At 41.7% G+C, this 72089-nt stretch overlaps 1 protein-coding gene across 1 annotated transcript; it reads right to left on the bottom strand.

The window, feature by feature from the left end:
- Nucleotides 1-682: 682 nt before the first annotated feature.
- On the bottom strand, nucleotides 683-42947 carry OTUB2 (OTU deubiquitinase, ubiquitin aldehyde binding 2). Its single transcript, XM_036735029.1, has 6 exons — nucleotides 42733-42947; nucleotides 24200-24295; nucleotides 17647-17765; nucleotides 12265-12349; nucleotides 5295-5489; nucleotides 683-4144 (listed from the first exon to the last, which is right to left on the bottom strand). The coding sequence occupies exons 1-6, from the start codon at nucleotides 42733-42735 to the stop codon at nucleotides 3935-3937; spliced, it is 708 nt and encodes a 235-aa protein (XP_036590924.1). The 5' UTR covers nucleotides 42736-42947; the 3' UTR covers nucleotides 683-3934.
- Between the last annotated feature and the right edge of the window lie 29142 nt (nucleotides 42948-72089).

Raw genomic sequence — 72089 nt, forward strand, 5'->3', positions numbered from 1 at the left:
GCTGGATTTGAACTCATGACGATGAGTCTTTCTGATTTCAAGCCCAGTGCTCTATCCACCCAGCTTCCGGGGGAAGTGGGTGCTGTTATTATCCCCCATTTTACAGGTGAGAAAACTGAGGCATAGATTAAATGACTTCCTCATGGTCACATAACTAGTGAGTGACTAAGGCTGGATTTGAACTCAGGTCTTCCTGACTCCAGGCTGAGCGCTCAATGCATTGTGCCCCCTAAATTTTCCCCTGGCTCGTGCTTGCTGTCTCACTGACTTAGGACCAGCCCTTTGGATTAGAGCAGAATTCTTAAGAAATGAGAGTAAAACAGGCGACTACAAGGAGTTGGTTTGTTTCTGTCCTGTATTTTGGAGGAATGGAGAAAGGATCGCATGGGTGAAATGACTCCTTTAAACACTGCCTGTGTGTAAGCACCATTTAGGTGTGATCCTGCCTGGGACAAAATGCATACAAACCACTTTCCTTTCCTCTTATCTCATGTCTGTCTGTACAGCCGTTCCCTTACGTGTGATGCACAGATGAGGCACCTGAATTCACAGCATAACTTTGAACAGAGAACTCACATCCAACACGTGTGCTAACATTAAAAGAAATAAAACTTAGGCTGCTGCTTTGAGATCTGATGAGGAGGACTAAGTGCCTGACCACAGAATAATGTTCAGAGTTTTTAAATATTTCAGCAAATTATTTATTTTGATGAACCAGATCATTTGGCTCCCTTTGGCCGAGGAGGCTGAATACAATGCTAGTCTGTGGAATGGGCAGAGAAAAATCATGTCGGAAGATCCCATTAATAATAGTTGATAGTCATTAAACATTAAGCTCCCTACTATGTGCTAGGCACTGTGCATCCATCAAGGATGTTCTCTCCCACTAACTGAGGTGGTTGAGTACAAGGCTAGTCTGGAATGGGCAGTGAAAAATAATATTGGAAAATCCCATCAATACTAGCTGATAGTCAATAAACATTTATTAAGCACCCTACTATGTGCTAGGCACTGTGTATCCATCAAAGGACATTTTCTCTCACTACCACGACATTTTAACATACAGATCAAAGCACTGGTGTCCAGAAAACGGGGTACAGCAGTTAATATACAATTCATGGATCAGAGTCCTGTCCGCTGTGCAGAACGATCATTTAAGTTGCCACGCCACGATTTTGCAAGTGTTGACTGAACCTGAGCTCCCCATGTGAAATTCAAACATGTTTGCATTTACTTAAGAAGCCTAATGTCTTTAATGAAAGTAGAACGTTGTTTTCAAACAAGTGTTCAAACCTTGGCACTGCACTTGTAAACAGTAAACTTGGTTTGTTAAGCAGTGACATCAACAGTAGCACCAACAGATCCCAAAAATCCCTTCAGAATTGGAACCTGAGAGAGGAAGGCCTGTAAATTTAAGAACTGGTGTAGAATTGTCCTTTGATGTTATCTGAGGTCTCCCTCTTTCCCTTCAGAAGAATGCAGAACTGTGAGCCCTGCCTATCAGAAGGGCTGGTGTTTGCACTCAGTTCATTCTCACTTTGCTCCCCAATCTCCCCTGTCTTATGACCCCCCCACCCCCCCCCCAGCCTAGTTTTCTTCTTGATTGTATAAAAAGTGACAGGAAGAAAATTTGATAATTACCAATGATTTCATAGGATGTAGAGTTAAAAAACAAACAAAAAAACCCCAAAAGAAACAAAAACAACCCTGTGAGATTCTAGTGTGTAACCCTTTCATTTCACAAATGAGGAAATGGGCCCAGAAGTGAAGAGATTTGCCCAAGGATATAAAAAGGGCAGAATTTGAACTCAGTGCCTCTGACTCCACATTTAGTATTCTTACTACTACTGGCCTTGAAGGTTGTGAACCCAAATCAGTGTTTTCCTAAGGGCCATCTGCAGTTTACAGGAAAAAGGAGACCCATGTAATCACTAGCCTCTCTTCTCAGGGAGCTTTAGTGTTGAAATTTGGTCTATCCTATGCTGTTCCTTTTTTTTTAACTGGCATTTTATGTAGCATCTACTCTATGCCAGGCACTTTACAGACAGACAGTCTCTCATTTGTACAATCCTGGGAGGTAGGTGCCATTATGATCCCCATTTTATAGCCGAGGAAACCGAGGAAGGCAGAGGTTAAGTGACTTGCCCAAGGTCACACAGCTAGTTAAGTGTCTGAGGCTGGATCTGAACTCGGGTCGTCTTGACTTCAGGCCCAGCACTCTACCCAACTGTGCCACCTAGCAGCCTCCTCACCATTTTTCATTGGTTTGCTTCAGTTTCCTAAGCCAGAAATGGTGAGGGGGCTCAGGGTAGCTGGTCAGGAACACACAGAGCCAGACGAAAAATATGCCTGATTTCATCTTTTCTCAGAATCTCAGGCTTGGTCCTGGTTGTTACTTAGATAGAAGACCTCCTGGAAATTACACTATTTTAGTGAAGTATGTAGGGCATTGGACTGAGAGTTAGGAAGACGTGAGTTCAAATCCTGCCTCAGACACTAGCTGTGACAAATGTGGCAAACTTCACTTAACTTCTTAGTTTCCTCATATATAAAAAGACAGTGATGGATGTGCTGGGGCTCTAAGGACCACCATAGGATCTACAGTTCTATGCTAATGAGTGGAATTTAGAAACAAACCAAATTAGTTCTCAGTGGATGAGGCTGTAGCAGTGGGGGAGGAAGGGGGTGGCTCTTGACTCAACTGCCCCTGAAAGTCTGGGTATCTTTGGGCCCAGTGAGAGCACAGCTCTTCATTGTACTCCTAAGCTGATTTTCAAATCAGAACGGGCTCACTGTTGAAGAGGTAAGGAAGCCTAGCTGGGGAGACTCCACCACAAGCCCAGTTTCTTCTGTTTATATACACTATGGTGAATGCGTGCTCAGGGGCTCCTCCTGATTGAACTGGCCATTCAGCCTGAATAAAAGGTAATGTCAGACCGCTAACCAATCAGTGGGAAGAGCTCTGGCTTTGGCATTAGGAGATTTGGCTGGGTTTATATTCTAGCTCTGCCCTTTTTACCCTGGGCAAGTCATCTGACTTTTCTGGGCCTCAATTTTCCCATCTGTAAGATTCTAAGCCTTTTTTGTATAATGAATGGTTTTGGCAGTCTGGTGGAGCACACAGACCTATTCTCAGAATAACAGTAATGAAGGATGGATTGAAGGAAATGCTAAATTTCAGTGAGAGGTTAGTGAAAATAAACATGATATTTTTTCTCATTCAAATTTGCAACCCCCACCCCCTGAAATCTATCCATGAGCCCCTGAATAAGAACTCCCAGATCCCAGAGTATATGATTTAAGATAGGTGGCCCTTTCAACATTAAATCTAATGATCCTACTCTGGTTTGGCTCCGACGGGGGCTCTAGCAATCAAAACATTGTATGTAGAAACAATTTTCCCTGCCTCTTCTCTTGAAGGATTACCTTTGGTGAACAGCTGTAGTCCACATAATATTAAGAAGTGGAAAAAGGAGATCTTCAACATCTGCTTACTCACCCACCCTGCCCCATTTTACAGATGCAGATACTGAGCTCCAGAGAGCCAATGACTTGTTAAAAGCTGGGCATCAAGTGAGTGGCAGAGCCAGGATTCCAACCCAGGTCTCCTGATTGCTGGTCAAGGGCTCTTTTCTCACACCATTTACCCAGTCGGAGGTGGAAAACATTTGGTCCGTAGCCAAACAAACACTATAAAGTTACCAGAAGTCAATGACAGGTGATCTAGATGAGGTAAAAAGCAGCCTTTCTGCTGGCTAACTGGTGTCATCCAACACAGAACCTGGGGACCACCTTGTAAGTGATGTGCCCCCAAAGGCTGTACATTTCCTTCTAGCTAATGAAACATCTAAATCATTAAAAAAAAAAAAAAACCCAGAATGCTCTATTAGAATGTAGTCCTGTCGTTTGACACTCTACACTGCAGGGCCTAAAATTAACCCACTTTATCGGCTGCATAAAGTATGTTGTAGTGTGAGGTTTTATAAAGTAGATAAACTGAAGGGCAGGCAGCCTCGGAAAATACATGGTGGTTCAGCGCCGTGTCCATTTCATCCACGTACTCGACTTGGAGGGGTATGTTCAGTGCCTGAGACAGAGCCGTGATCTGAACGTGGTCGCACTCCGTGGCCATAGGTTCCACTTCCTGTGAGGACCGACGAGAGAACAGGGTTCAGAAACATAGGACGAGAGATTAGGGGGGTTAGGAATGGACTCAGGGGGTTAATTCCCCAGTAAACTAATCAATATTGCTTTATTCCATGGACGGACTAGCCCACGCTGCTGCTGATAACATATGGCCACCCGGTCACAGGAGAGAATTAGCACCATGTGAGACGTAAGGATGGATCGCCAAAACCCATCCAAGACAGGGAGAAATGGTCACCCATGAGCTTTACCGAGGATCCCAGAAAATAATAATTAATAATAATAATGGATAGTGCCCTGGGCCTGGAGTCAGGAAGACCTGAGTTCAAAAGTGGCCTCAGACACTTACTAGCTTTGTGACCTTGGGCAAGTCACTTAACTTCTTTTGCCTCAGTTTCCTTATCTGTATTGTGCAGATAACAACAGCACCTACCTCCCAGGGTTATGGTGAGGATTAAACTAATTATAAAGTGTTTGGCACAGTGCCTGGCACACAGTGAGAGTTATATAAATGTTGTCCTGTCATTTTTCAGTCGTGTCTGACTCTTCATGACCCCATTTGGGGTTTTCTTGGCAAAGATACCGGAGTGGTTTGCCATTTCCTTCTCCAGCTCATTTTACAGATGAGGAAACTGAGGCAAACAGGGTTATGTGACTTGCCCAGGGTCACACAGCTAGGAAGTGTCTGAGGCCAGATTGGAACTCATGAAGATACATCTTCTTGGCTCCAGGCCCAGCCCTCCATCTACTGCACCACTGAGTTGTCTTTAAAATAGGCTTTAACTGTTAAAACTTTAATAAACATGTATTATTTTTTGACTGCATGCCAAATTCTATATTAATCTGCTGTGACAGATAAACAGTATAAATAAATAGTTCCTGCCCTCTTCTCTCTGGGCCTCAGTTTCCTTACTTGAGAACACAAAATATTAGAACCGGAAGGGGCCTCCATATTATCGGAGGCCCAGAGACAAAGTATGTCGCTCAAGGTTACATAGCTAGGCAGTGTCAGGTTCAGGAGTCAAATCCAGGCTCCCTGAGGGCACGGGGGCAGAGTTTAATATTCTCCCAGGTCTGCCTTGGGATACAAGCAGTGAACACAGCTATATCTAAGACTCCCTCTTCTGTCACTACAAGGGGAAACCTACTTGAGCACAGAAGTCTTTGACATCCATCTCCTCGTCAATGAAATGCCTGAAGAAATCTGCCCGGTTCTTGATGAACGCAGAGGTGAGAAGCCTCAGGAACTGGACGATCCGATCCGAAAAGCTCTGGTCATTGAAAACCTTCAGCAAGTTGGAAACGGAGCCATCCTTCTCCACCATTTCAACCAAGGTGTAAAACTAAGGCCGGGGGGGTGAAGGACAGATAAAACACACAAGAACTCATTATTCCGGAGCCTAGGCTTTTCTTTTTCAGTCCCCAGAGTTGAAGAATTATAATAACCTCCAAGCTGATAATAATAACTATATATTATACTAGTACATATTCAATTACTATATGCCAATGATAACTTTCTCTTTTGAGGAGCAATCCTGAGGGTCTTCCCCTCCCAGTTCGATTTTCTAATTTCTTTTTTCTAATTAAAGGGACCATCCTTTGACTCACTTCTTTTTTTATATAAATTTAATTTTTTATTTTTAGTTTACAACACTCAGTTCCACAGGTTTTTGGGTTCCAAATTTTCTTTCCCCCTCCCTCTCCTCCCTGCTCCCCCCCAAGATGGCATGTAATCCAATGTAGGTTCTACATTTACCTTCACATCGAACTTATTTACACAATAGACCAGTTGTAGAGAAGAATCATAACCAATGGAATGAATCACGAGAAAGGAGAAATGAAACCAAAAAAGAAGGAAAAAAAGAGAGCAAATAGTTTGCCTCAATCTGCATCCAGACTCTGTAATTCTTTCTCTGGCTGTGCGTAGCTTTTTCCATCGTGAGTCTTTTGGAGCTGCCTTGACTCACTTCTTAAAGAGGCCTAGTCATTGAATGGGCATTACCTCACTCAAAGTGAGAACCTGAAAGTACCTTAGCCTAAAAGGGCCAGGGTCTCCCATTGCATCCTGGGCCATCTCTAGTCATGCTGATGAATAGCTGGCCACTGGACTCAGAGGGCTCTGGAGGAGAAAGTGAGGCTGGGAACCTGGCACAGCCCTCCCTCCCTGAAATCAGAGTTAACTGCAAGTCATGTCATCATTTTCCTGACATTTCCAGGACAAACACAATGTTATTACATATTATATACAGTTATATAACATGTTATGTATTAATTACATTAATCACAACCTCTAAGCTGCTGTTTCCAGGACAAAATAACCGATAAGTTAGAAATACTTTGTTATTATCTCAGGTCAGTCCTAAGTCACACACTCCTGAACAAGCCCCACCCCAAACTATAAGTCAGTTCTGGGTTCTGGGGAAGTTTGAACCTAGGCACAGGCTTGTTCACTAATTATGAACTCATCGGCTTCCTGGAATGTTGAAACAGGAAAGAAACTTTGAATGTAGAACTATGTCGGAATTAGAAGGGACCCTAGAAACTGAAACAACTATCACGTATCACATATGAGGAAACACGAAGCCCTGGGACGTCAAGGCAGTTTGGTATGATGAAAAGAGTGTTGTTGGACTTGGAGTCAAAAGATCTGGGTTCGAATCCTCCTGACACTTATTAGCTGTGGGACAATGGGCGAGTCACTCAAACTCTCCGAGTCTGTTTCCTCCTCTTTAAAATAAGGATGACAATGCCCTATCTTCACAAGGTTATTGTAAGGATTAAATGAGAGCCTGCGTCAAAAAACAAAACAAAAAACAAAACCTTGTAAACCTCAAAGCCTTGTATTAACTCTTTTATAATTTTTTGTTGTCTAGTCATTTTCACTTGTGACCCCATTATTGGGTTTTCTTGGCAAAGACACTCGAGTGGTTTGCCATTTCCTTCTCCAGCTCATTTTACAGATGAGGAAACTGAGGCAAACAGAGTTACGTGACTGGCCTAGGGTCACAGAGCTAGTAAGTATCTGATGCCCTATTTGACCTCAGGAAAATGAACCTTTCTGCATCCAGGGCCAGTAATCACTCCATTGCACCCCCAAGCAGCCCTTCCCAGACTGCAGAGCCAGTGTGTGGCAGAGCCAAAGGCGACCCAGGGCTCCTAATTTTCAGTCTAGTATTCTTTCTACTACAAAATGACTCATTTCTCCCCACTGCCCCCCAGAAATTACAATCCACTTAGAAAACAAGGTCATTGTGTGTTTCTAAGCCTGTTTCCTTGGGCTTAAAAATGTCAAAGCTTCAACAAGCACTTACTGTTTACTGCATGCAGCGTTCTGTGACAGGCTGCCTAAGGAATACAATTGAGATAATAATTCCTGCCTTCATGGGGCTTGCCCTCTGTGGACCTCAGTTTGCTAATCTGTAAAATGTGATTTCTAAGTTCTTCAACAGCACAGTCCTTTGATTATACACACACACACGCACACACCCACTCCTATTTTATGACACGAAGACAGTACATTAGCTCTAAACAGAGGTGTTATTTGGGATCTGAATGGAGAAAGGATATTACTGATAGGGGCTCAGGGGAAGAGAATCAGAGAAGCCCTCATGAAACTGGCAACACGTAAGTTGGGATTTAAAGTATGGGCATGAAGTGAGAATATTTCAGACACAGAAACAGTAAAAGCTGAGGCAGGAAAGCAGAGAAACAAACTTGTCTGTTTGAGGTATGGCTGCCTACCCGTGTGATTGAATTAGTGTTTCAGATACCAAACAATTCTGAGGAGCATAAATGTCCACATTCTCTACTGGGCACTATGCTGTCCCCCAGAACTGGTGTGGGGTGATTCTGAAAGGCTTGGGGGGGCATGGCCTGGGAGCTCAGGGATGGAAGAGAGAAGCAGGACACATGGAGCAGGAAGAGCCAGTTTTTGAAAGTTAATGGGTAATAAGTAACTTTCATAGTGAATGCTTTACAAATTTGTAAAAAAAAAAATTTTTTTTTAAATTACCAGTTGGGAAACATAAAATGAGATGATGTCTCTAAGTATTCCTTATAGCTCTGATATTTGATATCTTAAGGCAGAGGTGTCAAATGCACAGCCAACAGCTATAATACACGAGTGTGGCCCAAACCAGATTAAAATATAATTGAGAAATATTTAACAAAATAAATTAAAATACAATAAAACATATATAATGTTAATATGTGTATTTCTAGTCAATATGTGCTCACAAGGGTCCTTATGTAGTTTAGTGGCCCCCTTTTCAATTTGAATTTTTAAAAATAATTAATTTATTTTCAGTTTTCAACATTCACTTCCATAAGATTTTGAGTTTTAAATTTTCTCCCCCTCTCTCTCCTTTCCCCTTCCCAAGACAACATGCAATCTGATGTAGGCTTTACATATACATTCACATTAAACATATTTTCACAGTGGTCATAATGAATTAGTGGTCAAGAAGAATTAGAACCAAAGAGAGGAACCTCGAGAAAGAAGAAACAAAACAAGAGAAAAAGGGAGCAAATAGTCTGCTTCCATCTGCATTCAGATTCCAAAGTTCTTTTTCTGGATGTGAATGGCATTTTCCATCATGAGTCTCTTGGAGTTGTCTTAGATCCTTGCATTGTTGAGAAGAGCCAAGTCTATCAAAGTCAGTCATTCCACAATATGACTATTACTGTGTACAGTGTTCTCCTGGTTCTGTTTACTTCAATCAACATCAGTTCATATAAGTCTTTCCAGATTTTCCCGAAGTCTGCCTGCTCATCATTTCTTATAGCACAATAGTATTCCATTACATCCATATACCACAACTTGTTCAGTCATTCCCTAATTGATGGACAGCTCCTCAATTTCCAATTCTTTGCCTTCACAAAAAAGCTGCTATAAATATTTTTCTACATGTGAGTTGTTTTTCCTGTTTTTATGATCTCTTTCGGATACAGACCTAGAAGTGGTATTGCTGGGGCAAAGGTATGCATGGTTTTATAGCCTTTTGGGCATAGTTCCACATTGTTTTCCAGAATGGTTGGATCAGTTCACAACTCCACCAACAATACATTAATGTTCCAGTTTTCCCACATCTTCTCCAATATTTATCATTTTCCTGTTTTGCCATGTTAACCAGTCTAATAGGCGTGATGTGGTACCTCAGAGTTGTTTTGATTTGCATTTCTCTAATCAATAGTGATTTAGAGCGTTTTTTCACGTGACTATAGATAGCTTTAATTTCTTCATTTGAAAACTGCCTGTTCATATCCTTTGACCATTTATCATTTGGGGAATGACTTGTATTCTTATAAATTTGACTCAGTTCTCTATGTATTATAGAAATGAAGCCTTTATCAGAGACACTGGCTGTAAAAATTGTTTCCCAGCTTTCTGCTTCTCTTCTAATCTTGGTTGCGTTGGCTTTGTTTGTGCAAAAACTTTTCAACTTAATATAATCAAAATCATCCATTTTGCATGTCAGAATGTTCTCTATCTCGTTTGGTCATAAATTTTTCCTTTCTTCATAGATCTGATAGATAAACTTGGCCCTCCCAGTTTGCTTCTAGGATCAGCCTTTACATCTAAGTCATGTACTCATTTTGACTTTATCTTGGTATAGAGTGTAAGATTTTGGTCTATGCCTAGTTTCTGCCATACTATTTTCCACTTTTTCCAGCAGTTTTTGTTAAATAGTGAATTCTTATCCCAGAAGCCAGAGTCTTTGGATTTATCAAATAGATTACTATAGTCATTGACTATTGTGTCTTGTGTACCTAACCTGTTCCACTGATCCACCTCTCCGTTTCTTAGCCAGTACCAGGTAGTTTTGATGACTGCTGCTTTATAATACAACAAAAGATCTGGTTCGGCTAGGTCACCTTCCCTTGCATTTCTTTTCATTAACTCCCTTGATATTCTGGGCCTTTTGTTTTTCCAGATGAATTCTGTTACTATTTTTTCTAGCTCTATTAAATATTTTTTTTGGTAATTTGATTGGTATGGTCTATTTAAATTTGACATCATTGTTTTAATGTCTCTCCCAGCTCCACTTTCTAAAGTTCTAACACTGAGGACCTGGGACCTCCTCTCTCTGTGGTCCAGTTGGTCTACCAGAGGCTGTGGTAATGTGGCGTCAAACAAGGTATAGGTCAGAAGAGGGAAGAAGGGGTGAAATGAGTCTGTGTGCGTCAGCCTGAGTTTCAGGCCCACGGTCATGAGATGGTAGATTTACACAACTAGATTATAGAGATAATTTAGTCTAACTGCTTCATCTTATAACTGACAGAAGTGACGACAAGGAAGGGGAAGCATCTTACATAATAAATAGCAGGGTCAGGATTTGAACTCAGATCCTGACATCTAATATGCCTTGAGGTCCTAAACTATAGTCCAACTGTAGAATTTTTTTCCCCCTTTGGATTATTCACTTCTTTCCATGCCCATGAGGGAAATGAAACCCGGCTATGTACAGGAGAGTCTCAAGTCTGCCTGCATCAGAGCTCAGTGCCTCTTCATTACCCTACTTTAGAACGTTAACATATGCCAATTCTGGCCATAAACGCTCTCTAGACCTACCAGGTTTCCCCAGCTGTCTCAACCATGGAGGTGTCACTGCATTATCAACATAGGGCTAAGGCACACATGTGACCAAGAACAACACTGGGACATAGAGTTTGCTAAACATGGGGGAAAAGGATGGAGAACTAAGTGCATCCCAAGGTCAAACTTTTTTTTTTAAAGACCAGATCTGTGATTTCATTGGGGTAGTGTGCTCCCACTGACAAATTGTTTCTCTCAATGCAGACCACCACCTTCTTTTCAATGTATAGTATTAGCTGTCTGGGACACTGAGAGGTTAAGTGAATGGCAATGTGTCAAAGCCAGCATGTGTCAGAGATGGGATCTGAACCCAGAGCCTCTGAACTTGGAGGTCAGCTCTTTATCCACTATGCCAACTTGCCTGGCTTTTTTTATTGTTGAGTCATTTTTCAATCACATCTGACTCTTTGTGACCCCATTTGGGATTTCCTTGGCAAGGACACTGGGGCGGTCTGCCATTTCCTTCTCCAGATCATTTTACAGTTCAGGAAACTGAGGCAAATAGGGTTAAGTGACTTGCCCAGGGTCACATAGTAAGTGTCTGAGGCTGGATTTGAACTCAGGAAGAGCAATCTTCCTGACTCCAGGCCCAGTACTCTAACCACTGCACCACCCAGCTGCCCCTGCATGTCTTCAACCACAAATGACAACAACAAAATAGATGATCCATGTTTTTGGATCATCTCCATTGCCACACTCACACAGGCAGGTCTATGCCCTGCACATCTTTGATCAACCCTGGGCAACACAAACACACGTGCATACACACAGGTAAACAAAACCATACACACACACACACACACACACACACGTATATGTGTATATGGACTTTGTTTTGTTTTGTTTCCCTGTATTTGTGCCCCGGGGAGGTCTTGTTGATCGTCAGATCATGCTATGAGCTAATTGAGGTCTTGGCACCTAAGGGCTGGAAGATTCTTATGTCACCAGGTCAGCTACAAGTGTGACCTTGATGGTATCATCTAAAACTTCTTCTGAAATTGGATACTTCTAGCTGGAAGCTTCCATCAGAAATTCTGGTCTTTAGGTACTATCATCTTCATCTATATCTATATATGTGTGTGTGTGTGTGTGTGTGTGTGTGTGTGTGTGTGTATACACACAGACATACATACACATACATATATACACAGACATATACACATATGGAAAGCCTCATAGACTCCCTGAATCTAATCTACTTGGACAAGAAGTGGTATCATCTGGCTGCCTTGTTCTACCTGTCAACACAATGGGTTCTATAGCTGCAATCTAAGAACCAGTTTAGAAACAATAGTCTAGAGGTGCAAAGTTATTAGCTGCTCACATGCAGCCTCATAGTGAGAGAAAGGCTGATGCCCCTGTTAGGGATATATGTTCCCCTACTAAGCCTTATCTCCATTCTGTAAGAAACCAAGGCTCCAAGAATCTAATTGACTCGACCATGATCACACAGTCACTACCTTCATGCTTTCTTAGTACTACTGCCCTCCAGGTATTTGGGCTACAGTTTACAAGCTACTTACAGCATTAAAGAAGTTTCTGAATTTGTGTTCTTCAAAGCCAGCAGCTAAAAGGTCTTTTGGCGTCTGTAGCACACGCTCCTTAAACCTGAAAGGGATCGAACCTAAAGATTAGAGGTCATGAACAAAGTGTCAGGTGCACCCTCTACATGCAGCTTCTGCAGCATGGGCTCTGCTATCCACAGATGAGCCAGAGCCAGCTCTCACCAGCTATTGTTAAATTTTTAGTATGAACAATTTATTCCTCAGAAACCAGCAGAGATACAAATCAAGGCTAGATTTATTGTTCTGTCGATTATCTAGACTTAAAGTGTTAATAATGCAAAAGAAACTTCAGAGTGTGTGTATATTTTTTTTCCTTCTGGAGAGCTTGGTTGTTAAATGTCTATCAGCACGCCCCTGTACCGCTCTACAAACATTGTTTGGGCTCAGCAGAGGTGAAGTAGAAGGTTCAGGGAATGAAGTTATCACCAGACTGGAGGCCAGGTGACCGTGGGATGATGATGGTGATGATGGGAACGATGAAGATAAAATAATAACAGCATTTACGCAGGGCTGTAAGGTGTGCAGTGTGCTTTACATCCATTATCTTCATTGAGACTCACAATGTCCCTCCTGTTATCCCATCTCCTGTGTCTATAAAGGGAAGACAGGCCAGGGGCTACTCTCATCAAAGGCAGCCTGTGTTTCCAGTTACAGAAACTGCCTCTGAAGGGAACAATTATGGAATGATGTTAACAATAACGCACATTCATCCAGAGCGCTGAAGCTTTCCAATATACTCTCCTTACGTATCTGTGAAATAGGGAGTGCAAAATTATTCCCATTTCTCAGATGACATGCAGAGAGTTGCCCATGGTCCCTTATCTAGTTAGTTGTCAGAGCTGTGTTTTCCCAGTCTTTCTTCATCCCCTGGCTCAGTCCCATAGTCTTACCTCCTCCTCAAAGTAATAAAAGGGATGGGGGAGCAAGCCTATGGAGCATATGGTACCCCACCTCTAAAAACATCCCAGTACCTCCTGGGGTCTCTAATAGAAAGTCACTTCTGGTTAGGATTTTCTATCAGCTCTTTCCTTTCAAAGCTCTCCCTTTGGGAACACTGAGACGTCAGTGTACTCTCCTGGGGTTTAGATAGGCTGATATGCAAAGCAGGCTCTTCAGGTTTGGTTTATAGTCACTTTGAACAGGCTGTTATGGATGATTTGTGTCCTTTTCTTTTCCAGAAGTCACAGAATAGACTAGACAAACACCTAGTTCCAGGGTTGCCAAATATGGGGATCATGTCATCTAGTGATATGTTTCAGAAAAAACACCACAGAGCTCTAGGCCTCACTCTATGAGCTCCTCTTTCCTCTTTTGGTGAAATTTGTCTTTAGTCCTGTCCTGTCCTGTCCTGGTTTTTAGTAGCGACCTGGATTAAGGTGGTGTGAACCAAATCTGCAGAAAACACAAATTCAGGAGTGGAGACGAATACAACGGACCACAAACACGTTATTGTTCAGTTGTGTCTGACTCTTTGTGACCCCATGAACCACAGCACGCCATGCCCTTCTCTCCTCCACTCTCTCCCGATGTCTGTCCAAGTTCATGTTCATTGTTTCTATGACACTATCTATCCATCTTGTCCGCTGCCGTCCCCTTTACTTTTAATCTTTCCTTTAATTTTCCCCAACACTAGAGTCTTTTCCAGTTAGCCCACAAATATAGGATCCAAAAATATCTCAAAGAGTTGAGAGTTGTGGGCTGAAGCTAGTAAAATAAAATTGAATACAAATAAATGTAAAGTACTGCACTCAGGGTCAAAAAATCAACCACATGACTACAGGATGGGAGAAATGTAGTTTTTTTAAAAAAGAACTAAAAGTTTTAGTGGATTGCAAGCTTGAACAAATTTTCTGTGGACCAGATGTCCTCTAACGTCTTTACCTGATGTAACAATCTATGGTACTAACTCTGTGGCCCCCTCTCCTCATGATTTAGTCATAGGTCTTTTACAAATTGCAATCCAAAAAATCAAGTGGGATTTTGATAGTGGAGGAATAGTGTCTAGGACTGGGGAAGTGACAGGATCATCACTCTGACTTGGCCAAACTCCATCTGGAATATTAGGTTCTGTTCTCAGTGCCATGTTTTAGAAAGGAAACACTGTAATATGTTCAGAGGAAGGTATTAAAACACTAGAGTGTGTTCAGAGAGGAGTGAACAGGACAGGAATGGGACTCAAAACCATCCTCTCTGTTGAAGTTATTGGGAATATTTAATATGGAGAAGGAAAGACTGGTAAAAGAAGAGGAAAGTTTGTATCTGGATTTCAGTTATCTGAAGGGGTGTCAAGTAACAGAGGGATTGACCTTATTCAGCATGGCTAAGACTAATGGATGAAAATTATATGGAGAAATTTCTTTTAAAAAAAAGAAATTACAAGGAGGCAGATTTCAGTTCATTAAAAGGAAGGACTTCTTAGTGGTAAGCACTGCCTGAAAATAGAACGGGCTACCTTAAGAATTAAAGACGGAGGCTAAATGACCACTTGGCAAGGACGTTATAGAAAAGATTCATATTCTGGATGGGGCTTGGGCTAGAAGGCTGGATAGCCTCTGAGTTCCCTTCCAACACTGTGCTACTATGAGTCTGAGCATGGCGGAGAATAAGATCCAGGCTGACAAATGGTGAAACAAGAAAAGTTCTCCCTTCCACGTCCTCATCCCTCTCCTGGGACTGCCCTCCCTCCCTCAAGGATGTCCAGAAGGCTCTTAGTCTTCCCAGCCTTCCCTCCTAGCAGAGCTACCCTGGGGTTGGAGAGGAGCACGTACAGGCAGAAGACAATTTTGGAGGCAGAATCAGAAGACTTTGGTTCAAGCAAAGGTGGTGCCATTAGACTACTGGTGTGACCTTGGGCAAGTGGCTTAACCTTCCTCGTCTGTTTGCTCATATGTAAAAAATGAGAAGGTCAGACTGGATGACCTTGAATATTCCATCTATGATTCTATGAATATCACTTGGGTAGTAGAGGTAGATCTTCATTTGAACAGAACCCTAATGGTGATATTTTAGGCCTCTACGATAGCCCCAAAGGTGGGTAAGTAAGAGTGTGGTGTAGTGAGTAGAAAGACTTCTAGCTCTGGATTCAAAGCATTGGGTTCAAATCCCACCTCTGATGTTTGTACCCTGTGTTACTTTGCTCAAGTCATTAACCTCCTAGACCTCAGTTACTTCATCTGTAAAGTGAGGGGGCCAGACTAGATGGTTTCTTAGGTCCCTTCTAGCTCTACATCTGTGATCCACACATTGGGGCAAGGGGATGTCCGAGTAGTCTTCAGGTCACATTGTAAGGTAGGCATCTATTCCCATTATGTTTAAGGCCAGGTCTGATCAGATCCTGGTGATATAATTAAATAAAGCCAGTAATATTAATAATAATAATTACAATTTATATAGCACTTTTAGGTTTGAAAAGCATCTTACAAATTTTATTTTTAATAAATTTAAATTTTAATTATTTTAATAATAATTAACAATTTTGATACTTTTAATAATAATGACATTTTAATAATTTTACAAATAGTATTCACTTTATCCTCACGACAAGGCTGGAAAGTAAGCGCTATTCTTATTATTTTTTACAAACAAGGCAGAAAGAGGTGAAATGACTTGCCTAAGGTCTTGGAGCTAATAAGTGCTTGAGGCTGGATCTGAACGTGGGTCTTCCTGACTCCACCTCTGGTACCTTATCGATTATATCAATGGTTGGTTGGTTGGTTGTTGTCCTTCGTTCTCAGAGAGGACCAAAATGACATCATTATGCTTGAGTCAAGATTCAGTGTGTCCGTCTGTGGCTGATCAGACCAATACAAGCTCAGAATGCTCTGCCACAGGTCAGCCACAAATAGTCCACGTGAACATTTGGAGTGGATTCTCTAAATCTGCGCATCCTGTGTTTCCATTGAGCTCTTTCAATTCTGCTTTGCTCAGAGAGCACAGCTTCTTCTCTGATGTGGGCACGCCATGCTGAGCGGTCCCGTGCTAGTGCCTCCCATGTCACACAGTAAAGAGAGACAGAATCTCTGTAATCACCCAATAAATGGTTAACCTACTTCTGCTAGAATACTTCCTGTCATGGAGGCTTTTGGGGGTTTTGTTTTTGGCTTGAATTCTCTAGTTAACCGTCCTAAAACAATCTATTTTTGCTAGTTTGGACCTGGCCCGTGAATCAGTTGGGGCACGTGGGAAAGATATTTATTCAGTTTCCCTGTCTCCAAGCAGCGCCGTACCTAAACCATGGCAGGGAGCAGATAATTACCTACGTTCAAGGCCACCGGGAAAGGTGACTCCATAGACATAGAAATCATAGGGTGTAAGAACAAAAAGGAAACCTAGAACGTAGAACACAAGAACTAGAAGGGAGACAGAACACAAGATGCCAAAGAATAGAGAATGTCAGAGATGGAAGGTTCGTTACAGATCATCTTACAGATGAGGATACTAAGGCCCAGCATTAATGAGAAGCCAGGTTCTTAGGCCCCTATTCCACTGTTTAATATCCCTCGCTGTTAGAAGACATCTTCAAAGATTCTAACCAGGGGTGTGTGCTAGTAAATGTTTAATAATCAGCTCTCTGGGGGGAAAAACTATGTTGGTCACACTTTTAAGTTTCCTCTTCATCATTAACATTTTTTCCATTCGCTGTTTAAAGTCTAGGTGTTGTTTTTCAGCGTGTCTGACTCTTTGTGACCCCGTTTGGGGTTTTCTTGGCAGAAATACTGGAGTGGTTTGCCATTTCCTTGTCCAGCTCATTTTACAGCTGAGGGAACTGAGGCAAGCAAGGTTAAGTGCCTTGCCCAGGATCACACAGCTAGGAAGTATCTAAGGCCGGGTCTGAAATCAGGAAGTCTTTCTGACTTCAGGCCTGGCACTCTATCCACTGTGCCACCTAGCTGCCTTTGAAGTCTACACATATTGCTGTGTCAACAAAACAATGAATCAAGCCTTGATTTGTAACGTTTGTTGATTTCTGAGGTGTGAGTGTGCATGTGGAAATTTAACAATCAGCTCTCACAAGTACTGAGCTGGCTCCAACCCACACCTAACACGAACCACTACCTTTCTAAATATGGCCTGAACCAAACAAAGAGAAAACCACTGAGGCCACTGAAATAGCCTTTTGGTTGGATCGAGTGTTGCATTCGCCATTCCAACCCAATACAGTCGAACCCAATGTAACACTAACGTAACAGCTTTGCACACTAAGTGCCTAAAGTGTGCAAAGGACTGTATTAGGAGAAGACACAGACAAAACGAACAACAACTCCTGCCCTCAGAGTTTGGACTCTGCACAGAAGACACAATGTGTAAACAGGGAAGAATCCACACAGTCATTTCATTTACCTGAGAATTTCTCTGCTGTTCCCAATAAGGGACTCTAGGTAGGAATAACCCAAGGCTCGGTAAAAGCAATTCCCATCCCCTTTTGTTTTTCGCAGAGCAGAAAATCTTTTGCTGAGTTCCTGGGGAGAGAAGGACGTAGCTTTTGATAAAAAGTAATAATCATAATGATAATAATAGCTGATATATACATACACACACAGATACATACGTACGTATATGATCTTAATTTTGGCAGATTGTTTTACATATATTATTTGATTCTTGCAACAACCTTAAGAGGTAAGTATGGCTGGATATTATTTTCCCCTTATTAGACATGAAGCAGCAGAACCTTAGAAAGATTAAGTAACTGACTAAGGGTCACGCAGTGAAGCACCCAGGTCTCTCCAGAGAGCAAGCCTTGTACTCCTTCCACTAGACCAAATTATATTAAATCATCATCTTCCTGTCAATTCCCTCATCTGGAAATTCTCTCAGTCAGGCCAGGTACCACCTTGTCTCTTGGGTACACCATGATCTCGCACCTCTTTAGCTATGCTTATCCTTCCAAGAATTTATTTATTCCTTCATTTGCTCAACAAATAGTAACTAATTTGAAGATTCTGTGTTTGCGAGCACTGAGGATACAAAGGTGAGCAAAAGGCCAGTTTACAGAGAAGACACATGGGTTGCTTGTGATGTACGACTGTGAGAAAACTCCTTGCATCCGTCTTTGGATCTGATTGGGTTTCTGGGTGGCATAATCTAGGTCCTTAGTTAAGGGTCTTAAACATCAGGTGGAGGTGATCCAGTTTTCCAGCCACACAGGGCTAGGTTCAAACAATGCGATACATTTTTTTCTCAATTCCCACAACTGAATAAAGTTTTCTCACAGGGCAGAAATTGGACTTGACCCATAACTGAACAGAAAGAAAACTGAGCTAGCTCCAGAACTGAGTTATAATAGAGTCAGTGTGGTTCACCCAGTTCTCAAAATTAACCCCTTGCTGTCCTAATCCCCCAATTCCGTCATAGCTGATTAGATATGGCAGCTAGGTGGCGCCATGCATACAGCACCAAAAACACCAGAGTTCAAAATGCAGCTTCAGACACTGGCTTTGTGACCCTGGGCAAAGTCTTTATCCTCTGCCTCAGTTTCCTCATATCTAAAATGGGGATAATAATAGCCTCTATGTACCAGGGTTGTTGTGACGATTAAATGAGGTTCCATTTGTAAACCTAAAGAGCTCTAATAAATCTTCATCTATCATCTTCATCGTTGGATAAGAAGGGAAAGGGAGGGAAGAATCATTCATTCAAATGTGGGGAGACAAGGTTATGTGATGGGACCAAGTGAGAGAAATAAGGAAGTCAGACAAAGGAGGTTAAAAGGAAAAGACAGGAAGATGGCGGCTGGAAAGCAGGGACTAGCATGAGCTCCCCGCCGAGCCCCTCCAAAAACCTATAAAAAATGGCTCTAAACCAATTCTAGAACTGCAGAACCCACAAAACAGCAGAGGGAAGCAGGGCTCCAGCCCAGCAGAGCCTGGATGGTCTCTGGGTGAGGTCTATCCTGGGAGCTGGGAGATGGGAGCTGGGAGTGGAGCAGAGCAGAGCCCAGTGAGCAGCTCAGACCAAACAGACCAGGACCCGGGCGGAACAGGCCGTAGTGCCCTGAATCAGTGAGCTGCGGCAGTTACCAGACTTCTCAACCCACAAACACCAAAGACAGCAGAGAAGGTTAGTGGGAAAAGCTGCGGGAGTGGAAGGAGTTCGAGGTTCGGCCACTGCCCCGGGGCAGTGGAGGTGGGACAGCTACAGCTGTTGTTGCTTCCGGCCCCAGGCCCACCTGGTGGGAGGAATTAATTGGCGGATCAGAGCAGGAGTGCACAGCCTGCTGAAGATCTGAGTCAAGTCTGGGTTGGGGGTTCTTAGGGAAGGAGTAGTGCTGGTGTGGCAGAGCTGGCGCATCCCCCCCAAACGTGGAACATAGAACTCTTTAGTCTACAAGCAGTCATACCCCGCTGAAAAAACTCAAGGGTCAAGTTAGTTGGTTGGGAATATGGCCAGGCAGCGAAAACGCACCCAGATTCAGACTCAGACTTTGGATTCTTTCTTTGGTGACAAAGAAGAGCAAAACATACAGCCTAAAGAAGTCCACAAAGTGCACTTCAAAAGCCTCCAAGAAAAACAGGAACTGGTCCCAGGCCATGGAAGAGCTCAAAAAGGATTTGGAAAAGCCAGTTAGAGAAGTAGAGGAAAAATTGGGAAGAGAAATGAGAAGGATGCGAGAAAACCATGAAAAACAACTCAATGACTTGCTAAAGCAGACCCAAAAAAATACTGAAAAATACACTGAAGAAAACAACACCTTAAAAAATAGACTAACTCAAATGGCAAAAGAGCTCCAAAAAGCCAATGAGGAGAAGAATGCCTTGAAAGGCAGAATTAGCCAAATGGAAAAGGAGGTTCAAAAGACCACTAAAGAAAATACTACCTTAAAAATTAGATTGGAGCAAGTGGAAGCTAGTGACTTGATGAGAAATCAAGACACTATAAAACAGAACCAAAGGAATGAAAAAATGGAAGACAATGTGAAATATCTCATTGGAAAAACCACTGACCTGGAAAATAGATCCAGGAGAGAGACTTTAAAAATTACTGGACTACCTGAAAGCATGATCAAAAAAAGAGCCTAGATATCATCTTTTAAGAAATTATCAAGGAGAACTGCCCTGATATTCTAGAGCCACAGAGCAAAATAGAAATTGAAAGAATCCATTGATCGCCTCCTCAAATAGATCCCCAAAAGAAATCTCCTAGGAATATTGTCACCAAATTCCAGAGCTCCCAGATCAAGGAGAAAATACTGCAAGCAGCCAGAAAGAAAAAATTTGAGTATTGTGGAAACACAATCAGAATTACCAAAGATCTGGCAGCTTCTACATTAAGAGATGGAAGGGCTTGGAATACGATATTCCGGAGGTCAATGGAGCTAGAATTAAAACCAAGAATCACCTACCCAGCAAAACTGAGTATCATGCTCCAAGGCAAAATATGGACTTTCAATAAAATAGAGGACTTTCAACCTTTCTCAGTGAAAAGACCGGAGCTGAATAGAAAATTTGACTTTCAAACACAAGAATCAAGAGAAGCATGAAAAGGTAATCAAGAAAAAGAACAAGAAAAAGAAATTGCAAGGGACTTACTAAAGTTGAACTGTTTTGTTTACATTCCTACATGGAAAGATGACGTGTATGATTCATGAGACCTCAGTATTAGGGTAGCTGAAGGGAATATGCATATATATATATATATGTTTATTCACTTATATATATATAAGTGAATGTGTATGTATATATGTATGTGTGTGTGTATATATATATATTATATATATACATTTTATATATATATATATATATATATATATATATATATAGAGAGAGAGAGAGAGAGAGAGAGAGAGAGAGAGCGGACACAGGGTGAGCTGAAGATGAAGGGAAGATATCTAAAAGAAATAAAATCAAATTAAGGGATTAGAGAGGAATATATTGAGAGAGGGAGATAAGGAGAGATAGAATGGGGTGGATTATCTCAAATAAAGGTGGCAAGAGGAAGCAGTTCTGTGGGAGGGGAGAGGGCAGGTGAGGGAGGAATGAGTGAATCTTGCTCTCATCAAATTTGTTCTGAGGAGGGAATACCATACATACTCAATTGGGTACCTTACCCCACAGGAAAGAAAAGGGAAGAAGACAAAAAAAAGGGGGAGATGATGGAGGGGAGGGCAGATGGGGGGTGGAGGTAATCAAAAACAAACACTTTGTAAAGGGGACAGGGTCAAGGGAGAAAATTCAATAAAGGGGGATGGGTTGGGAAGGAGCAAAATGTAGTTAGTCTTTTACAACATGAGTATTGTGGAAGGGTTATACATAATGATACACATGTGGCCTATGTTGAATTGCTTGACTTCTTAGGGAGGGTGGGTGGGAAGGGAAGATGGGAGAGAATTTGGAACTCAAAGTTTTAAAAACAGATGTTCAAAAACAAAAAAAAAAGTTTTTGCATGCAACTAGAAAATAAGATACACAGGCAATGGGGTGTAGAAATTTATCTTGCCCTACAAGAAAGGAAGGGAAAAGGGGATGGCAGGGGAGTGGGATGACAGAAGGGAGGGCTGAATGGGGAACAGGGCAACCAGAATATACGCCATCTTGGAGTGGGGGGGAGGGTAGAAATGGGGAGAAAATTTGTAATTCAAACTCTTGTGAAAATCAATGCTGAAAACTAAATATGTTAAATAAATAAATTTAAAATAAAATAAAAAAAAGGGAAAGACAAAAAAACTTAGTTCTAGACAGGCGGAGTTTGAAGTTCTTATGAGGCACATCCGGTTCGGGAGGCAGGTCTAGAACTCGGAAGAGAGTTCAGAAATAGAGTCAGAGTTTTTGGAGTCATCTGAGAAGAAGAAAGAGTCAAAGCCACAGTAATGGATGAGAGTGCCAAAGGAGAGAGCAGAGAGAGAGAAGAGGAAGGGAGTGGGGGTAGAATCTTGGGGAACAGTGACCTTAAGGGAAGGGGACGAGTAACCAGTGAAGAAGGCAAAAGAAGAACAGTCAGAGAGGAAGGAGGAGAACCAGGATGGCACGGTGTTCAAGGGTCACCCAAAACTTTAAGCACTGTCGCTATCGACCAGAAGTAGAGTCTAAGAAAATATCCCAAGGAAAACCTTATTCTTCCTACAACAGAGCAGACCCACTGGCCTGACAGCAGAGACTAGTCTTAAGTGGGGTATGTGATTTGCTGTTTCCACTTGAGAGGCAACAGTGGTACTGTGGCAATCTGAAGCGTGGGCTTGAGTCCCAGCCCCTGCCACCTACTGGCTATGTGATCTTGAATACATCATTTAACTTCTCTGGGCCTCAGTTTCTCCACCCATAAAATGGGAACAATTCTTGCACCCTGTATTCCCTAGTGTCCTCCTTGTGAGGATCAAATGAGATGTTTCCTTAGAATCCACTTCTGGTTGATACCAATAGTTCTTAGGTTTCGGGTCACCCCTGAACACCATGCCATCCTGGTTCTCCTCCTTCCTCTCTGACTACTCTTCCTCTGCTTCCTTCACTGGTTACTCGTCCCCTCCCCTCAAGGTCAGTGTTCCCCAAGATTCTACCCTCACCCCTTTCCTCTTCTCGCTTTCTACTTTCTCCCTTGGCACTTTCATCCATTGCTACGGCTTTGACTATTGCTTCTTCTTGGATGGCTCCAAAAACTCTGACTCTATTTCTGACCCCTCTTCTGAGTTCTAGACCTGCCTTCCTAACTGGATGTGCCTCACGAGAACTTCAAACTCAGCCTGTCTAAAAACAAGCTAAAGAGATATGATATTGGAAAACCACCACCTTGTTTTTGGCAGACATCATTTTTCAATGGACAGACACAGAAAGAAAACCGATCCAGTCTTTTGTGAGAAACTTACTCTTACTTCTGGATATTGTCTGTAACTTAACCTAGAGACTTTCTTTTCACCTCATACTACCCTAAACTACAAGCACCACAGTCCCTGCAGTCTGAGAAAAGTATGAGTGTAAGAGTGAGAGTGAGTCCTGCATTTGACGGGCAAATCCCCCCATCTCTTCAGTACCTAAGGAGACTCTCCAGGCCATAAGCTGCAGATGACGTGCTACAAAGAGGACATCACAGATCCAGTCAAAAATACACACACACACACACATTGTATCATATATATTTGTATTATATATACATATGCATATACATATATGAACCTAAATGTGTATATATGTACAGAATACATACATAGAAAGAGATAAAGAGGAAGAGTAAGTGTGTGTGTGTGTGTGTGTGTGTGTGTGTGTGTGTGTGTGTGTAAGAGACAGGGAGAGAGTATGTGTATGTATGGGTGTGTGAAAGAGAGAGGGTATGTGTGTGTGAGAGAGAGGTGTAAGAGAGAGGTAGAGAAAGTGTGTGTGAGAAAGAAGAAGAGGAAGAGAGAGGAGAAGTGTAAGGGAGAGGGAGAGAGATAAAGTGTGTGTATTAGACAGTGAATGTTTGTGTGTATGAGAGAGCGTATATGTGTATGTAAGAGAGAAAGAGGGAGGGAAAGAAATATGTGTGTATGTAAGAGAGAGGGAGTGTGTGTGTGAGTGCATGAGAGAGAGAGAGAGATAGGAAGAGAGAATATGTGTTTGTAAGAAAGTGTGTGTGTATGAGAGAGAGCGAGGGGTGGGGGGAGACAGAGACAAAGAGGTGGTACAGGGAGAGAGGGAGAGACAGACAGACAGACAGAGACAGACAGAGAAGTGTATAGTGACTTGAGGGACGGCATTGGAATCAGGAAGATCTGGTTCAAATTCTCCCTCTGATATATGAGACTAAAGGTAAACCAATGAACCTCTCAGCAACCTGAACAACTCCCTAAGACTCTAAGTGAGGTGTCAATTTGCATCTACAGAAGGAATTTTCAGATGATTCAGATGATGAAATCACAGATCCTGACCAAAACAGAAATGCCATAAACATTCTTCCCCTTGTTTGTTTTAAACACTCATGGCCTTACCTGAATTTTCCTCTGGTAAATCCTATTTTCTGGATGGTCACAAAGAATCGATAAGATGTCACATTTCTCAGATATTAAGTTAAAGGATGATTCACTCTGAAAGATGAAGACAGAGAGGTAAATAGCACAATTCCAAAAAGAACTGACTACGTTCCACCACATCCCACTGGGAAGCTAAATGCATTTCATTTTTCCTTAGTCATGACTGTCAATAGAGAATATCCTTCATTTAAAAGAAAAGCTCATTTTGGAAGTCCTCAACTTGAAAAACTGATAAAAGCATAGTCCTAATTCATTTTACAGAACGGAAGCCTCCAACACAAGGAACCTTCTCACTGCGAGGCCGTGGGATACGGTGGGGAAAAAATGGCTAGGTTTGGAGTCAGAGGACTCGGGTTTGAATCTGTGCTTTGCTACTTACTTACCTGTGCGCCCTTGGGTAAGTTTCTCCATTTTTCTGGGCTTTAAATGATGTCATCTGTGAAATGGGGGGTGGGTAAGGGGGGCTTGAAAGGTCCCCTCCAGCTCTAAATCTATTAGCCTACACTATGGGTCAGAGAGCACCCCCTACTGGCAACATGTGGTTTTGCAACCTAGCTCTACTATATGTCAAACTCACCACCCACAGCAACATGAGGCCAAGAAAAACTCTCAAATGTATCCTGAACTAGATTAAACTGTAATTGGAAAATGGTTAACAAAATATGTAAAAATGTAATACAACATAGATAATGTTTATTTGGTTTTCCAAGCTAATACGCAGTTCACAGGGATATATTTCTATCTGAGTTTAACCGTACTGTGCTAGACCCTGTCAATACCAATACAAGATGAGAAACAAAACTCATAGGAATCATGGAATTTGAGTCAGAAGGGACCTCAGCAGCCATCCAACCCGACTCATACTAAAAAGGAATCCCCACCATAATATTACTTATCTAATAAATTTAGAGCTGGAATGGATCTCAGGGGGCTAGTCCACCCCCTCATGGTATAAAGAAGGAACCTGAAGCCAAGAAAGGTCAAGTGATTCCCTCAAAGTCACACAGGTAGTAAATAGAGGAATAAGAATTTGAATCCATGCAGGAGGCTGGCACTCTGTAGCTACCAAAGGCAACCTCAGTCAATGTGACAGAGATTAACAATCCACTGACCCGAGAAGAGATGTCAAAGGAAGTATACATGGAGGATAAAGATAGTGCCCAAGGCGATATTCCCTGGTTATTTCTAACAGCTTTAGAAAAGCTGGTCACTAGCATAAGGAAAGTTAAAGGAAACTCTGTGCCCATTCGGCAGCTAGAAGAACTAGAAGTTAGAACTGTGCCCTGAAGGCACGTAGATAACCGATGGCACTCAGTAAGAGTTGAAGTGAAAGGATGAATGCTGTTACAGGGTGGGGACAGAAAGGTCATGGGCAAGCAGGGAGGGGATAAAATTCCTAATAGAAATGAGTTTGGGATGCCCCATTCCCCAACCATACACAGACACCCCAGGCCCTTTATGCCTTATGACCAGCCTGCTTAGAGGAGGGAGAGGCAACTAGATCCTGCCTTATGGGTGGTATTCTACCCTAATGGTGACAAGGTTTGGTTATGGGCTTCCCATGGTGCACCACTATATAGACGTGGACAGACTGGTGAAATCTGAGCAAGAGACTGGGACAACCACAGTAGCTACCTAGACAAATGTGACTGCTGCTGCAAATAGGAATTCTAAGTATGGCTGAAGGTGGCAACATCTTCCGTGACACACTTTAAGTATGTTTCCTGTAACAGGGCTGATAAGGAAATAATTGATCATTAGTTTACAGGGATGCTTGTAAAACTGTCCTGCCCTTCATAGGTACAGTAAGAGCCCTTCAGCCCCACCCAAGCCTAAAGTGTCTCTACTTGGATTTGCTGGACACCAGCAGCCAGGTTACTGTTAGGAAACCTCCAACAGGTCCACAGGGGCACCTTAGTTCCCACTGGGAAGGCTGGGGTTCAGACCACCAAGGGAAACCAGTAGCATGAGTTTTGGGGAATCAATATCTAGGTGAATGCTTACAGCAGACTCTGTGCTAGTGATTAAGGGTAGGACCAAGTAGAGAGACTTCTGGATTTATTTGAGCCATCCTGTAGGTCCTAGTAAGGGCGTGGAAATTATTTCTTCCCTTGTGATGGAGATGAAGGACAGAGTACTTTGATATACCACCTCTCCCTTATTCTGAGTGACCAGTAAGGAAGGCAAATGGCATCTGATAGATTACAGTGGACTAGAAGGAGCAAGGAGAAAAAAAGCTTTTACATCAATTGCTGAGGTTGTCCTGATCTACATTAATGTGGTAGATCAGGGAACCAACACCCCACAGTAATGGTTTGGGATTACCAAACTTGCTTTTTTTTTTTCCTTTTTCTGTGTCTGAGACTAGTCAGGAGCAGTTCTGTACCTAGGAAGAAGTCCATATACCTTCTAGGACTACCTGAACTCTTCCTCATATTGCTACGATATGGTAGTCAGAAAGAGATCCCACTTACCAAGAACACTGATGCCCACGACTACATTTATGGCATAATTGTGACCAGGCCAGAGAAGGCCATGGTGGCAGAAGCCCTAGACCTGATAGTGGCTCACATAAGGGACAAGAGATGGGAGATAAGCTCTAAGAGAATCCAGGTTCTAGCACGCTCAATCAAGTTATGAGGAATATTGAGGTTGAGATTCTAGATGATTCTAGACATAGTCCAGAACAAACTATCAATGCTCACTTCTTCAGTCTTAACAAAAGGAAGCCCAGAAGATCACTGGACTCTGAATTTCAGAGAACCCACATTCCCCATCTGGGTGAACTGACGGCTCCTATTTACTAAGTTACCTACAAGTACTGGAATTCCTAAAACCCCTAAAAAGGGGTTCCTTTTATAAGATAAATAGGGCACGCGAGGCCACTGTTATTAAATGGAAATGTCAAATTCAAGAACACCCTTCGTGAACAAGTTGCGATTCTTCCTGAGGCTGAGACCTCCAGGCCCAGCCCTGATCCCTTATCTCTTCCACTATCCCAAGGGCCCCTATAATGACTTCACTCCTGAGGAATATCATCTTGCTTGGTTCTCCAATGGCTCCAAGTACTAGAAGAAATATGTGAAAGTGGACATTTGTAGACCTTAATCCAGTAAAAGGGGATACCCTAAGCAATGAGAGTTTGGAAATTTCTCCCAGTGGGCTGAGTTATGAACTGCACGGCTGACTGGCGGGAAGTGGACATGAGTCTGATCAAGGGGTTGTGGCCTAGAAATAAAAAGACTGGACAATCAAAGCTCTCCCCATTAGGGTGAGGACCAGGGAGGAATTTTACAATGCCTTTACAATACAATTTTACAATGCTGACTGTGGGCATGTTAATACCTATTAGAAATATATGTTCTCTGCTGAACTAAATAATCAGGCTTTTATGAGAAAGGCAGAGGAGGGGGAGTGGGTCTATGACTGGTCTAGACACGGGGACCATGATGTTATGCTATAGAAGGCTTGGGATCATATGACCCATCTTATTCTGTGGATGAGCTAGGTGGCTAGGTCTTCCCAAAGGGGCTCTTCACACTACTCTATTCTGAATGTCATCGACTTGCCGCCAACTTGGAAATTCACCGTCTTTCCCCATCTCAGGGTAAGGTTTACCCTGAGAAATAATATCTTTGTCATCAGGTTCCTGACTGGGTCAGGTATCCCCCTTCTTAGAAGCCATGCCCTTGACAAATGAGCATCGCCCTAGGAAAAGAGTGGTGGTCTTAGTCCGGATGAGTCTTAAGTCCTGATGCTGGCACCCAGACAGACTCTATGCGAGAGGGCAAAGCTACTTTACCACAGATGACCCAGCCTATGATGAGGACTTTACTGCAGATGACCCAGCCTATGATGAGGATCCATCACACGCTGGAAGGGTCATCATCTGCCTTGTTGTCCTGATGTTCTTGGTGCTGCTTCTAATCATCATCATTGCTTTTCATCAGGAGGTCCGCTGTGAACCGTCCCCAGTATCAGCCACCGCATCACAGATCTGGGGCGTGGTCCTTCTGAGACAGGGCCATGACGGCTGGGATCTCGGGCCTTTGCTTTCCATATTCAGTCACGCTGGGACTACTATTCTCCTTTAGGACTTGTATTTACTTTTTTTTCTTTTCTTTTACTTGAAGTAAGCTCTTCTTGTAGGCCTGTCTAAAAATCTTTAGGACATTGCCAGTAAAGGGTAGCAAGAAAAATCCTACTAAATTCCCTGCTATGTAGGCTAGGGTAGTTTTCTTTTTTTCCCTAAAAGGCAGGGCAGCTATTCAAGAGACTTGGTCTAGGAGGATAAGGTTCAAGCCATTGTGGCTTTCCAGTAGGCTAGTGAATAAAAAGGTTAGCCCATAAGGGGTTGGTGCCCTTCAGCTTGGTAGATGCCCCATTACACATCAAGTCACAACACCCTTCTGATCCAATACAACCTACTGAACAGACACATTCCCATACAGAGACAAGTGGCACTACGTGCACCTAAACCGGTTCTGTAGCTTTACTGAGACTAAGTAAACTTCCTTTTGTTAACTATTAGCTGGTCCTAGAGTGTCTTATATTATTTCAATCCAGATAATGAACCACCAGACTAACCTGAGCCAGGTCTAACCTTTAAAACTGAGTTGTCAGATCAACTACAAATAAATGCTTTAAATCAGGAGAACCTTTAACATGGCATAACATTAAGAATTTGTAGCATTTCTTGGGGCTCCCCTAATTCAGATTCGGTGACAAACTCTGACCTGGGACAGGCTTAAGTTTATCTCTGTTATCTGCAAAGATTAAAAGGGAGAATTTTAAACTGATTTTTGACAAATTTTAAAGGAATTTAGCATGCATTTGTTGCTATTCAATTCAACTCCAGAAAGCAAAGTTTATTGAGCACTTATGTGCCAGGCTATGGTACATAACTACTGGGATAGGTTTGGGGGACACAAAGAGAAAGATGAAATAGACCTTGATTTCAAGAAGTATACATTCTGGTCAATGACTATAGCAATCTCCTCTTTGATAAACCCAAAGAGGCCAGCTTCTGGGCTAAGAACTCACTATTCCACAAAAACTGTTGGGAAAACTGGAAAATGGTAGGACAGAAACTGGGCATACACCAATATCTTGCACCATATACCAAAATAAAGTCAAAATGGGTTCATGATTTAGGAATAAAGGCTGATACTGTAAGTAATTTGGGAGAGCAAGGAATAGTTTACCTATCAGATTTATGGAAAAGAAAAGAATTCATGACCCAACAAGAGATAGAGAGTATTACAAAATGCAAAATGGATAATTTTGATTATGTTAAATTGAAATGTTTTTGTACAAAAAAAGCCAATGCAACAAAAATTAAGAGGGAAGCAGAAAATTGGGAGAAAATCTTTACAGCTAGTGTCGCTGATAAAGGCCTCATTTCTAAAATATACAGGGAACTGAGACAAATATATAGGAATACAAGTCATTCTCCAATTGAGAAATGGTCAAAGGATATGAACAGGCAGTTTTTAGAGGAAGAAATTAAAAATATCTATAGGCATATGAAAAAATGCTCGAAATCACTGCTGATAAGAGAAATACAAATGAAAACAGCTCTTAGGTACCACATCTCTCCTGTCAGATTGGCTAAAATGACAAAACAGGAAAATGATAAATGCTGGAGAGGATGTGGGAAAATTGGGACATTGTTACATTGCTGGTGGAGTTGTGAACTGATCCAGCCATTTTGGAGAGCAATTTGGAACTATGCCCAAAGGGCTATAAAAATGTTCATACCCTTTGACCCAGCAATACCACTTCTAGGGTTATATCCCAAAGAGATCACACAAGTGGGAAAAGGACCCATATGTACAAAAATATTTATAGCAGCTCTTTTTGTGGCAGCTAAGAATTGGAAATCAAAGGGATGCCCATCAATTGGGGAATGGCTGAACAAGCTGTGGTATATGAAGGTAATGGAATACTATTGTGCTATAAGAAATGGGGATAATACGGACTTCATAACAACCTGGAAAAACCTACATGACATAATGCCAAGTGAGCGGAGCAGAGCCAGGAGAACATTATACACAACCACAGATAAATGGATTCTGTAAGGACTAACCCTGAGAGACTTTGCTCTTCTCAGCAACACAATGTGCAAAGACAACTCCAAAGGACTCACGATGGAGAATGCTATCTACATTTTTTTTTCTTTTTCTCTCTTTTGTTTTTGGGTTGGGTTTTTTTTTTTTTTTTTGGTCCTGTTTCTTCTTTCTCATGATTCATTTCATTGGTCATAATTCTTCTCCATAGCTTGACTAGTGTGTAAATTAATTCAATGAGAAGTTATACGTGGAAGTTATATGGGATTCCATGCCGTCTTGGGGAGGGAGGCGGGGAGGGAGGGAAGAAAATCTGGAACTAAAAATTATGTAGAACCGAGTGTTGTAAACTAAAAATAAAAAAAAATTAAAAAAAAGTAGTATACATTCTGTTGGGGCAGGGAACAATACGTACACATGTACACAGAGAATAGATACAGATGAGTATAAAGTTAATTGCTAGCGAGAGGAGTATCGATGTTAAGGCGTTGATCTGGGAACCCATGGCTAATTTAATTAGGTCTCCAATTAACTTGATGAGATTATGGGGCACAAACTTTTTCATCTGGAGGCATCTAAAGGGTATCCCCAAGAAATAGAAGCATACACTGGCACTTTGCTGATAGGACACAGGAGATTCAAGATAGTGGGATGTCAAAGACTTGGAGATAGGCTCTTATCCCTTACCATCTTAAAAATCTAGCTGTGTGAACATCTAGGCCTTTTTTCCTCTCTTCCTCCTCTTGGACTTGAGAAATAAACCAATGTATAATAGAGGAGACCTTTAATAGGAGCAAAGGGGAAGAAGGTCTGTTTCCATGCACAGTCTCCTCCTCCCAAAAGCAATTGATGGTGACTCATGGCAAAAGTACATGGCAGAGGTAGACATGTGTTTACATATGGTGAAAGAGGAGGGATCCTGAAAGTCCAAGATTTTCTCAGCTCAAGAGACCACAGCAATCAGGCACTGAGGGAATTCTTCTAGAACAATGGTTCTTAAACTTTTTGGTCTCAAGGCCCCTTTACATTCTTAAAAATTACTTCCAAAGGAACTTCCAAAGAGCTTTGGTTTATATGGATTATATCTACTGATATTTACCATATTAGAAAATGAAATGCTTCGGTATTACCGAAACAGTTTTGATCTTCCCCACAAAAGGGTCTCAGGACCCCTCCTGGGGTCCCTGGACTGCACTGAAAAGCACTGCTCTAAAAGCACACGGTAGAAGCAAAAATGTGCATGCCCCCTTGACCCAAGTTCAGAAATTCCCAAATTTGAGAGTTCAGGGATTAAACATTCTGGAGAAAGAAGATTTCTTGATTTTGCAATCTCACCTATGTGGCAAAGCAGCAAGTGAGTTGCTTGGAAGATACAGGCTATGGGAAAGGGATGGCTTATACAACAGCTCCAAAGTATGTCTGCCTTCTGGAGGAATCTAAACCATAGATTAGTACTGTGAGTGTCAGAAGGACTGGATTTGGAATTAGAAGGCCTGTGTTTGAAACCTAGCTTGGCCACCTACTAGGTATACTAAATTACTTCCCTTTAGTGGGGCCTCTTTGTTTCAACTATAAAATGAGAGGCTTCAGCTTACTTGGGAGAGAAGGGGCTCCAGGACAAACTGGCACGAAGGGTCCCTTTGGGCAGAAGCAGCCTTCTGCTATGTTGGGCTAAGGTCCTTTCCAGTTCTTTCTTTCCCATGAATTTCTCCCTGGACCCCAGAGTCTGGGGAAGCTAAGCAGTGCAATGGATAGAACACAGAACTTGAAGTCAGGAAGACCTGAGTTCAAGTCCTACCACAGATATTTACTAGTTATGTGACTCTTGGTAATTCACTTACCCTCTCTGTGCCTCAGTTTCCTGATCTGTAAAAAGGGAGATAATAATGGTACCTATCTCCCAAAGCTGTTGTGACCAAATGAGTTAACGTATGTAAAGCATTTTGCAAAACTTAAAGCTCAATATAATAAGTATTGTAATAAATATAATTATGGAAAAGTAGACAAAGACCAGGTTATTCGAGTGACTGCTAATTACACTCTCATGCTATTTAACAGGAAATACCACCTACCAGAGGAAGAGGCCAGCAGACAAAATCAAGCAGGGCTTGTCTGCGAAGCACAGAGAAGGTAAATAAATAAGTCACAATAAACACAACACTTGGAGGTTCACAAAATGCTTTAAACAACCCTATGAGGTAGATTGTGCAAATACCATTAGCCCCACTTAACACGTTGGACAAGTGTGATGTAAAAGAGGGGAAGGGATCCCAGGGTTAGCGTGCTAGGAAGAGAAAGGCCTGGGTTAAGCTGACATAGAACATTCAGCAGGAAGCTGAGCTCTCTCAAGGACTAAAGTCTTTTGCTTCGACAGTTACCAGGAACAACTCTAGGAGCTACCCAAACATGGCCCGAAGCCCATGCTAAAACATGCCTGCTTCACCTTGCCACCTTGAAATCTGAAAGAGCAGCTTCCTGACTTCTGGTCTCAGTCCAGTCACCAACATCTTTCAATGGGCATGGTGTTCTGAGGGCAAACTTCCAGGAGGGGCTTCTCACCTCCAAATGCCACGCTGCTGGCCACTTGGAGGGAAAGGTTTATTACGAAATGAATCAAATTAAACCGTTCTGTTCAGAGACATTTTACCCATTCCACTCGCTAACTCCCTCTCCCACTCACACACTGAAATCTGCCTTAGCATAGTACTTGGCACATGGGGCTTGACAAATACAAACTGATTGACCGATGGCCTAGTCACATGATGGTTCTGTTAGCTTATCTAGCCTAGCTTCCCAATTTTTAGAGATTTGGAATCTGGAAGGTTGCCCAAGGTCATAAGGGTAGAGTGCAGAGCCAGGATCAAAAGCTACATTCTTGGACTTTAAGCTCAGCACTCTGACCATGCTTCCTTGAGGTAAGGTCTGGTTTAAATGATGCTTCTTCAATGAGGCCTTCCTCAAAAAGAGTGGTAAGGGAAGTTTTGGGCAGGTGGGATAAAAGCAATGAAGGGGAAAGGTTAGAAGGCAGTCTCAGTCTAGAAGGGGAAATGGAAGAGTTCCATTAAAGAATTATGCCACAGTGAAGGATGGTCTGTCTGTGGTGAGAGACCCCGGATTCCCAAACTTTATAAAGGGCTTCAATTTGGGGTGAGTGGCCACAATAGGAGACTATCTTCTCCAAACAAAGGTTATAATTCCTAGGACTGCATCCATCCTAGAGGAAGGTATAATATGCCTTGCTGGAGGCCACCAGCACTCAGAGGACATAGACAGAATCAGATATCGGCCTTAGGAGCAGAGTGAGAACAGGGGACAGACAGGACTGGGCCTGATGACTTAGGATACAAAGCTAACTTTACCATTTGGCATAGCTTTTTTCATAAATTGATATTTCTAGGAATGAGGCATGACAGAAAAAGTTCTCACCAAAAACAAAAAATAAAACATATTCAAGGAGAAGGGAAGATGAGGCAGAAATGGGGCAGGAGGAGGAGCTCAAACTCAGTACCCTAGAAGTACTAACTCTCCTAAGGGACATAAAAACAACTAATAAGTTATAAGTATATCCCGTGGTACAGGAATTCAGAATAGACTAGTAGGAGGCCATGTCCATTCTTCCCTCTGCTTTTCCACTTTAGATATCTCCTTAGATGGCCACAGCGCTCCTGAGGGAGCCAGACCAATAGGGACAAAGATACAGGCACAAGGAGGCCTCTTCAACGCATGGGCTTCCTGATGTTTCCTGACAGTATTATTAGTACAGTGCTGTAACTCTCCTTCCCCACCAGTGTTCTACTGAACTACTGGCTGCCTTAGTCACTCGACACATCTAAGCCCAGCTCTAGCATATATCACTCTTAGGCCATCTCTTCCATGGATGCAATGCTAACTAGAAATCATAATCTGGAAGACTGAAAACTTTCCATTTGGGGATTCACGCCCTGGAGCCCCATTGTCCTGACTGATGGTTGCCCCAGTCTCCTACTATGTATCTAGGCCTAGCTCTAGATAGGCTTCACTTTGCTCTTCCTGGCTATGTCCTCAACAGCTGCCATACTTCCAGGCGTACCCACCTCTTCCCCCACTCTCCTTTCCAGAGGTAAGGGGCTCAAATCAACTCTGCCATTGCTCCTGGAAAGGGTCAATCTACTCCCTTGCGGCTCTACTCATTATCTCTGTAACTTTCCAAAATAAAATATCCTTCCATGGCTACCACTGCCCTCTATATGTGATCCTTCTCTAACAGGCGAATGTAAGCATCATGAGGGCAGGGCCTATCTTTACATCCTTAGAGCTTGACGCACTGCTTGGCACATGGTAAACATTTAATATTCATTCATTCAGTGATTCACTCATTCACTCTGGGTAAAGCAGACTGTTGTGGGTGGGCCGAGTTAGGAAACTAACCACTATGTATCACATTCATTCTTACGGGATAATACTTCCTGTATTCCAAGTAACTAATGTACAAATGTTTCTAATTCAACCGATATATAATTTCCGTTTTTAGAATCATAGAACCTGAGTTGGAAGGGATCTCAGAAATCTGGTTGTCCAGCCCATGGCTAGAAGAGGAATCCCGTTTACAAGTGATTATGCAGCCACCTCTTGAAGCCCTCTGGTGACAGGGTGCTCATTACTTCCTACTTTTGGCTAGTTCTAGTTGCAAGAATGTTTTTTCTCCCACAGAGACAAAAATCTGCCTCTAACTCTCACCCATTGTTCCTAGTTTCAGCTTCTGGTACCAACCAAAAATCCTCTTTCACATAAGAGTCCTTCCATAACACTTGAACACAGTTTTCTTGTCTTGACTAAGACTTTTCTTCTTAAAGCTAAATGGCACCACTCCCTTCATTCAATCCTCCTAAGGCACATCTCCAATCCACTTGTCATCCTGGGTACCGTTCTCTATCTCCACATCTGGATGTCCTCATTAACAACTAATCAATGTCTTTCCCAATGTGGCATTCAAGACTGAGAACAGATGTGGTTTGACTGGGATCAATAACATTAAGACACTATGCCTTCCTTAATGTGATCCAATGTCAAGTTTGCCTCCCCCCCTTTTTTATTTACTGCTGTGTCCCACTGATAACTCAAATATATACATGACAACATTTTATATCTTCCTTCTAACATTTCTAAGCATTAAGCTGAGTTCCTTATGGTACTAGTGTCCTCATTTGCTGTTTGCGTCTGGTACGTTCCAGACAAGTGTATCAAAAAAAATTTTTTGGTAGGTTGAATTATATTTTCCCATTGACATAGAGTATCTCCAAAGTCTTAGCACAGTTTAAAGCTTTACAAAGCTTAAAATGCTGATAGCTAAAAGCTGAAAAGTTCAATAGCTAAAAGCTTTAATAGTTTTTAACTGCACAAAGACTTTTGGGACACCCCATACAATACTCTAAAATGTTTTTCACTTCCCAATTAATGGATCTTCAAATAGCAGCACTCTCTAACACTATTCATTTAAATTCTGTCGGTTTTGAACCTTTGTTTACTTTATATTAAAGCCTCCTTGAGGCATGAGGCAGCTAAATGGTGCAGTGGATGGAGTGTTGATCTTAGCTTTGAGAAGATCTGAGTTCAAATTGTACCTCAAACACTTGTTAACCGTGTAACTCTGGGCAAGTCACTTACCCTGCCTCAGACTTAGTTTCCTTCTCTGTAACATAGGGATAAATAATAACAGCATTTACCTCACAAAGCTTTTATGAGGATCACATAAGATATGTAAAGTATTTGTAAATCTCAAAGCCCTGTGTCAGCGCTAGCTATTATTAAGCTATTAAACTGAAGACTCTACTGGTCATTCAAATAGTACCTTGATTTCTGAATTCTGAAAATCTTACATTTTCAAATATTGTATGTCTAAAAAACTGAGCCCATCTGTACTTTTTTTTCTTTTTTGCCCACAGAACCTCTTGCATCCTCTTTGGCCCAGATGTAGGGCCAGCAAGTCACCACGAGCCCTCAAGTCAGCCTTGTGAACTTGGCTCTAAAGTCTTTGTATTATCCACTCATCGGGAGGCACAACTAAGGCTGATTTCTGGTCCTGAATCTTTGTCCAACCTGCGTGTGATCTCGTATGTTTCCTCTGTTAAGATGTGGCTCTTTTCATCCACCTTTCTGACTGGGTATCTGGCATGAAAGTAGAGTTTGGATCTGAGACAATTATGGATATCTTTAAGTTCCAAAGGACAGAGGCCTTCCCAAAAGGGTTACTAAAAGCCTCTACACCTGCCAGTCTATTTTCTAAGAAGACAGGACAAGAGTGTGCTGGAAGGTGGAATCCTGGGTTTCCTTGCCAGATGCTCCACTAATGAGCTTTGTGACTCATGGACAGGGCAGCTTCAGCCTCCAGGAACGTCAGGCTCTGTATCTGTTAATTAAGGTGAACACCAACTGGCTAGCCCAGGTTGAATTCTGAGGACGTAGCCTGGTAGAATAATAATAGGTCACACTCATATAGTGTTTGAGGTTTACCAAATATTTTCCTAACAACCCTGTGAGGGAGGAAGTATCAGTGTTATTACCCACATTTTACAGATGAGTTAATTTTAAAGTTCAGAGAGGTCAAGTGATTTGCCTGGGGGTCACAGAGCAAATTAATGTCAAAGCTGGAATCCCAACTCAGCTCCTCGTGACCCAAAGTGAAGCATTTTTTCTATGACCCCATGCTACCGGAATAACCCTATTACAACATAATAGGTGATTGAAGGGATTGGGGTGTCTTTCAAGTCGAAGCTATCCCCCAAATGCAACTCATAGTAATACTGTAACCCTAACAGTGTAATATGTATGGCAGCTTTTAAGTTTTAATTCCCATATTCCCCCTCCACTACATCTACATTGTCATCATCATCATCATCAAGGGCTTTCATTGGTGTAGGGAATGCCCAGTGTGGAAACTCCCTCCACAATTTGCAATCTTTTTTTTCTTATATGTTAAATGTCAATTTTTTTCTTTTTATTTGTTTCTTTTTGAATTTTCTTTTTCTTTTTCTCTTGCACTTAACAGTATTTTTTTCCAATTACATGTGAAGACAGTATTCAACATTCATGTTTGTAAGATTTTGAGTTCCAAATTTTTCTCCCTCCTTCCCTTCCCTCCCCCCTCCCCAAGACAGTAGGCAACCTGATATAAGATATACATGTACAATCATGTTACACATTAGTCCTATTGTGAAGGAAGAATCAGAACAAAAGGGGAGACAAAAGAAAGAAAAAACAAAAAACAAACAGAAAAGTGGGAATAGTATGCTTTGATATGCGTTCAGACTCCGTAGTTCTTTCTCTGGATAATAATTTACAGTCTTAAAACATTGACTAGAGACTCACCTGTGGTCACAGTGAGTGCCCAAATGTGTCAGGGGCAGAGTTTAAACTCAGGTCTTTTTCTCATTCTAAAGCCAGTTCCTCTATCTAGCCCTTCTATCCATTGTTACACTGCTACTATCTCAGCCTTATAACTGGATTCCTTCAGCTTTCAGAAAGCGTCTAACAGGTTTATTTTGTTGTTCAGTTGTTTCAGTTGTATCCAACTCATTGTGACCCCATTTGGGGTTTTCTTGGCAAAGATACTGGAGTGGTTTACCGTTTCCTTCTCCAGCTCATTTTAGAGATGAGGAAACTGAGGTCAACAGGGTTAAGTGACCTGCTCAGGGTCACACAGCTAGTAAATGTCTGAGGCCAGATTTGATCTTAGGAAGAGGAGTCTTCCTGACTCCAGTCCTGGCACTTTATCCACTGGGCCACCTTGCTGCCCTTAATAGGTTAAATGCCTCACCCATTTCCCCTTTACGTACACAAACACACTTTACTACTAAATTGAGGGGAGCAGCTTTTATTTTTCAGAGTCAGGAAAACCGGAGTTTGGATTCTGCCTCAGACATTTAACTAGCTGTGTGACGTTGGGCGAGTCAATTAACCTCTCTCAGCTCCAGTTTCCTCATATGACAATAAGAGCATTTACTTCACAGGGTTGTTGGGAAGACCAATTAAGATAATGCATGTTAAGTGCTAATTTAAATGCTAAATATCATCGTCATCATTATCATTATTATTATATCTGACCCTAAGTACGGTGGTTTTCTCACCACACTACACTATCTCCCACTATATCTTGCTAACTCTCTCCAAGGACAGGTCCAACTAACAATGAGTCAAAAGTCTCATTATTTAGCCCTAGCACGGGCCTTCTATGTAGATGATCGGTAAATGTTCATACAATGGAACAGGCAGGCCAACATCACCCTGTCCTTTCACCTCTTTCCTTTGCCTACGTTCTCTGCCTTGGCGATCAAATTCACTTTCAACTATCACCTCTCAGCAAATGACTCCTAAATCTATGTTGTTGGTGTGTTCGGTCATTTCAATTGTGTCCGACTCCTCGTGACCCCGTTGGGGTTTTCTTGGCAAAGATATTGGAGTGGTTTGCCATTTCCTTCTCTAGCTCATTTTACAGAAGAGGAAACTGAGACAAAGAGGGTCCCACAGCTAGTAAGTGTCTAGGTCAGATTTGAAATTAGGTCTTCCTGACTCCAAGCCTGGCACTGTATCTACTGAACCACCCCGTTGCCCTAAAATCTATACCTCTTTCATAATACCCTGACCTCTCCACAGCTGGCTGGACCTACATCTTCAACTATAGTCTACGCAGGATCTCCACCTAGATGAATGAATGAAACAGCATTCATTAAGTTCTTACTATGTGCCAAGTGACACAAATCCTTCTTCCATGGGATAGCCCTTCGAATATTTGAAGATGGGCTTTGTTACCCCAAATAATCTCTTTTCCATGCGACACATGGCCACATCCTTCACCCAATCTCTCTGAGATGGTTTTGAGTTTTCTTCTTGTTGTGGTTGTTCTTGTCTGGGTAACATTTTGTCAGGGGGCCTTCTAAAACACAGCATCCAAAGCTTAATGAAATATCTCAGAAATCACTCATCTGTCCAAAAATCATCAGTGACTACCTGTTGCTTAATGAGTAAATTAGAAAATCTGTTTCTGCCTCTGTTAAAGGGAAATGGCAGTACAGTGGATAGAGCACTGGGCCTCGAGTCATGAAGACTCCAATTCAAACCTGGTCTCAGACACTTGCTAGCTGTGTGGCCCTGGGCAAGGCACTGCTCTTTGCCTCAGTTTCCTCAACTGTAAAGTAGGAATGATAATAATACCAAACTCACCTGAATATTTTGAGGGTCAAATGAAATAATATTTATAAAAAGATACTTAGTACAGTGCCCAGTGCATAGTAGATGCTATAAACATGTTAATTCCCTTCCTTCCTTTTTTCTGTTCCCTGTCACCTAGCATTCAAGGCTTTTCACAACCTGGTAACACCAGATTTCCAGTTTTATTTCATATTATACCAGCACCTAGCAGAGTAACTTGCATATAGCTTTCCTGCTCCAGGCCTTTGCCTTCCTATGTGCCTAATGCAGGAAATGTCCTCCTTTTTCTTTTTGCATCTTCCACTCTTGCCACTGTACTCCAATGTCTCGGAGGAGACTGTGTGTCACTGAAATCCAACTCCCTTCCAAGCTAAGACATCACCTTCCTGATGTCATTGGTCCTCTTCAAGAACGATGGATGAACAACAAATACCACCTCTTCCAGAAAGTCCCCTCGATCCCCTATCAGTAAGAACGCCTTGGACTTCACATAGGTGTTAGCACCTCTCTGATCCACTTATTTGGCATCTTCTTTATTTGTGACTGAGGCTGACTGCTTCCCACTCGACTGTTAAATTCCCCAAACACCTAGATTCTCTCTTAATTAAACTTATTTTACCCATTACCTCACACGGAGCTCCACAAATACCACACAATTAATTGTTCAACTGAAGACCTGAGTAAGTACAGGAGGTCCCCACTTGATGGTGTGCCATTGGCTCAGGGCTACTAGCCATTTGTATGGTAGTATGGTTTAAGAACATTGGCTTTGGAGATCCCAAGGATCCAGTTCAGAGTGGTATGACCTTAGGCAAGTCACTTAATTTCTCTAGGTCTCATTTCCTTATGTACATAATGAAGGAGTTGGAACAGATGGCACCTAGCATTCCTCTCAGCTCTAAATTTCTATGGCTGTCTGGAGCCTTACTTCCTTCTGATCCGGCTACAGCAGACAGAAGATGCAGCTTCCTTTCTGAACTTCAGGTGTGTCTGTCACTTCCCATTCCCTCTACTATAATCTTTGTTTATGCTGCTTCTTAAGCAAGTCCTTTTCCTGTGTTTCTTGCTGACCTCTACCCTTCCTTCCCTTTTGTCCTTTCTAATTACCTACATAGAATCTCAGTCTGAGGCTATGATGTGGGATGCTAAAAAGGGGCTGCTGGAGACTAGATTAGATTGCCGTTTTCTGATGCTAACATTAGGAGAGGTTGCCTGGATCAGGAAACCAGGAAGACCTGGGATCAAATCCCCACTTTGACTTATGGAAGCTGTGTGACCCTGGGTAAGTCATTTATAGTCTGGCTGAATCAAGCTGAAGTTCTCTACACCAACGAAATCCCTAGTCTAGTCCCTATCCTTGAGTCTACAGTTCAGAAAAACACTAGATGCTGCTAGCAGATAAGATAACCTGATGCCTTGACACACATCTTAACCACCTGGCTTATTTTTTCTGGTTTTCCATTCAGGTGAATGGGTACTCAAAGGGCACCCCAAAATGCTCATATCTCTGTAAGCAAAGGAATTAGTGTTTAATCCCTGCCCTCTGACTCCAGTTGAACATGAGCATCCACCAAGGCTCCTTGAAAATTCCTCAGACAAACAGACTGCAAGCATGGTCTGGACCTGACTGACTAGTTTACCCTCAGGCAGTACCATCAATCCTCTCTGTGCCATAGCAAACAACTTGGGTGATTGACTCTTTGGGCACGCCATTACTCAGATCCACGCTGGGGCAGGGCTTGGAATGTCCTATAGCTTGAACTGTGCCCCTGACCCCACCATCCCTCAGGGTTAGAGAGTCTGGCTGAAGGTGACTTCATGGGCTGACCCATTCCTAGGCTAAGATTTAGGGTTGGGAGTGTCCTTTAGAAAAATCCAGGTCTCCCCATTTTACAGATGAAGGAAATGATTCTCATACGGGTAAGTGACTTGCTCAAAGTCCCTCAGTCAAGCCTCAGTCACGATTTGAACCTGGTTCTTCCGATTCAGAGTGAGTGTTCTTGTGCCCATTTTAGAAGCTAAGAGGGAAGGCAAAGGGAGTGAACCAACCCCCTTCGGTCTCTCTTCGTTCTCCCCGCTCTCGGGTCTCACGGGTACCTCCTACACTAGCGCCCCAGCTATTACTGACACTGGAAATGTGAGCCCCACGAATGGAATCCAGTCCCTTCACAGCTGCAGCCCCCTCGTAAGGGAAGAGTGGGGCTCACGGCTCGACAATACGGTGGGCAAACATAAAGCAACGCAGCCTGGCTGGCCAGGCGTGATAAATACCTCCGTATCACCCAGGCTCCCGCGGAGGGTGTTTGGGATCGGGGTGAACCCTTCCCCAGCCCTTCCACCCCCTCCCTGGCTCCAACGCACCAAACCCTTGGACTTGTCTCTCGATGGGAAGGAGGAAGGGGTTGGCGTCTTGGTCTTGCCCCAAAAGAACTGGTGGGGAATGTGCCTGAACACGAAATAAAAAAGGCATCATGTCAAACCTAGGTGGGCGACATCTGCTTTGAGGGTATTTCGTAGGATTTAAAGCTTATGCCTGGCACGCAGTAGGCGCTTGGTATATGCTTAATGAATTGATTCATTCGTAGGATCGGATTTAAAGCTGTGGAGTCCAACTAGCTCAATCCCCTCTGCTTTTTACAGCTGAGGAAACTGAGGCTGAGGGGCCAAACGACTTGCCCAAGGTCATACAGGGGGTAAACAGATAAGTAGCCATTTGAGGCCAGGTACTCCAGTTTTCTGGCAGACTCCAGATTGAGGGTTCTTTCCCAAAAAGGCTCTCTTGGGGGCAACCAAATTTTCTGGTGGAGGCGGGGAAGGGGGGCGGGGCACCCGGGAAGCTGGCGTGGTAAGGGACGTAGGGCTTCCTGGCCTGGGTCGTCTTCCCCCTCTCCCCCCACCTAGCCACCTTCACCCAAATCCATCCCCGCACCCCCATCCAGCCCCCAGCGCCCCGGTGCAGAGCATGGACGGGGGACAGTCTGGGTCTCCCAGACTTCCCCTCTCGGAGATTCCCGGGTCCGAGGGATAGGGTTATGGGTGGGTGGGATTTGGGGGATGGGAAGGAAGGCCCTAGAAGCAAACAGGGATCTCAACCAGAAGGGCTTGGGGTGGAGGTGCACCAGGAGTTCTGCAGTCCCCTCTCCACCCCCTCTATTATATCTCGCCCCCTTTTCTGAGCGTGCACATGCGCCCCGGGCTTGGGAACCCCGTATCCCCTCCGCTCCCACCCATGGCACTGACCATAGTGACCGGAGCCTCTGGAAATCGTCCCGCCCCAGGGAGAAGGAGATCCGGCGCGGGAGGGCGCCACAGAACGATATCTCCAGTTCAGACCGGTCGGGGGCCCCTGGGGGTGCGGAGAGTAGAGCAATACACCCGACCGCTCAGGAAACAAGAGGCGAGATCTGCACAGTGTCCCAGTAAGATACACACCCTGGGCTTGACGCCTGAAGGCTGCAATCAGAAGCCGCGAAGCGCATACGTCACAGAAAGGGGGCGGGACTTCAGTTGCCTTTAGCCTATGTTGAGGCCTCCGGTAACTGAATGCCACCCTCTTTTAAAAAGACAGAAACCTCCACCACAGGAGTTAATCTCAAAGGACTGGTCCCATTTTGAAAGGCTGAATGAACTTGGGTGTTAAAAATCCAATGTAAAGGGATATTTTCCGCAGTTTATTTTAGATAACATTCGTTACCACTTCCTCACCACAGGAACTTCTCAACAAACAACAGGTTCACATAAAGATTGTTTACTCAAGGTCAGAGGACCAGGAACTTGGCTCGCATCTGCCATGGTATTTAGGTCATTGTCTGGCTATTTAAGCTTCGTGTTATTCCCAAATAATAGTTTTTCTTCCTGTCTCATGGATTGATATTAATCTACATGCGTTCCAATATATACGAGTGGTCATTTAAGTCTTTCCAGGCTTGCACAAGGTTTCACATATATTATTCTTATGAAATTAATTAGTGCTACAGGTATTTTCCCCCCACTTTACAGATTGGGAAACTGAAGCTCAGAGATGTTACGTGATGTGCATACAGCAGTATTAGCGACAAACCCAGGTCTCTTTTGACTCTCGAATCAGTACACCATAGAACGTGTTAACAGACATTTATTTATTTAGCCTGCTTTGGACTAGATTCTCTATGTTTATTGACAGTGCTAATACTTGAACTCAGGTTTCTGGACTCCTCGTTCATTGTCCTTTCCATTTGCAATATGATTTCTGTTCTTTGCAATAGTGGAAAGCATGAATGTATGAGCGGGTCCCTGCTTCCACACAATGACTACAACAATGTAATTGGAAAGAGCTACAACAGAAAAGTATTCATCTCTTCAAGACTTTTTTATCGATTACATTATGCATTATATTTTTAAGCATTATATTTTTTGTCTTTACATCACCTTCCCAAGTGTATCTTTCCCCTGTTCCCTAAACAGCTATACTTTGTAACAAAGACAAATAATAGACACGCAACAGAAACAACCCTGTTCAATGACCCTGTGACAATAAACAAGTGAAACATGAAACAGAGATGTATGATCGCTGAAAGTATTAACAATTATGTTGAGATAGATTCAGCACAGAGTCCAAACTGAAGAGGGCTTCTCCATGGATGTTGAGGTCCTGTAGGTGCTCCTGTTTGTGAATGACATTGTGCTGATTGAATCAAACCTTTAAATATTGCAGAATTGAAAGAAATCTGTAATCACTCAAAGTAGCTTGTCCTATCCATCCACATAGGAAAAATCAAGTGTATGAACAAAGCCTAGTGCCCAAATTTCAACCTGCATTTGGACTGACTTACTGAAGAGCTTGTCCCACAGGGTGCATTTCTGGTACAGTAAAGATGGGCAATGAATTGTGCAGAGAGCTGAAGAGGAGGAAGAAAGCAAAAACCTTGGTTACTTATGGGAAATTGCATATCTCCCTTAAGGAACCCAAGCTTCCCATGAAAGCAAAGGCCCATGTCTTTAGTACTATCATTCTGTTGATGTTGATATATGTCAATAAGATATGGAATACAACTCCCTCCAGCTAACCACTGCTATGCCATTCCTTGTTTCTCTCCTTTTCCTTTTCCATCTGTTTCTCCAACAGACTTTTGACTCACATCCTCAACCTCAAGCAAAACTGCAAAAGAAGTTGCTCTCACTGCAGTGCGGCATCCCAGTTTTAAAAATCTTGTCCTGAGCCTCCTCACTCACCCACTCCCACTTTTGTGTTGTTTCCCTTCCGATGAGAGGAGGAAAAAAACCAATAATGGCCCTTTAATACTTAGCTCTTCTTCAATCCATAAGTTGTGAAATGCCAAATGATGTTATTCTCCCAGTACAACTTCATTCCTTAGCGTGCAATACCTTGTGTCTTAGAGGTATTATGGGCTATACAAATACAGATGACACGACACAGGTCTTGCTTTCAAGCACTAACTGATGCAGAGTAAAGTGAGGAGCATCAGGAGAATGATTTATACAGTAACAAAAATATCATAAGAATTGTTAACTCTGAAAGACTTAGGAGCTCTGATCAACATAAAGACCAACCACAATTCCAAAGGATTCATTATTGTTTTTGCTTGTTTCTTTGGTGAAATTTGCTATCTCCTGTTCCAGTTTTTCTACTGTACCCACTATTTTTGTCATTCAGGCAGAAAATTCTGCTTTCATAACCACTCAGGTTTCTTGAACTACTCAGGAACAGTATGTGGTGTGTTCCATATTCCCCCACATATTACACAGGGTCCTCTGTCTCCTCTAGTGTTGGGTCATTTTCCTTTGTTTTGCAGTATTTATTCATAGATGTCTGAACTCATTTGCAAGATCTGGAGGCCATATTTCCTTCTGTTGTTAACGTTTCCCTGTTGCTTTATCTGCTAATGTTAGAGAGCTTTGCATTTTCTTCTTTCTGAGATCTTTTGAAATTTCAATTTTTTTTTCTTCCTGCTCTTCCCCTATTCACTTTCTGACTCTGTCGCCTCTAAGATGATTTCCTGGGTGACTAGATTTCAGAGTGTCTCAGCCTTCTCCCTTGTGGGGTAATTCATGACTCAGTAGCCTAGACTTCTGCCCCCAATTGATTTTTGAATGGTCAGAACTGGCTTCACCTGGTTGCTCTGCTCTTTTCCTCAGGCTTAGTAGAGTGCTACATAGCACCCCCCTTCTCCATACAGTGTTCTGTCCTAATGTCCTGTCCCACTCCCTCTATTCCTTAGTTCTCTGGCCTGGCACTGGAAGTTCAGAAAGCTGCTGTGCTGGTGTTAGGGGGTTGTCTGCCCTGGCATTTGGTAGATCAAATCATTGTAGTGCTGGTGCAGCATTGGTGGTATTGCTCCAGAAGATCTACAGCTATGCTGGTTGTTTGCTTTGTTCCAGGCACACTTCTGCACCCTGGAGCTGGGGGTTCTATGGCACTGGAAAGAAGAAGGGAATATTGGAGTATAGGAGTGGGCTTTGTTGTAAGCCTTTGTCAGGTCCTTGGGTCTGCTAGTGCAGCCTTGATGCTGGTAGTGGAGAAGGTAGAGGAGGGGTGCTGAATGAGCTTAGGGTCAGTAAGCATCAGTTCATGTTTTAGCATTTTTTTAAACCTTCAATTTTTTTTGTATTCTGCATGTCCTAAACCATGAAGACAGCTGAAAATTTTTTTATCTTTGGTGCATAATTTGTTTTGGAGAGATTTGAATGGTCATGGGGATTAGAGCAAATGTCTAGCCCTCTATCTTGTTACTCATATGACACAGAAAACTCTCTTCCTTCTTTCTCAATGGGTGGAGGGTGGGGAAGGGGGAAACTTGGAACTAAAAATAAAATAACATTGAAAGAAAAAGGAAGGGAGGGACTTGAATAGATGGAGATGGTATCTATAAGGAATGCCTAAGAAAATTGTGGTACGTGAATGTAATGGGTATTATTGTACTGACCGAAACAATGAATATGAAGAATACAGAGAAAAATGGAAAGATTTAGATGAACTGATGCAAAGTGAAAAAAGCAGGACCAGGACAGGCCTTGGACCTTCTTCCCTTTGAGGCCTACATGTGGTCTCCTCAAACAGGCTTTTATCCTTTGCTGCAGTGCTTGCTTTGTATGTTTGTTTGTTATAGGTAAAGCCATTAGAGACTCTGATTTCATGAGTTTTAAAAGGTCAGTAGAGGAGCTTCCAGGTCCTAATATCTAATATCCTAATATGCCTAAAGGAGCGTGAAATGATCTTCAGGATCCAGCCCAGCAGTAGCTAAGACAAGGATATGAGCAACAATGCTGCATTTGTACATGAACTGAGTGGAACCAATACTATGTTTGAACTGAGCTCAGTCTTCCCAGAGACTGAGGTGGCACGGAGATGAGTATATTCCTGAGGTATTGAAGGGAATTGTTTATATTTCTGTTTTTCCTACATGTTCTAATTAAATATCTCTATGTAAAAGCAAAAAAAAAAGCCAAACAAAAACAAAAACCGAAAAGAAAAACCCACAGATCTTGACATGATATTACAATGGTTTGTTGGTTTGATCAAATGAGATAATGTAGTAAGGTGCTTTGCAAACTTTAAATAAATACTCTACATAAATGCTAATTATTATTATTATTGTACAAGGTAGTATTTCTGGTGTCATTATCCCCCCAATCCCTGATAGAGTTCAAACTCTTGAATGTAGGGACCATGTCACTTTTGTCTTTGTATCTCTAGCACCTAACATTTTCATAAAATGAATGAATGATTTTTCCCAGCTATATCACCCTTTTCTAGACCTCTAGGGAGGTTTTATTTGTTTTCTCAGGAGAGGCAGTGTGGTGTGGTGACAAGAACAAAGACCTAGGAATTAGAATGTCCAGGTTCTACTGTTGGCAGCTAGGTGGCACAGTAGATAGAGCATTTGCATTTGGAGTCAGGAAGACTCATCTTCAAGAGTTCAAATCCAGCGTCAGATACTTACTAGCTCTGTGACCCTGGGCGAGTCACTTAGCTCTATTTACCTTAGCTTTCTCATCAGTAAAATGAGCTGGAGAAGAACATGACAAACCATTCCAGTATCTTTGTCAAGAAAACCCCAAATGGGGTCACAAAGGGTCGGACACAACTGAAGTGGCTGAACAGCAACAACAACAAGAGTCAGAGACTCTGGGTTCTAATTCTAGCGTTGCCTTATTACCTGTGTAACCTTGGGTAGGTGATCACAAAGACTCTGACGTGACTCAACACCAATAGCAAATGTTGGCTGTTACTAGCTTGCTGTATTGTGTTAGAAAAGTCTCTTCTGCTTTTTCGGTCTCAGTTTCCTTATCCATAAAATAAAGAGGTTGGAGTAGGTGATCTCGAAGATCCCTTCCAGTTATAACATTATATGGTTTTAAGGTGCTTTCCAATCAAACAAAATGTTATTTATTTACCTTTAACATTATTTTCTTTTTAAATTTTGAATTTCAAATTCTCTCCCTTCCTCCTTCCCACCCACCACCGCAAAGGCAAGAAATAAGAAACCCATTTTACATGTGAAATCATGAAAAATATATTTCAATATTAGTCATATTTCCAAAAAAATTAAGAAAAAGAAAGTGAGAAAATTGTACTTCAATTTGTATTCAGAGTTCATCGGTTTACTCTCTGGAACTGAAAAGCATTTTTTCATCTTAAGTCCTCTGAAGTTGTCTTGCATTATTGTATTAATCAGAGTTGCCAAGTGTTTCATGATTGATCATCATTGCAACATTGCTGTTACTGTCCACAACGATCTCTTGGTTCTTCCCGCTTCGCCTTGCATCGGTTCATGTGGGTCTCACCATTTTTTTTGAAACCACTCCACCCTGTCATTTCTTATAGCACAATCATACTCAATCACAGTCATATGCCACGACTTGTTCAGCCATCTCCCAACTGATGAGCATTGGCTTGATTTCTAATTCTTTGCCACTGCCAAAGCACTGATGTAAATATTTTTGATATCCTTGATCTCTTTGAGATACAGACCTAGTAATGGTAGCGCTGAGTCAAAGGGTATGCAGAATTTTATGGCCCTTTGGGCATAGTTCCAACTTGTTCTCCAAAATAATTGGGCCAGTTCACTAATCTACCAACACTTCATCAGTGCACTTATTTTCCCCTTATCTCTTCCAGCATTTGTCATTTCTGATAGGTGTGAGGTGGTATCTCAAAATTGTTTTAATTCGCATCTCTCTAATCAATAGTAATTTAGAGGATTTTTACATGACTATAGAAAGCTTTAATTTCTTCTGAAAACTGTCTGTTTATATCCTTTGACTATTTATCAACTGGGGAATGGCTAATATTTTTTAAAAAAAAATTTACTTAGTTCTATACCTGGTATATGTTTCATGAATGAAACCTTTATCAGAGAAACTTGCCATAAAAGGTTTTTTTATGTTACTTCTTTGTCTATGGCACCTTTTAGCAAAGTGTAGTTTTCCTGATTATCTCTTTTAATTAGGTCTGTTTTTGCTTTTGCTTTGTCTGAGATCATGGTTGCTACCCCTCCCTTTTTTTACTTCTGCTGAAGTATGTTAGATTCTGCTCCAGCCCTTTATTTTAACTTTGTGTTGTGTGTTTCTATTTCAAATGTGTCTCTTCTAAATAACATTTTGTTGCCTTCTAGTTTCTAATCCATTCTGCTATCTACTTCTGTTTTATGGGTGTGCTCATCCCATTTACATTCACAGTTATGATTATTTCCTCCATCTCATTATTTTCTGTCTGTGTCTCTGTCTCTCTGTCTTTGTCTCTCTCTCTCTGTCTCTCTCTCTCTCTCTCCTCAAAAGTCTACTTTGCTTCTAACCACTGCCTGTCTTAATCTTTTCTCCCCTTCCCTCCTATTTCCCTATTGGGTAGGTTACATTTCTATACACAATTGAGTGTGTATATGTATTCTTTCTTCTTTGAACCAATTCTGATGAGGGAGGCTCAAACATTGCCTGCTATGCCCCCCCCAAATTTCCTCTTCCATTTTAAAAGTTCTTCCTTGCCCACCTCTTTTATATGAGAACAATTTTCCCGATTCTACCACTCCCTTCCCACTTCTCTCAGTAAATTTATCTTTTTCCCCTTTCATTTTTTTTGGAGATTGTTCCAACTCAATTGACATGCTCATGCTCTCTGTCTACGTAAACTCCTTTTCACTGCCCTAAAAATGATAAAGTTCTTAGGAGTTACATATATTATCTTTCCATATAGAGTTTAATTTTATTAAATTCCTTATGATTACTCTTTCATGTTTACCTTTTTATGTTTTTCTTGAGTCTTCTGTTTGAATGTCATATTTTCTACTTAGTGCTGGCCTTTTCATCAGGAATACTTGAAAGTCCTCTATTCCATTAAATATCCATTTAATTTAATATAATCCCTGAAGGACTATATTCCATTTTTCTGGATAGGTGATTCTTGGTTGTAATCCTAGCCCTTTTGCCTTCTGGAATATCATATTCCAAGCCCTTCACTCATTTAACATGGAAACCCCTAAATGTTGTATGATCCTGACTGTGGCTCCATGATATTTGAATCGTTTCTTTCTGGCTGCTTGAAGTAATTTCTCTTTGACTGGGGAGCTCTGGAATTTGGCTATACCATTTCCGGGAGTTTTCATTTTGGGATCTCTTTCAGGAGGTGAGTAGTGGATTCTTTTAATTTCAATTTTACCCTCTGGACCTAAGACGTCAGGGCAGTTTCCCCTGATGATTTCTTGAAATATGATGTATCTTTCTTTGATCATGGCTTTCAGGTAGTCCAACATTTCTTAAATTATCTCTCTTTGATCTATTTTCCAAGTCAGTTGTTTTACTGATGAGATAATTCATATTTTCTTCTATTTTTGACTTTGTTGTATTGTTTTTTGATGCCTCGTGGAGCCATTAGCTTTCACTTTCCCAATTCTAATTTTTAAGGAATTATCTTTTTCAGTGAGATTTTGTGCCTCTTTTTCCATTTGGCCAATTCTGCTTTTTTAAAGAGTTTTTTTCTTCAGTGAATTTTTGTGCCTCTTTTACCATTATGCCAATTCTGTTTTTTAAGGTGTTATTTTCTTCAGTATTTTTAACCTCTTTTACCAAGCTGTTGACTCTCTTTTCATAATTTTCTTGCACCATTCTCATTTTTTTTCCTCAGTTTTTCCTCTCCTACACTCTTTCTTTAATGTTTCCAGGAATTCTTATTGGGCTTGGGCCCAATCAACATTTTTCTTTGAGACTTTTTTGGTAGCTGTTTTCATATTTCTTCGTCTGAGTTTATATCTTGGCCTTCCCTGCCACTTTAGTAGCTTTTTTGGGTCAAATTCTTTATTTTTGTTGTTGTTTGATCATTTTTTTCTGACCTATTTCTTGACTTTGAACTTTATGTTAAAGTTGGGCTCTGCTCACCTGGGGTGGGTAGGCACTGTGCCAAACTTCAGGCTTTTTTTTTTTTTTTGCTGTTGTTTTCAGAGCTAGTTCTGGAGGTCTACAAATTTTTGGTGCTTCCAAGGTGGCATGATCCTGGAGAGGTGTGGTCACTGCTCTCCTAGTCTTTACTCTGGTCTTTACCAAGGAAAGGTCCCTGGTTCCCTGCAGCTGCACACACTAGCACTTTGCTTTGGTACTATAACAATGACCTCTGCCCCCAGTGCTCCTCTCTGCCCTGGAACTGCAGCATGACCCAGAACAGTATATGGGCAACAGTTGCTAATCAGCACCAGCTATACTCAATGTCAGCATGGGGCCCCATGGAATCTCTTCCTGAGTAGTTGTCTGAGCCCCTTGTAATCTCTTCGATGACAGCTCCTGAAGCTGCTGCTTCTGTGACTGCTGTTGCCGCCACCACGTTTGTGGGCTATGGACACTAGACCTTGACTAGACCATACCTGAGTGTTATAGATTTCTCTTGCCTATCTCTTAAGTTTTCTTAAGCTGGAAAAATATCTTACCCTGACTTTTTATTGCCTCTGCTACTCCAAAAATTTATTTGAGGCATTATTTTAAAGTAGTTTGGAGGGGAATGTTGGGAGAACTCAGATGGGTGGCTGCCCCTAATTTGCCATCTTGTACCTTCCAGTTTTTAATTCTGTGAGGCAATTGGGGTTAAGTGACTTGCCCAGCATCACACAGCTCTTAAGTGTCAAGTGTCTGAGGCTGGATTTAAACTTGGTTCCTGCTGACTCCAGGGCTGGTGCCCTAACCACAGCATCACCTAGCTGCCCATGTGCCTTCCAATTTAACACTTATAAGTGGTTCTTGTACATCATCTTTTTTCCTAGGAATATTGCATCATTTTGATAATACGGATGAAATATAGCCTGCAAAGTGGCTTTTTGTCCTACTAAATCAAATTTGTTTTCACAATCAACAAATATTAAACACAATGGGATCTTATATTTTCTGTGTCTTTCACATAATTGTGAAATGGTAAAAAATATGATCCCCTGTTGAATAGGTCTTGTGAAAGTCTACTTTTCCCCTACTAACATCCTCATTGAGGATTCTCTTGATTGATGTAGATGGTTTAATAATAATAACTAGCATTTATTTAACTCTTTAAAGTTTGCAATATGCTTTACATATATTAACTCATTTGGCCCTTACAACAACCCTGGGAAGTAGGTCTGTTATTATTTTACTGATAAAGAAACTGATGTGCAAAGAGGTTGAGTGAGTTATCCAGGGTCACCCGGCTAGGGAGTGACTGAATTAGGATTTGAACTCAAGTCTCCCTGATTTCAAGTCCTACTCTTTATGTATTGTACTATTGCCTAGTTGCCAAGATTTACATGAAGATTTTATATAAGTGGGAGAACAAGTCTTTGTGTAGGTTGGTATTTATTGATGATCTCCCAGTTGCCTTTTATTACCTCAGTCTCATGCAGTTGATTTATTTCCAGGAACGCCCTGGATCATGGATACTTGATAAGAAATTCTCGTCTGTGTTTAGAGCCTAGTAAAGCTGTCTTTTATTTGACTCCACCCCTTTTCTTGTGGTTATTATTTGTGCTCCTTGGTTATATTCAGAAAACCTATTGCTTATTATATATACCTCAGGGAAATATTTCTTGGGAGTATAAAAAGTGCTTCAGAGGCCATCTCTGCCAGCTTCAGAGAGACAAGGCATTATGACAAGGAGAGGGAGGACTAGAGAACACACATAGGGTGCTCTCCGCAATATATTATAGGTTGATGAATTGGTAGAAATGGAGAATCAATAAAATAAAAAGGCTTACGAGGCATCCTGCTCTTATTGGCAGAGGATGTGTTTCATAAAGTGCCCTTGATTTCTGGAAAGAGCACTGGACTAGGAGTCAAGACACTTGGGACCAAATCCTGCCCATGTCCCTTATTATATAACCATAGACAAGCCAATTCAATTTTGGGGGCCTCACTTTCCTCCTCTATAAGATGGGGGATATCAAACATAATCTACGTAGCTCACAGAATTATGAAGATCAAAGTTTGACAAAGATCAAATGAAATGACATACAGGAAGAACTTTGCCAATGTGCTATACATTTAGGGACTGTTATTTTTATCCAACAATACTCTACTAAGATGGGATCTGTGATGACTCAAAGAAGTTTGGCCTGACCATCCACACAGGAAAGCCCACATAGATGAACAATGTCTAGTGCCTAACTTTCAATATGTATTCGGATCTAGACCCTAAAGAGCTTGTCCAACAGTATGCGTATCCAGAACAAACCGCATAGATACACAAATGACCTAGGTCTAGAGTTGATAAGGAGGAGAAGAGTTCTCTGGATTGCTCATGGAGAATTGCAAAGCTCTTTAACTTACTCCAGGCCGTGCATGATGGCAAAGGCCCATGATATAGCAATAAGACATGGAACACCACTGCCACTGGAGAGCTAACAATGAGAATCTTATATAGGACAATGGACTGGCTTATGGTGGGCATGAGGATAAGTAATGAAGAACCCCAAAGATGAGCAGAAATAAAGGCCATCATCAAGGAATTGTATGGTAGGATGAGAAGATGGGCTGATTAAATAATAAGAACAAGGGAAGATGGGTGGGCAGCTAAAATGATACCTTCTTTGGTACCCTTGCTATGTCAGAAGAAAATAAGGGAAGGCCTCCAGTATATTAGATGGGTCTTTTGTGGTGATTTTCGGGAGAACAAAGATGGGGACAACAGTCACACAGGATGGAGAGGCATAGATAGGTTGCAATTTGCAGCATTGGAGTGCAATCACAAATCCATCTGAGAATTTGAGTGACAGAGTAGAAAGGGCTCTGGATTTGGAGACAGAAGACCTGAGTGTAGCTCTGCCACTTTCTACATATGTGACAGAATCAAAAGGAATGGGAATGGACATTAATGACCATATAATTAAATTCTATTGTTTTAGAGATGAGGAAATTGGGGCCCAGAGAAGTTGTGACCTATGTAATCAATCAACAAATGTTTATTGAGTGTCTACTATGTTCAAGGCACTGTGCTAGGTGCTGGGGATACAAAGACAAATACTTTCCTTCAAGGAATGTATGAACGTATGTCTTATCTTGTAAGACAACAAGTAACAAATAGTAAACAGCGAAACTGGAATTTGAACTCAGTGCCTTTGACTCCCAAGTTTAGTTCTCATTCCACAGTGCCCTGCTATCTCCCTCCTGCACAGAACACTAGGGTTCTAGAGCACAGTGTGAAGGACCCTCGTCTTTTGGTAGTAATTATCTCATGTTCCATAGCACCATGGTTGGCTGAAAGTCTGTGCTCCATGTAACCCTGTTCATTGAAAGTAATGAGCCTTGGAAACATATAGCCAAAGTTGACCTTTCTTCAGTCATACACTGGCTCCTCCTACCCCTTTAAAGGGACAAAAGTAGGGTCTTGAAGGTGAAAGATCTCTGATTTCATCAGTGTGAATCCTTAGATTTTCACAGAATCATGAGATGGGAGAGGACCTTAGAGATCATTTCATCTAATCCCGTTGATACCTTTTGTTTTAAAGTCACAATCATTTCTAGATATATTATTGCTTTCCCCTCTCCCCTATGCCCCCAAATAGACCCACACTTCCACAAAAGGAAAGAGGAACACTTTCTTATTCCTGTATGAGACTGGTCTTTATAATTACATAGCATTGGCCTTGATTTTATTATTCTTTAAATTTCCATTTTCGGGGTCATACTATTTTTCTGATTCTGCTTACTTCACTTGGCATTGGTTCACATAAATCTTAGCATATTTCTCATTTCTTATAGTGCAATAATTTTCATTACATTCATGTATCACAATTTGTTTAGCTTTCGCCCAATTGGCAACCTCTCCTTTTGTCCACTTCTCTTCTACCATAAAACGTACTGCTGTGAATATTTCAGTACATTTGCAACTTCCTTTTTCAGAGAAGCAAACTGAGGCCCAGAGAAGGGAAGTGACTGATTCAAGGTCACACAGTGGATCTGTATTTCAAGTCCTGACTCCTCAATTGAGAGCTACTGCTCTTTTCCCAATCTCAAGCTGCCTCCAAAACATTTCATCATGTAGTGACCATGCTTATAGTATGAGTCCCTCTGCTCATAGCTAGGCTGACCCTTGAAAGACAAGAACACAGTCAGTTGACAGGTCTGTCCTTGAGGTTTTTCCAGCCTGGTAGAATGTTCCAGAGCTTATACTTTGCTGACATGGACTTTGAGGTCTGAGGATCACTTCCAAAGCATTCTGAAGCTTGCCAGATCTTAAAAGAAATGGTTTTTTAACCAGCTCAAATTTTTTACTCATGCCCCTCATCTGGTAATTCTTCTGGGAGTAGAAGGGATAGTCTCTGTATAGAATAGATAATGTCTAACTTTATATTCTAGTTACCCTCTTCTAACCCTGAACAGTGGGGTCAGCTGTATCCTGTGGAGTTGGAGAGGGGTCTGGGTCTCTCGTTTTCTCCCTATATCTGGAGGGGGAACAAACATGAAACTGTCTTTAGAAAGCCTTTTGAAATAGGCCATCCTGTACATACAACTCAGTGAGGCTGGCTTTCTCCTCTTTAGTCTCATGAGAAGGGCATTCATCTGTTGGCTCCCAGAGGAAGATGTTTGTATGCTGCTAAGGTGATGGGCAGTCAGTGGTTTCAAAAGACTGGATTGTTGCCTCTGGAGCCTGAACCTCTGACTTTGTCTTTGGCTCCACAATATTCTTCTAGTTTCCAAACTGAAATACCAGCAGTGGGCTCAGAGTTACTTGTGTGAATATTTCTGTGATTTATGAGCCTGTAGAGAGTAGGAGATCATTATCTTTCCAAAATAAACCTCACAGGGAGCTTATAAAACTCTTTCTGGGTTTGGAAAAGCTGACCCTGGGGCAGCTGTAGAAGCCTCTAAATCCTACCTTAGAATCATCTCCTGTGCATGCCCAGGATGGAGGTCAAACAGCCCAAGGTTAGTCAGTCAGTCAATAAATATTTATTAAGAGCTTACTATGTTCCAGGCACTTTGTTAAATTTTTAGCTACAAAGAAAGGCAAAACATGGTCCCTGCCCTTCAGAAGCATACACTCAAATGGCAGAGACAACATATAAACAATTTGGTCTATATAAGAATAGACATGTAATTTAAGCATTTTTAAACCTAGGGTCCAAGGAGTCTGTGAATAGATTTCAAGGCACTCATAAATTTGTGTGGGAAAGAAATGACGTATTTATCTTCACTGACCTCTAACTGAAATTTGGCATTTCCTTCAATTATTTAAGAACATTATACTGTGAAGGGATCCATGGGCTTCACCAGACCTTCATGGTATTTTAACAACCCAGCTAGCAGCTTCGATGGGGGCGTAAGATCCCTCCAAGGCTGCCGGGACCCAGGAGGCTGCCGGGACTCCAGGAAAGCACAGGTTCTTTTTATCTGCTTAAACAAGGAAAGCACAGTGAAGGGGTTGACCAGCTTACTTTAATCCAGCATTCACTTAGCATACAGACAACATTCATTTAGTTCAGGGGAAAACGCCAGCATTCAGTTAGTTCAGGGGAGCATACAGACAAGCATCAAGAGACAGACCAAATACAGATTCATTGACTTACTTCAGGGGAAAAAACCAGCACCCTGAGTTTCAAAACATTCATTTAGTTCGGGGGAAAAACAAACCAGCACCCCGAACCTCAAAATCAAAACACAAACAAGTTACAAATATTAACAGACAGACCCAATACAATTCATAGTTACCAACATCTGGGCTCGGCCCGAGAGCAAGGGCTGGCCCAGAGTCATGCTCCTGGTTGCTCCCACACCAACTGGAAAAGGAAAGAGAGCTTCAAGCTGTCCTCTCCCCTCTTATAGGGTTTTTGACATCATCAAGCGCCGCCTGAATGACCAGGGCCGATTGGTTCTTGACTTAGCCCCTCCCCCTAGCGTAGACATTAACACCTCCCCTCAGCCAGCCCCATGACTCATCACACAGGAAGTTTTCTGCTTCCTGACATGCTCTCTAGGCTTCCTGCCCCGGAAGAGCAAGCCACAGCATCCAGAGGCTCAATGAGGTAAGCTGAGTCATTCAAAGAAAACAAAGGCCATTCTGGTTACACATGGGCACAAAACTGCCATGACACAAAAAAGGGTTAAGAAACCCTGGTGTAGATGCAAGGTAACCTGAGAAGGCAAGGCAGTAGCATTTGGGAGGAAGGCTTCCTACAGAAGGTGGGACTTGGGTTGAGTCCTGAAGGAAGCCGGGGAAACCAAGATTTAGACGTGAAGGGGCAGAACATTCCAGGCTTGGGGACAGCCAGAGCCGTGCCATGTAAACAGACCAAGGTCACCGTGAGTTTGAAGTGACAGAGTTTGCCTTTGTCTAGCAGGATAGGGAGTGATTTTTGGCTTCCAGGACTCCTCTCTCCTAACATTTATCTCTTCCATGAATTCCATTGATTTCATGAAATTATGATAACTTGAGATTCATTCTTTTGTTTCAGGCCAAAGGAGAGCAGCATACTATAGTGAGAAAAATGCTAGACTAGAAAATAGATTATCTGGTATAGAATCATAGAACCTCTGAATTGGATTTAAAAGCCCTGGAAAACATTTCTAGTTATCTTGCTTCTAGGATACAGCCTGTCTCCTTCTTCCTGAAGTAATTTTAGAGACTCCAAAGACACATGCCTTTGATAGGAAAAAACCTGAGGAGACTCTCTGCAACTAGAGTTGGAGATGGGAAACATCACTGAAGGTAGCTTTTGTATCTCTGTTTGGATGTAAGCTTGTCTTGGCACTGCCAAGAATGCCTCTCTTTGCTCTGTGGCCTTGCTCTGTGGCCCTGGGGATGGAATTCCAAAGTTCCATCTGGATCCCACATTTTTGTCTTTCTCATTTCCCACAACTCTGTGTTCTTTCTATCAGTCAACAGCTGGGCCATGAGCAAATGAGCTCATGGAAAGCGTAGTTTTTGTTCTTTTGAGAGATAGCATTGAGTAATGAATGACTGTTCACCGACACTGTGTCAAGAGGACTTGAGTATGAATCCTGCTTCAGACGGGTACGAGCTATGTAATCTCAGGCAAGTCATCTAATTGCTCTCAGCCAAATGAGGATAATCGTAGCATGTAACTCAAAGGTTGTTGTGAGGATGAAATGTGGTGATTTATGTGAAGTGCTGTGAAAACCTCAAATCTCTACGTAAATGTGAGCTATTATCATTATCTCTCTAATGGCCATGTGTGCCATCTGGGTTCAGGGATCCTGGGAAGTGTAATCCTTTCCCTATAAGGCATATCTTCAGGGATATACTTGAGCCAGCTTGTAGTACTGTGTCCTCAGAGATCAATAAATGCCACAAATCAGTCAGGACTTCATTTATCGTTCTGTTGCTTATCTAGTCGTAAGAAAATGTTCATAATGCTGATAAAACTTTAAAATGTGTCATGCGTGTATTTCCCCCTGTAACAACAACGTGTAAGACCAACAGCAACAGCACACAGGAAGGGCTGCCAACACAGGTTCTTTGATCTGCTTTTCTGAGGAAAGCAACTTTAAGCAGTTAACAATCTCAGTTTAATTAAACATGCATATATCATTCACTTAGCTCAGGGGGAAAAGATCAGCCTTTTGAACTTCAGGGCATAATACAAACAGAAATTACAAGCATACACTCTAAACAGAGCCAAGTAACACAAACCAGGCGATCCATAGCAATACATAGTTACCAGAGAAGCACCAACATCTATCTGTCTGGGTTATCAAAGCGGAGGGGGCGGGGGAAGGGGAAAGACTCTTTCAGCAGCTTGCCCAGAGTCTTGTCACCGTTTTAATGAGTGTACACCCAAAAGTCAAATGCTAACCTTCCAGTCCATATACTGTTCAGGGCTCTGAGGGCTTGAGGCTCACCATCCAGGATGTGGGAAACCAGGGTGGGAAAGTTAGTTGATCACTGGTACCACCTTGTATACATTGTTTCCAATCAATGACTCTCGATTATCTTAGTGCTGAGTGCATTGGTAACTAAGGTGGGACTTTCTTACTGTTTTAGAGTTCTAAATGAAGTCTCTTTGATTGAGCCTTACTAGGTGCAAAGCCCCAGGCCCAAACCCCTAATTACTAGGTGCTAAGCCTATGTGGGTGCGAAGCCCTCAGGGTCCTAGGGGGAGTTGCTAAGACCAGAGCCAACAGTAGGAGTCTAAGTTCTGGTCTCTCAGATGACATTTGATGATGTCCAAAGATTGTGTAAAAAGAGAGAACAGAGCTATTTGCTAGAGGCTTTCACTCCTGCAGGTGGTGGACTCTGGGCAGCCACTCTAAGAGCCTCCCAGCTCACCCAGATGCTAATGGTTTCTTAGTAACTATGAATTCTATTTGGTCTGTTTATAATGTATGTTTGTAATTTGTTTGTATTTGCTCTGAAGTTTAGGGTGCTGGCTTCTTCCCCTGAGCTAAGTGAGTTTATATGTATATGTTGGATTAAGGTAAGATTGTTAACCACTGTTACTTTCCTTAGTGAAGTAGGTCAAAGAATCTGTGCTGGTAGTGTTCTTGTCGTTGGACTTGTGTTGGTCTTTCACCCCCACAGCAGCTGCTAGCTGAATTGTTGTAACACTGAGAAACACTCCAAGAAAAAAGATCCTACTTTACCTGCCCCATTCAAACAAAGGCCAGACTCATCAAAGGCACTTGACAGCAAAAAATCCTTTCCTGATTACCATCACACCAAGGGCTTATTGTTAAACATTGACCAGCATACCCCTGCATATCTGTTACATGTGTGTAATATAGTTGCTGTGGCCCCACTCTCAGAGGGCCCACTGTGTTACATGTTATCCTCCTTCAGGGTTTTCTAGTACACTGAAGGAGTCAGAGGTTTTCTTTTTTCTGGCATCAGTTCCAGCCCACATCATTTGTGTTCCCTACACATCAGGGGCCCAGTAACTAGCACCCTACTTGCATTTAACCATTTCACATCAAATTAACTTTTACAAAGGGATGTTTACTTCAAAGATATAGCAAAAACGCACAAACATTTCCCTCAATACTTGTGGAGATTAAAAAGTTTTGAGAGACATAGTTTCTCAGTAATTTAATAATTGTATTAATAAGGCCAGCACATATATTAATAAGAGGAGGGCTATTTGGCCATCTCTTAGACCAAAGACGATTATGGCGGTGGGCTCACAGTTTATATACTCTTTGAAGACTAGGTATTCCCCAGGATAGGAATCAACTCTGATTGGTTAACAATTAATGAGAGAATGATATTACAATGGGAAGCTATATTACAATGAGAGTGTGTGACTTGATTCACCCAAATCCTGGTCAAAGAGACATCAATTTTCTTATCACCTGTCTGACAAAAGAGAATCAACGCTTCCCCCGGCCAGTCTGAGCAAACACAATGAGCCTGAATACACCCATCAGCCCAAATTTAGAATTTCTTTTGCTGTCTGATTAGATCTCGGTCTGAGTAAATCTCTAAGAGAGATTTCCTACACTGGTTGGTGTTTAAATGAGGAAGGAGAAAAGGAGAAAAATCTTGGTCTTAATAAAACAATTAGTTATTGAATATAAGAGAGAAGTAATTAATTTCTTATATACTTTTGGGCATATAATTCCCCTACCTCCCTTACCACCTCTGTCTCTGGGGATGAAAGGACAGTGGGATCAGACTCACACCCCTATCTTGGACTCTTAATTTCTAGGGTTTTGCTGCTAGGTGGGCTGTACCACCTGGCCTGGATTCCTGGACTCCTGGACCCCCAGATCCCTAGGGCATGGAGACTCAAATCTATATACCTAGAATAGAAGGAGTGAAGGAAAAGGACAAAATTCCAGACCCATTTGGTGGTGCCACATAGCCTAAGGAGGGCAGAAGGAGGCAGATCTCCCTCCCTTACAACATGATATGAGTATCTGTGAGTAAAGAGTCCTTTACCCTCAGATATGAATGTAGGAAAAATCCCTGATGGTGCTAAATCAGGTGGTTTTTAAAAAACTCAGACAGTTCTGGCTATGCAACTAATGGAAAAAGTATGTTTCCAACCACTTGGGAGGCCAACATAGAATGTCCACACAGATACTAGTTCTTCAGTTTCCAGGAATCAGTCACCCAGAATTTTCAAGCTGGATGATGCCATCTTAAGCAATCTAGTTTGTTGTTGTTCAGTTATTTCAGTCATGTCTGACTTCATGACTCCATTTGGTTTTTTGGGAGGGGGCAAAGATACTGGAGTGGTTTGAAATTTTCTTCTCTAGGTCATTTAACAGAGGAGGAAACTGAAGCAAACAGTGTTAAGTGACTTGCCCGGGGTCACACAGCTAGTAAGTGTCTGAGGCCAAATTTGAACTCATGAAGGTGAGTCTTCCTGATTCCAAGGCCAGTGCTCTATCCACTGTGCCACCTAGCAGCCTTAGGAAGTCTGGCCATGTGTCAAAATATGCTGCCCCTGGTAGAGAGGTAAGGGTGCATTTTGCACACATTATCTAGATTTCCAATCCAGAACAGTCCAATGGGGCTTCTGGGGAAGCATAGTTTTACTTGCTTCTCTGTTGCCAAAGAAGAAGTCTCAGAACAGTCCAAGTGGCATGGTCTTAGTCCCATATGTACAAGTGAAAATCACAATTATCCCCAAATACAAAGTTTTGCAGATTCAACAAACAAAATATATTTCACAAAGTTTACTAGAGATTATGGCTTGCTTAGTACTCAGCAGGTTCCTGACTTAGTGCTCAAATGGCCTTCCTCAAACCACAAGCAAAAAGAAAAGAAAAAACAAGAATATTCTCCACCCCAAAGGCAGCTTCGTGGCTCAGTGAATAGAGCGCTGGGTCTGGAATCAGGAAGACCTGAGTTCAAACATGGCCTCAGACACTTACTAGCTGTATAACCCTGGGTAAGTCACTTAACCCTGTTTGCCTCGATTTCCTCATCTATAAAATGAGATAGAGAAGGAAATGGCAAACCACTCCAGTGTTCTTGCCAAGAAAACCCCAAATGGGGTCAGGAAGAGTTGCATACAACTGAAATTACTAACTCTGCACCGCACCTCCCTCCCAATTTCCTGTCTCAGACAGAAACCTGGTCCACACGGCACTTTCCAAACCAGATGGTTCTCTCTTCACAGGAATTTAGGACCTGGGGCCAAAGAGACGTCATGCCCTCACTTTCAGATGAGAACGTTTTTCTGAGTGAAGTCTTTTCTATGTTGCCCTCAGTACATAAGGCCATCTAGCTGGACAAAATATTCTGAAGTATGCCTGTTTACACAACAAACATCAAAACTTCTCTGGGGGTCCCTACACATTTCTTCTGGATCTTTATTCCAAAGGCTACCCCAAAGTTTCCACCAATGGGTCTCTGCTACTGCAAAGGTAATCCAAATGGAATTGTAAACTCACCTGAAAGCATAAACATGTCCAGTTAGAAAAACTTGTTGTTTAGTCATGTTCAACTCCTCGTAATCCTCTTTGGTTTTCCTGGCAAAGATGCTGGAGTGGTTTGCCATTTCCTCCTCCAAGTCATTTTTACAGATGAGAAACTGAGGCAAACAGGGTTAAGTGACTTGCCCAGGGTCACACAGCTAGTAAGTATCTGAGGCTGGAAGTCTTCCTGACTCTAGGACCAGCTCTCTATCCACTGTACCACCTAGTGCTTGTTAGAAAAATAGCAAGGGAAATAAAATACTTGGGGTTTCTAGTCACAGGCAAATCTTAACCTGTGAACTTGCAGGATGTATTGTTCTCACATTAAGGCAAACAATCTATATCTGTTTAAATGTAAAATAAAAAAAAGAACATTTCTCAACTATGCAGTAGTGTTCCAGTGATGTGAACTCCATATTTTAAAATTTTAGATTCAATATCAATACTAATATAAAAAGTATTGGTGGAGGATTCTGGGAAGATGGCAGAGTAGGTTAGAAAATCCCAGGCTCTCCAGATTTCCCCCACAAACAAGACAAAATAGTGCCTCAGGACAAACATAGAGCAGCAAAAACAAACAAGAGTTGGGGCAGAACAGTGGGTGTCTTGGGACAATTGGGCCCTGTGAATAAACACCTGCAAGTTAATTCTGAAACAACAAACTGGGAGCCCTGGGGCTAACTGGGTTGGGAGGTAGTCCCCTGCCCCAAACACAGGAACTTTCACCTCCTGGACAGTGTGGAGAGTGGGTGTCCTGAGTGGGGAAAGATTGAAGGAACCTCTCCTGACAAGGGACACCAGGCCCAGCTGTGCTGCTTAGAAGTGGCCCTGGGTGAGAAGGAACCAGCACACTCCTGGTGAATGCAGAAGCAGTGGGGTGGGTTCTGAGCTGGCTGTGGGCACTTATAGGAGAGCAGAGGTCCTGGTTTTGGTTCTAGGCTAGAGGGGAGAACTGAAGGAGGATCTGAGGTCAGAGGTACCATCCCCTGTATTCCAGGACCAGGGGTGATTACAATAATGATTTTTTTAAAAATGAGCAGGCAAAGGAGAAAGAACTCAACCACTGAAAGTTACTATGGGAATAGAGAATACTGGGGTTCATCTTCAGAGGAGGATACTGAAACAAAAAAAAAAGCCTCTCCTACCTCAAAGAGTAATGTCAAATGGTCACCTGACCAAAAAGAATTCATAGAAGAACTTAAATAACAAAGAAAAAAAAAGAACAGAGTCTGAAGGCAGATCAAAGCACACTATTTACTCTCTCTTTTGTTTTGTTTTGTTTCTTCTTTCTTGTGGTTCATTCCATTGGTTATAATTTTTCTTTGCAACATGACTAATGTGAAAATATATTTAATGTGAATGTATATATAGAGCCTATATAAGATGGCATGCCATCTTGGGGAAGGGGCGAGGAGGAGAAAATTTGGAACTCAAAAGCTTGTGGAACTGAATGTTGTAAACTAAAAATAAATACATTTAAAAAAAAACACTAGAGAGCATAGGAAAACAAAACAAAACAAAACCCAAGTGATCTGGAGAACAGATCATGAAGAGAAAACATAAGAATAATTGGACTACCTGACAGCTACAATCAAAAAAAGAATCTTGATACAATAATGCAAGGAATAATTAAAGAAAATCATCCTGAAGCATCAGAACAAGAGGGGAAAATAGAAATAGAACAAAATCCACCAATCACCATCTGAAAGAGATCCTACAAAGAAAACTTACAAGAATATCATAGCTAAATTCCAAAACCCCCAGCTCAAGGAGAAAATATCATGAGAAATAAAGAAAAAATTCAAATATGGTGGAGCCATAATTAGAATCATACAAGAACTAGTAGCAGCTACACCAAAAAACCAAAAATATCACATCCAGCAAAGTTAAGCATAATCCTGAATGAAAAAAAAATGGATATTCAATGAATTGCCAGACTTTCAGGATTTTATTGCAAAAAGACTTGAACTCAATAGAAAATTTGACGTACAAGATTCAAGAGCAATATGAGGTAAACATCAAAGACTAATTACAAGGGACTCAAGAGACAGAGTGTTTACTTTTTATATAAGGAAATATAAACCATATGTCTAAGATTGTAATTAGTAATTGGGTAGTTCAACATAAAGATTGAGGTAGAGCTGAGTATGATGTGATTCTAAAAAGTAATACCATGTAGGAAAAGGTAAAAAAGAAAAAGGTAATGGGTTGAAGTAAAGTAGAGGAGTCAGAAGGGATAGGAAACAAGATATATACACAAACATAAAATAAAGATCAGGAGAATAATTTATTAGGAAAAAAAGCAGGGGTAGTAATCATGATCTCAGACAAAGTTAAAGCTAAAATAGATATAATCAAAAGAGAAAAATAGGGAAACTACACTGTATGGCAGCCATGTTAATCAATATTGTGTTAGACTATTTAAAATAACTAGAGAGTATAAAGTTGGAATATTGCTATGGTATAGGAAATGATGAGTTGTCGGACTTCGAAAAATATGAAAGGACTTAGACCTATGAAGGAAGATGTTGTCTACCCTCAGAGAAACAGAGGACAAAAAAGTATAGTACAGTCTTACATAGATGCATATGAATATATATTTCTATATATGAGTATGATTACAGATATCTAAGTATATGTGTATATATTTGTGTGTATACATGTATATATGTGTGTATATATATATATATATACACACACACACACATATATAGCTGCACTTAATTGTAGTCTTCTTGGGGGAGGGGGGAGGATGGTGGCGGGGAGAGAACAAAGTAAAAAGTGCACCGCAGAGAACAAAAGAAAACTTACAAGGAAGCAAAGAAAAGAAGTATTTATTATATAGGCTTTTGTGAAATGGAAATTTATTGCTTTATATTTTCTTTTAAAAAATATTTATTTATTTTCAGTTTTCAACATTCATTTCCATAAGTTTTAAATTTTCTCCCCCCCACCCAAGACAGCATGCAATCCATAGTGGGCTCTACACACATAATCCTATTAAACACATTTTCACATTAGTCATGTTGCATAGGACAATTATAATGAATGGGAGAAACCATGAGAAAGAAAACAAAACAAATAAAACAAAAGAGAAAAAAGTCTGCTTCACTCTGCATTCCGACTCCATAATTCATTCTCTGGATGTGGATGGCATTTTCCATCATGAGTCCTTTGGAAAAGTTTTAGGTCCTTGCATTGCCGAGAAGGGCTAAGTCTATCCAAATCAGTCCTCGCACACTGTGGCTGTTATGGTGTACAACGTTCTCCCGGTTCTGCTCACTTCACTTTGCATCAGTTCATGTAAGTCTTTCCAGGTTTTTCTAAAATCATCATTCTTACCATTTCTTCTAGCACAGTAATATTCCACCACAATCATCACAATGTTTAGCCATTCTTGGGGGCCAGTTCCTCTAGGATTTTGAAAATTGGGGTATCCAAAATATAAAGTTCAATGATAGAGAATCTCTCCAGGGATCCCTGAAAATGTGGAGGGTATAATTTTATCCCACACAAAACCTCACATGTAACATGGGTTCCCTCTGGTTTCATTCTCTGAGGGCTGGAGGTTGGGGATTCTCTTTTATCTGCCAGTCAAAGCTCCTATGGACTGTGTCCCCTACATTTTTAGGGACCCAGGAACTAGCACCTGACTTCCATTTTTTTTTGCAATTATGTGAAACATTTCCATATTAGTCATTTTGAACAAGGACATTTCAACAAAAGAAAAAGAAAGAAAGTGAAAAATAGCATGCTTCAATGTGTATTCAAACATTATCAGCTCTTTCTCTGGAGGCAGATAGTGTGTTTCATCATTAGTCCTTTGGGGTTGTCTTGGATCATTGCATTGCTGAGAATAGCTAAGTCATTCAAAGTTCTTCATCAAAGGATGTTGCTGTTACTGTGCACAGACCGTGTCCTCCTGATTCTATTCACTTCATCATGCATCAGTTCATGTGAGTCTTTCCAGGTTTTCCCCAAATCATCCTGCTTTCTGACTTCTATTTAAACACTTAAAATCATATTAGCTTTTACAAAGGGATATTTGCTTCAAAGACACAGCAAGGACATACATACAAACATTTCTCACAATACCTCAGAGGCATAATCTCCCTCTCCTAAACATTATCTTGGTTGTCTAGGGAGGGGAGGGATATTAGGTTCATGGCTTAGGTTAAGTTCCTACATAGCATTAGTCCCATCAAATTCCAGTCCAAAGTCTGAGTGGGCTTGTGACTTAGATCCTTACTGCCAGGCCTTTGCTGTTAGGCTGGCTATAATACCCTGCCTGGATTCCTGGACTCTTGGATCCCTATGACTCTGGCTCCTGGGCTCCTAGAATTGAAAAGAATGAAGGAAAAGGCCAAAACCCCAGGTCCAGTTCTCAGGGACACAAGATCTAAGTGTGGGATGAAGGTAGCTCTTATCCTTACTCCACCCTCCACCCCCAGCCTGATGTAATTAGCTATAGGGGAAGGAGTCCTTCACCCTCAGATGCAAATACAGGAAAAAATCCTGATAATGCTCAGTCGGTCAGTTTTAAAGATGCAGATACTCCTGGTGATGCAGCTAATGGAAAAAAAAGACTGCTTCCAATCATGTAATAGGTAAGCACAAAATGTACACAAATGCGCCAAATTCCTATTACTTATATGACATGGTTTCCACTCCCCTTATTATCCTGGTTCCTCTCCTCTGGACAAACTCTAGGTGGCCAATGTTCTTCCTAAAATGTGGCACCCAGGATTGTTAAGCCCCTATGTGGTCTGACCAAGTAGGAAGATATCGGGACAATCACCTTTATCTTTGGATGTATGGAGACGAACCTGGTAGTTGGGTGGCACCGCGGGTAGAGCGCTGGGCTTGGAGTCAAGATCTGAATCCAAATCTGGCTACTAGCTGTGTGACCCTGGGCAAAACACTTAACCACTGTCTGCCTTAATTTCCTCAACTGTAAAATGGGGATAATAATAGCACCTACCTCCCAGTATTGTTGTGAGGATTCCCAGGAGATAATATTCATAAGATGCTTAGCATAGTGCCTAGCACATAGTAGGTGCTTATATAAATGGTATTATTATTATTACTGCTATTATTATCAAAGACTGTGCCAGCAAAGTAAAAACTTGTAGGACCTACCAAGCTAGAAAGTGTTCTGTTATTTGTCCCCTGTGTGCCCTTGGGCAAGTTATTTAGCATTTCTGAAGTGAGTATCATTATCTTTGTCCTGCCTATTGCACAGGATTATTGTGAAAAGCAAATGATACAATGTGTATGAAATCATTTAAAAAACTATAAAGTACTTAATAAAAAGGATAACAGGTCATGTGCCAGGATCTTGTCTATAGTCTTTGTAGCACAGCCTGTTACTTCAAAAGGTAGTTAATTCTTGGCTTGGCCCCCACTCTCTGTATCCTTCTGCCTTTTAAATTAGAGTAATCTATTAATAAATCATTGTGTTCAGTTTGTTTTCAGTCATGTCTAACTCTATTTGGGGTTTTCTTGGCAAGAATACTGGAGTGGTTTGCCATTTCCTTCTACAGCTTATTTTACAGGTGAGGAAACTGAGGCAAACAAGGTTAAGTGACTTGCCCAGGGTCATATGCCTAGTAAGTGTCTGAGGTCAGATTTGAACTCATGAAGATCAGTCTTCCTGACTGCAGGCCCAGCACTCTATCCACTGTGCCTCATATTGTAGCAAAGTAAAACAATTTAATTAGGAAAACCATATTGTAATGCCAAGAAGCTGACAAAGGTAGTATAAACTTCAGTAGACATAATTCCTTTCCCAAGATCAAAGTTACTGTGGGAGTTGCCATAGTTCATAACTTCTCGTAAACTCCATTCTCAGCTTTCACATTAACTAAAAATTGTAATCCTTTCCATTTCTTCCTTCCCCCATACCCATGTGGAATCTGACCTTTTTACTTACCCTTCAACCATTCCTGGGTGGCAGGAGAAGAAATCAGGATGTTCTCTGCCTTCATAAACTTTTTATCTCCCACTGCAACGGGAGGGGTGAATAATAATAAATACCCATTTAACTGAATCTCAGTCGTTTACAGCATGGTGGAAGCACGGGAAGCGGGGGGGGGGGGGTGCATTGCAGAAGTTTCAGAGATACTCCCATGCTCAGTTAATGGGTGAATAACGTATAAAGACTAGTTTTCTTTCCCTTTTCCCTTATGGTCTGAGGAACTTGGACTCTCCCTAGCATGCCCCAACCTTGAACCTTCCCAGCACTAAAGGGGGAGACCTTCAGTGCAGGAGAAATAGGAGACTGAGAAAATATGCTTTGTTCTCAAGTGCAGGCTAGAGAAGACATGGCTGGAAGGATTTTCCTAGCTTCATGTGTTCATTTCAAGTTTCTTCTTGGCTCCCACAGTTTAAGCTTGGTGTGTCTTCCTCTATCCTCTGCTTGACCAACCAATCTTGGCCCTACTAACACTGATGCTTAATTGGCAATGTTCTGAGGAATGGTATTAACTGGAGAAAGACCACCCACAGGCCTCAAGGCTGCCTTGAAAAAAGACATTCCTCTTAAGTATAAAGTATTATGATTCTTATTCTGATTTATCAACATCTTTTCCCTCTGCAAAAAATAATTTCTAATTATGTAGATTTTTTTTAGCTTTGCAAAGTACTTTCACATTGAAGTAGGAGATGGAAAACAAAGATTTTTGCTCACTTCTGACATTATTGTGTAATGTTGGATAAATTACTTTCCCTCTCTGAGTCTCAGTTTCCCTATCTGTGAAATGGAAATCATAATAATTGCATTCACAAGACCGTTGTGAACAAAATGTTTTATAAAACTAAATATGGGAGAGTTTTTATTGTCTACAAAACTGTGAGTTGGCCAAGGCAGATGTCATCGACCCCCTTGTAACCCTTATATCAGAGGCCTATGTATAACATAAAGGGCCAGGTTATACTTTGGAGGGTTTCTCTCACTTTTCTGGTTTGTTGTCTTTCTTCCCCCAAAACCTGAGATCTTTCTCATTTGACACCCCCTAGTATGTCATTATCAACTCTCCTTGCAAGCATTTTGTTTAAAAGACTCAAAGAAGGGGAAAGGGTTTATTTGTAGGTCCAAAGAATTAAGTAGGGCCCACAACAGGAGTCATGGAAAGCTACAACATCTGTCTGTGCGGAACACTCCCTCAAAGGCCTACATAGCCTCAATAACTTATATCGTTCCCTGAGTAGGTATCCCGGTAGATGTGATCTCAGTGCAGAGTACCTTCTATAGGGTCCCTCTGCAGCCCCAGTAGGGGCTGTTGGTTGGCACTCTATTCCACACTTCTGACTGGTTGTGGTTTATTATTGCATCACTCTATCTGCAATGCTTCCATCATCACTCCTGTAGTTGCCACCCCGCACATTTTCTTTAGCTGTTTCGGGAGTGTGACTTTGGAATCGAGCCTTCCTGCCTCAGAAGTACCCCTGCCGTAGAGGCTACCTCAGAGTTCCCTAGTCTTGACTGGAGACGCTTAGCCTCTCAGCATCAGGCTGTAACTCAAAGCCAAACAAGGAATTGTAGTCTGGGCTTCTTCTGCTGACCTGTGGCCTCACAGAAACTTTCCATGTGATAAGAAGGAGCCTGCCTCTCTTAGTTCCCAGCAACTCTCTGTTGGAAATATCACTTTCCTTCCCGGGCTCTGCTCTTGACTCTCCAGACTCCTTTCCTTACCATGACCTGGTATCTTTCTCACTTTGGAGCATCCCTCTGTCTTTGTTACCCCTTTTCTCTCATTAGTCTCTTCCTCTTGGAATCTGCACTTTAAGGAAAATGCCCAGGCTACATCAGGGTCACTCATTCCTTTCTGTCTTGGCTCTACTCCTGATTTCTTTCTCTAACTCTACCACTATCTAGTAGCCTTCTTACCCTGGAAGATCATTCCACCACAGCAGCTTTCCCCTCCTTCCCTTTGAAGCTTCCTTTTATATGTTGCCTTCTTGAAGGCAGCACTGTCTTTCTTTATGCATATATATATATACATACATACATACATACATATATATATACACATACACACACATACATATACATATACATATACACACATATATATATATTCTGGTCCTTAGCACAAGGCTTGGCAAACAGTAAGTACTTAATAAATGTTTATTGACTTGGCTACCTTTAGTCACTGTGACTTTTATATTTGGATGTTCTGTTGCCCCTGGTACCTCAGTGGTGCGCCTCTGCCCTATATCAGTACTTTCCATGGGCCTAGAGATTCACCAGTTGTTGATTCTTCCTCCATATCCAGTTAACTCTCAGGGTGGCAAGCCCCTCTGGGACAGAAGGAGTGGGAATATCAAATTACTTACATAAGTAATTAGGTAAGTGGTTTCCTGGCACGTTGACAGTACACAAATGGAACCAGAGGAGGAACTAAGCATATCCCTGGCACTTCTGTTCCAGGGAGGGAAAAAAATGTAGTTGTCTCCATACCATAAAGGTATAGTAGGGGTCTTTTATTCTACCTTGGGTGTCCTAATGCTACACTAATATTCAATGTGGTGGAAGGGAAATATAATATTAGTTTGAGCCTCCATCCAGTGTAAACTAATTACAGACCAGGAAAATCACCAGATATCAAATAATAATCAAATGAATCTATGATCTCATCTCTGTGGATGTTCTCTCCAACAATACAGATATAACCTATCTTGTGTTGTTCTTGTCCATGTTTGTTTCTAGATTTATCATAGGGAGTCCACCCAATGTGCTAGCTGGCTCTGCTCACTTTCTCTTGATATCACAGAGATATCAGTAGAACACATAAGCCATCCAACAGTTATTCCTCATTCTCCCCACAGGACCAGCCTATCTTCTTTCTCAATGACACCCCTCTTTACTTTGGTTCTTCTTTTTCAACACGTATTTGTCTTGTGTTGTAGTCTGCTCACATCTACCATCAGCATTTCCATTACCATCTGGTCTATGTTCAATCTTAATTCTTTGAAGGTTGTAGTCTTCCACAACATATAACCATGAAACACTGGAAAGTTCTTTTTATTAAAAATATCAGACTTCATTTCAGCCAGGTATTTGGGGTCATTAAAGAAAATGTGCATTTTCCCATTGGCAATCCAATAGACTTTCCCCATGGATCCAACTTTTGTCCATTTAAGGTATATATGCTGATGGATGAACTCGGTATCTTATCTATCTAACAGTCTGTCATGGCCTAGAAAATAGGCATTCTGCATCCACTTTGTTTTTCATCTGTGGATATTTAGGAACTCTTCTGAGTAAGCACACCAACGAAATAACAGATCCAGACTTGAAAAAAGAAAAGGATTTAGTCTATGAGGGTCTTCAATGTTCTGGGCTTGATGAAACCAGCTTTATCTCACCCACATACAGGAGCATTCAGAGGACTTTACTGTCTAGTGATCACTCCTAAATTTAGACTTTGTATTGAATCTTCTGCATGGTGGTGGCAAACACTTTGGGTGAAGATATATTAATTAATTCTATTTTGGTTCCTTAGGAGTGAATGAAAGATAATTTCATCAGTCTCTTTTAGTGATTTTGCTTCTTACAATTTATAGCAAATGCTTGTCTCAATGAGTGATTTTGGAGTAAACAGTATGCACACTGAGAAAGGAGAGAGAGCTCACTGGCAAAATTCACATAACCAAATAAAATTTATTGAAGGATATTTTTTTTTATAGCTGAATGTATTCACAGAAATGCCAGACATGGATTCAGTAATTTTTTGAGTCTGAGGTTTCTTCCAGTTTTAGGTCTATGATCTTAC

Source organism: Trichosurus vulpecula, chromosome 8, assembly GCF_011100635.1.
Source record: "Trichosurus vulpecula isolate mTriVul1 chromosome 8, mTriVul1.pri, whole genome shotgun sequence".
Taxonomy (NCBI): Eukaryota; Metazoa; Chordata; class Mammalia; order Diprotodontia; family Phalangeridae; genus Trichosurus; species Trichosurus vulpecula.

Coding starts and splice junctions, on each gene's coding strand:
- OTUB2 (XM_036735029.1), bottom strand. Junction 12,350..17,646: donor AACAGCAGAGAAATTCTCAG/GTAAATGAAATG, acceptor GATCCCTTTCAG/GTTTAAGGAGCGTGTGCTAC. Junction 4,145..5,294: donor TCAAAGACTTCTGTGCTCAA/GTAGGTTTCCCC, acceptor CGGTCCTCACAG/GAAGTGGAACCTATGGCCAC.